The sequence below is a fragment of the Sitophilus oryzae genome, unplaced genomic scaffold (genome assembly GCF_002938485.1).
Source record: "Sitophilus oryzae breed Bouriz unplaced genomic scaffold, Soryzae_2.0 scaffold_1018_pilon_pilon, whole genome shotgun sequence".
Lineage (NCBI taxonomy): Eukaryota > Metazoa > Arthropoda > Insecta > Coleoptera > Curculionidae > Sitophilus > Sitophilus oryzae.
In genome coordinates, this window is record NW_022145636.1 from 872,274 (window position 1) to 944,362 (window position 72,089).

Consider the following 72,089-nt stretch of genomic DNA (forward strand, 5'->3'; position numbering starts at 1 on the left):
ATTGTCAGCGTCTTTAATATATTTCGAGTTTGCTTGTTTTTTGCAAAAAGTAATTTTTGCTTTGTATTTTTTCCTAAAAGACCTTAATTCAGTATTGATTTCCGGGAAATTATAATTGTTTTTTAATTCTGTTAGAAATTTTAAATGGTCACGCATACGTTTCAGCTCATCATTAAACCAAGAAATTGTACCACGTTGATTGGCCCTTTTTTGACTAAAGGGAATGGTATATTCAGATACTTAACGAGTTTAGAATAAAATACACCGAACTGCCACTCCACGCTCTCCGAGTTTTCCAAGCAACTCCAGTCTTCACCATCCAACAGGTGAAAAAACCGATTTTGACCTTCAAGTGATAATGGCCTATGAAATTCTAATTTATGTCTTTGGTTTTGCATTTCCTCTAAAACAAAATTAACATTTATAACAGTAGCACAGTGATCTGATAGTAAAGGGTCATATACACTTGTTTTGAAGGATAGGTCGTTTTTAAAATTGACAAAAATATTGTCCAAGCAATTTTCGGCCCTTGTTTTTTCAAAAATTTCTTGTGAAAAGCCAAATGAACTAATTAAATCTAGAAACAATTTACATCTATAGTCAGGGTTTATAAAATTAAAATTAAAATCACCATTGATAATTACATATCTATTAGATAAGGTTCAAAGTTACAATCAATATTTGTTCAATAATATCCAAGAAGATATACAAATCACCGCTTGGTGGTCTATAAATAGTTACTATTATACAATTCAAGAAGAAGATTTCACATAAAATGAAACAGTTAATTTTCAGAACAACTACAAACACAAAAAAAATGTTTTTTTTTATAAAATTCAACCGATTTTGTAGTACTTTATATACATATCCATTACAGATTGATGTCATCGAATACATGACTATTGTAGCATAATTAATAAAATATGTGGGAAATATTAAATATAATACATTAATTTAATATAATGTTAAATTAGGTTTCTGTATGTTAACATTAGGTTTCTTATAAACAAATATATAGATGGCCATGGTAGTTCAATTTATAAATTCCGTTTTTTTGCAATAGTGGAATTCGGGTGATCGTCATTTTATTTATACCGCTACAAGTGTTAACAGCCTTTGGTTTTCGACTTATTACCAAATATATTATATTCTTATTATTTTGGGATATAAACCTGGTGTTAGGTAAGAATTTGATTTACAACCCTTAACTCGGTTCCCTATTAATTATAATTTATTTTAGAACTTTGTAGAACTTTTCCTAAACCACATTTACAACCATCAGCGTGGAAAATAAAAAAGATAATATTTCCTGCAGTAGTTATTTTATTGACCAGTCTTCAGAACCTTACGTTACACTATTAAAAAGTAGTGATCACTATGTAATATATTGATGACAAGCTAGGGGCTGGAGGATTTTAAGGTACTCTTCAATATATTCGAGATAAATTTCTTTCGTTCGTCTTTCAGGCTACATAACGGAAATCGGTTCCGAAAAACTAACAATTTATTTATTAGTGGTATTGAGCATTATTTTTATTCTGCTGCTTGGCTGCCGCCTAAGTTTAAAAATCAAGCCTTTTATTAAAAAAACTTTTTTTTAAGACAAAAATAATTTCGGAATAAAGATTTAAATCACAAATCATTTTCAAAAATCTTAAATTTTAAGTCTTAAGTCAGCTTGCGAAAAATGACTTAAGATCAAATGACTTAAGTCACTAAATTGATTTAAATCAAAAAAAGACTTAAGTTTTCTGTTAGCTTGCAGCTCTGATTGAAATTAATATATATGTTTTTTAATTGAAAATACCAAAAGTTGACGTATGAGATGCCATTCTATTCAGAAGATTACAATATTAGTTACAAATTTCTGAATTTAGAAAATTTCCTCAACAGGGATTGAGGATTCTTGCTATAATAAATGCATCGATATTCTTTATGTGCTCATCACTAATTAGGCCGAACTTCTGTCCTTTTTAACATGCTCGCTGCCGAATCTTCGGGTCCAATAAATCATCCAGTCATGTCCGAATAAAAGCCGGAGTGCATCCGATTGTTACATTTGGGTAATCTCGGCCTTAAATCATTTTTATTATGCGCGCGAACACGTAAAATTTTGATTACACCGTAGCGAATCGTTGGGCGCCGCAGGAGAAACTAAATGGGCATGTCCTTATTCGAAAGTATACTTAATTATTGTTTGATTAGTATAAATTATGTTTTATTTTTATGTACGTTTGATATTATAACAAGTACTATGGCAGCAATAATGCTAATTATAGCATTATTAATTGAGTACTTATTCACATTTTCACTGCTTTCAGAGTTATAGAATGTAGAATGTTTAGGAGGGGAGTTAATCACCGCGACCTTACAGATCTATTGTATGTTCCCCTTTCTTGAGTTATAACGGGTTATAGCTCTTCATAGAGTCTCAGGGTTTTAACAAAAGCCAGTATTTGAGACGGCTCCACAAAGGCCAGCTCTCCACTCTCGACATCAGCCGTACCAAAGTTCATGGCAGGAACGGTCGTCGTGTCGCTGCACTCAGTGGAGGTGTTCTGGTGTTTCCCCATTTTTCCCCATAGAATCTGTATTCGCCGTTGTTTCTCAGCTTCGGCCTACTGAGGTGTTCATTGAGGAGACCTGATGTCATATGTCCTGTTAGAAACTCGTGACTATCCGAAGATTATTTTTACTTTGATTGTTTTTGAACTGAAATTTACGTGGTTAATTAGAAAAAAACACGTTTCTAAAAGCTAAATCTGGTAAAAATATGGGCAACTGGACTATAATTTATAACAAAATGGTTATTCTTGCCATAAGAAGCTGTGTATTTCTATCATCGGTAGGAACACATGCGCCCCTAAGTAAACTTTGGGAGTAAATTTTTACTCACATCGCGCGTAAAGAAGGTTCACTTCAAAAATGGAAACGTTTATGCTTATCCAGATTGGAAAATTCTGAGATTTCGCGTATGATTTTTTCTTGAGTCCGGATTTCAGGGGTAAATGTTTTAAAATGCCCGAATAATAGAAGTTATACTATATGCATTTCAGAGGTAAATATTTTAAAATGCCCGAATTGAAGTTATACTGTATAACACTAGTACTGTTATCGACTAATATTAAATTTATATCCCATACGCAACGGCGCCCGTGGCTCCTCGATCTTTTTTTATTGTTGTTGTTGTTGGTGCTGTTGCGCTTTATGTTTATTGCCACGTACTTTCACCGCCCTAGAAACACTGGACCTCGGACGAATACCCTGGGCCGAAATAAATTTCAGGATAATTACCGCCGTGCGAAATATAAGTCGCTTTATGGCGCGGCGCAAAGGTACGACCCGGCTTCTGTATGAAGTAACTGTACGTTTCCGCGAATCGCAATTACAAAGCCCCGATTGCTTTTAAAAGGTTCTTTCGGTGGCCATTGTGAAATCGAGTGTGGCAAATGCACTAAGCCGTGCAGTAAATTGCGCTCGATCTTGGCGAATTTCTCGACACCCGTCCTAAAAGCATCGGTTGCAAAAAAACACTATCTACAGTTTAAAACTATCAAGAAATTAACTAAGTAAATCTGGAAATATAAAAATTAGGTTAATGAGAAGACTTTGGTTAAAACTGGCTTTGGTTTACTGTTAAAGCGAATAGATAATATTGTAATGATCTAATGTATATAATGTATAAACGAAGAACAAAATTCGGAGAACAAGATTATATAGGCATGACAACATGACTAGAATATGACTACCAGTAGACACTTAGTAGACACTAGTGTTTCTGCCTTCCGGCTTCATCGATATGGGAGGAATCAGCAATGATGAACTAGTGATCCTGAAAAAAGAAAAAGGGAAACAAGGCACGAGGCACCGTTTGCGTTGTTTGGTTAAGCAGTAGCTTACAATTCGCGAGCGTTACCACCGACAAACCGCTGCAAAGGTACTCCAACATACCTCGCCGCTATCACCTTGGCCCAGAGAAAACAATATAACAAAGGATGTTATCGTGGGGACTGCAATAAAGAAGAAGAACAAAATTATTGAGCAAATCCTACAGTAAGATTAGCCATGAAAACATGACTAAAATATGACTACCCGTAGACACTTAGTGTTTCTGCCTTCCGGCTTTATCAATATCATCAATCATAGATTCCTCCCGTATTGATGAATTTGAACATTGCAAATTTATTATTTATTTATTCCTGTTAAACATAGAATAAACAACAAAATAAAAATTCTTTTATTGGTACTCAATATTTCGTATGATCGAAAAAAGTCGTTTAACTAAACTGGGTTGGAAATGACGACCATTGACATCGATCTTCATTTCCAAGAATTTTCTTAAATAATTTCCTTAAATTGTTTAATGATAGAAAATCCGTATTGTTAACGTACTGTACCTAAAATCCGTAAATCTACGGATTAATCCGTAGTTCTGTCCACACTGTCCCCTGCAACCATCCACACGAAATCGTCCACAAGGTTGCGTATCTTCTTATTTCTTCAATCAACGGAATTACCCCTTATGTTTCTAGTGACAACTGTGCAGCGCATAATAAGAACTCCGTTCTTGTGCACTTTTAGCAATATCTTCTGTTGCATTGAATATTTAAGAGAATAAGACATCGATATCCAGAACCTGGGTATAGTTTTTTGCCCCGCGACAAGTCATTTGCTCTAGTTGAAAAAGAAAAAAGAAAGAAAGAGTTTGTTTGCCACAGGAGTGGAATTGCATGATTGAAATCGCCAGTAAGAAGTTTAGTACACAGGATATAATTCTAAAGCTTTTTTTTTGAGAGGAGCAATATTAAAAATAGTTCTGGCGCAAAATTCACCCTAACGAAATATGAAGTTATCGAATTTAGTAATAAATATGAAGAAACTGTTACGTGTTCAGAATGAAGCCATTTCAGAAGAAATTGTCATCCTATCCGATAGTCAAGCAGCACTTAACGCGATCAACTCAGTAACCATCAATTCGAAGTTGGTCAAAGAATGCCTAGAGAAGCTCAACAAATTAGGCAAAGAAAATAAAGTCCTCCTACTCTGGGTGCCTGCTCACCAAGGAATAGAAGGCAATGAAAAAGCAAATGATCTAGCTAGAAAAGGAGCGAACACTCCACTAACTGGACCAGAACCGTTCTGTTTTCCAAACGGGAACCAACTGAAAGCGGAACTGAAGAATCTGGAAGACTCCATCCGTAACTTGGAATGGGTGTCCTCCAACGGTCTAAGACACTCGAAAAAGTTCCTCAGAACTTACGACCGAGAAAAATCAAAGGTTTTCCTTGATTTAAGTAAAAACAATCTTCGGATTGTCACGGGGTTTCTAACAGGACACTGTCTCCTCAACGAACACCTCAGTAGGCTGAAGCTGAGATACAACGGCGAATGCAGATTTTGTGGGGAAAATAGGGAAACACGAGAACATCTTATCACTGAGTGCACCGAGACGACGACCATTCGTGCTATGAACCTTGGTACGTCTGATGTCGAGGATGGAGAGCTGGCCTCTGTGGAGCCGTCTCAGATACTGGCTTTTGTTAAAGCCCTGAGACTGTATGATGTTATAACTCGTTATAACTCAAGAAAGGGGAACACACAATAGATCTATAAGGTCGCGGTGATTAACTCCCCTCCTAAACATTCTACATTCATTCTACGTGTTCAAAGTCAGCAAATGATTTACTGATTGAAGATTTTGTTCTTCCAAAGAAATCTTGTGTATCGATTTTTCTAGGTATACAAAATAAGATTTATAATGACCCATTGCCTGTAAAAAAGTCTTGGAATTGGCCAGACAGTATGTTGGTGAGGCAGAAATGTGGTTTTACCAACAACTTGTACATGCACAGTATTCAGAAGAACAGAATGAAACATCAGAAAACAATACTTCGTCTCGAGCTGCAATCATGCTGACCGATTTGAAATTCCTACTTAAATTTTTATTAAAAAGTTTTTACAGTAATTCCCAGGATAATATTACCACTAACAATGACACTATAAACAAATATTATTTTTATTTTTTTAATAACTTTTTTTGAGTTCATTTTAATTTTAATGTCGCAGTTTGAAAAATTCACTAAGGTTGTAGTACAAACTTCATTTCCGGTAGTCTTTTGAATTTTATTTTCATTTATGGTCATGGAAATTTTGGATTCTTGTTCTTCACTTAAAACTCTTTTTTGGAATGTTGCTGCGAGGTGTCCAGTACTGATACTTGGTTTGGCAAAGATCCAGGATTTGACAAAATTTGACAAACTTTAACATTTACAAATTTTTTCTCCTCATTTAAACTCGTCATTAATAATGTCAAGGTGTTTTTATTTTTTTGTTTCATTAAAAATCAAATTTTTTACATAATGTAAAAAATAAGTAATTTCTTGCACTAGTATAAAAATTTTTATTTTTAATACAGTAGATAGTGTAAAAATAGCTACTTTTTGCACGATCACAGAAAAAATATTTTCTTTATTATTTTTTTGACAATAAACAGGCAACTCAAATTCTTTATGTTTATTTTATTAAAGTATGATATTGATAATATTTAAAAAATACGTAAAAACTTATATTTTACGTGCTTTTACTGCAGAAAAGGGAATACTCACAAAACAACAAATTTTGAAATTGTAGAAGGTTTTTTCGATTTTCTACAAATTTATTTTCTTTTTGTGTTAAAGTGGTGCTGCCTGGTTATTGCAGCCACCATTTCAATCGAAGGGGTGATTGCAATAACCAGGCAGCTCCATTTTAATAAATTCTGTTAGTCAAAGTAGGGACCTCGAAGAGCTGCCCTCGAGGCTGCCCTGTTCTTACTACATCCGAAAGCAAGGCAGCTCCAAATAATTTTGCTATTTATGTATTGTTGAATGAAGATACCTGATTGTTGCAAAGAACTATAGGACTATTTTTTAAAGGGCAATGCAGTAAATATCTCATTTTCGTAAAAAAGTTGAGCTGCCTAGTTATTGAAGCCACCCCTTGAATTATAATTGCGTCTGGTGCATGGAAATCCGTCTTAATACAACAAAGCCAGTCGACTTTTATAGCAGTCATCGAATAAATCTTTCACATTTTTTAAAACAAGTCACGTTTCATCCCTTTCTCCTTCAAATACTACAGATCCTGACATCTCATTGCAAATTTTTCCTGTAACGCAACAAAACCAGTCGATTTTTGTAGCAGTCATCGAGTAAATCACGACCCGTTGGAAGACGTAACCGCAAACTATCTCTTATTAACATTGAAATAAACTTATTTGTTGTCTGGTTGGATACGAGCGAGGCATAAATCAAACATCGACCCCTACGAGAGAACGCGAACGCTCTGTAGAGATGTTGATATCTACAAAATGTCGGTACTTACTATGAATATCGATAAAATTAAAAAATGTATCGATATTTTCTCCTATTGATATACCTATTGGAAGAATTCACAGAAAATTATATATATAAAAAAAATATTATACAGAAAATTAACTTTTAGAGGAATAAGGCTTGGAACTCCGCCATCTTCTGTAATTGGCAATTCACGTCATGCACACTTTTAGCCTATTTGTAACAATTAATCTCCATTACAAATGAGTGATATACTAGACATTATAGAACATAAATTCAACAGAAAATAATGGGAAAATAGCATATTTTTCATTAACTTATAATAACTTGGACTTATAATAACAAAAATTCCCATATGTTGCATACTTAGTTAGTTGTAACACACTGTATATAGAAAATACTTCAATCGAAGTGTAGAGACAATATAAAAAACAAATAATGATAATGATCATATCGATTGGTTTCAATCATACCAGATCAGTCGGTCAATCAATTATCCGTACCACAAGATTAACAGAAAAACGCTTACATCCCTTTATTACACTTCGCTGTTATAGGTGGTACGAAGTTGGCCGGATCTGATAGTTTTATATAAATCTCTAAATACTAGAAAAGTCTAAAAGTACTAGAAAAATCGCCAGTAATATAAAAAATACGTATATTTTTAGTATCTACTTGGTAACCTATTTTAAGTATCTATTTGATAACTAAATTAGAAAATAAAGACATTGAGAAAAAAATTGTAGGAATGACATACTGACATAACATAAAATCACAAAAAATGGAAATAAAGAAAATTTTTTTGGTTTTCCTAAAAGTTTAGGATTAATTAAAATGAGAGGTGAAAATCACTTTATTTAGCCCTTGTCAATTTTTGTCTTAAAAAAACGGCAAGGTTAATTTTCCGATCGGGCATTTCGGATTCGGGAGACCATCATCAATTTCTTAATTTAAATATGGACCTCTTTTTTAGCCAACCATACCAATAGGTATGGTATACCAATAGGTATGGTAGGCTATTAAGATCGGCAAAAAAAAGTTTTTTTTATTTTCACGCAAAATGAGTTATTTGAGTCATAAATGACCTAAATACAAATTATTTTCATGGTGTCTGTCTGTCTGTCTGTCCGTCTGTAAGACGATAACTCAAAAACCGCTAAACCGATTTTGACCAAATTTGGCACAATAATACTGTGGCATCCGAGAATCTGGCCATTAGTTTTTGGTGGAGGTGTGGGGTTGGTAAGGGGGTATGGGAGGGGGTTTGGTTTGGTTTGGTGAATCGTCACAAGAAAGTGAAAGAGATTTCCATCTTCACAAGAAAGTGAAAGAGATAGCTGGGTTACACCATAATAAATCAATAACCCTAATTAAAACTGATGAAAATAAAATTATGACGGAAACAGAAGAACTATTCCAAACTTGGAGAAATTATTCCATTAATCTTTTCAACGACGAAAGATCAGAAAACCCTGCAACTGAGATGCCCATGCCATCAGGACCAAGCATATTGGAAAGTGAAATTATTCATGCGATTGGATTAACGAAAAACGACAAAACTCCAGAGCCTGATGATATGTATTCGGAAACGTTCCACTTACTTAATGAACAAAACTTAAAAACTAGAGTACAGCTTTTCAATAACATCTATTACACCGGTCACATCCCTGAAGACTGGCTTCGTTCTACGTTTATCACGCTACCCAAGTCAAGTAACGCAACTTCGTGTAAAGAGTATCGTCTTATTAGTCTAATGAGCCACTTTCTTAAGCTCTTTTTACGGGTACTGCATACAAGACTCTACAAAAAAAGTGAGGAAGTAAGTGGAGAAAGTCAATTTGGATTTAAGAACGGCTTTGGTACTAGAGAAGCTATATTCAGTCTTCAAACTTTAGTACAGAATTGCCAAGATCAGAGAAAAGATGTCTTCATGTGCTTTATAGACTATGAAAAGGCATTCGATAACGTTAAACATAACTATCTCTTATTAACATTGAAATAAACTTATTTGTTGTCTGGTTGGATACGAGCGAGGCATAAATCAAACATCGACCCCTACGAGAGAACGCGAACGCTCTGTAGAGATGTTGATATCTACAAAATGTCGGTACTTACTATGAATATCGATAAAATTAAAAAATGTATCGATATTTTCTTCTATTGATATACCTATTGGAAGAATTCACAGAAAATTATATATATAAAAAAAGTATTATACAGAAAATTAACTTTTAGAGTAATAAAATAGCATATTTTTCATTAACTTATAATAACTTGGACTTATAATAACAAAATATCCCATATGTTGCATACTTAGTTAGTTGTAACACACTGTATATAGAAAATCTACACTTCAATCGAAGTGTAGAGACAATATAAAAAACAAATAATGATAATGATCATATCGATTGGTTTCAATCATACCAGATCAGTCGGTCAATCAATTATCCGTACCACAAGATTAACAGAAAAACGCTTACATCCCTTTATTACACTTCGCTGTTATAGGTGGTACGAAGTTGACCGGATCTGATAGTTTTATATAAATGTCTAAATACTAGAAAAGTCTAAAAGTAATAGAAAAATCGCCAGTAATATAAAAAATACGTATATTTTTAGTATCTACTTGGTAACCCATTTTAAGTATCTATTTGATAACTAAATTAGAAAATAAAGACATTGAGAAAAAAATTGTAGAAATGACATACTGACATAACATAAAATCACAAGAAATGGAAATAAAGAATTTGTTTTTGGTTTTCCTAAAAGTTTAGGATTAATTAAAATGAGAGGTGAAAATTATTTTATTTAGCCCTTATCAATTTTTGTCTTAAAAAAACGGCAAGGTTAATTTTCCGATCGGGCATTTCGGATTCGGGAGACCATCATCAACTTCTTAATTTAAATATGGACCTCTTTTTTAGCCAACCATACCAATAGGTATGGTATACCAATAGGTATGGTAGGCTATTAAGACCGGCAAAAAAAAGTTTTTTTAATTTCACGCAAAATGAGTTATTTGGGTCATAAATGACCTAAATACAAAATATTTTCATGGTGTCTGTCTGTCTGTCTGTCCGTCTGTAAGACGATAACTCAAAAACCGCTAATCCGATTTTGACCAAATTTGGCACAATAATACTGTGGCACCCGAGAATCTGGCTATTAGTTTTTGGTGGAAGTGGGGGGTTGGTAAGGGGGTATGGGAGGAGGTTAAAAATTTTAAAAATCGTAACTCCAAAATTACAGTAGCTAGCGAAACGCGGTTTTCAATTTAAGATTAGGAATAATATTTGCAACAAAATTTGTTATAACATCAAAATCAGTCAAAGTCGCAGTTCTTGAGATAAAAAAAATTGGAAAAATTCCTTTACTTTAAAACTAAAAGAACTGCCTACGAACTTTTTATTAACATATTTTAGTATGGGCGGCTATACGTGCCTCCCGGCGCCAATTTTTTATTTCACTATTAAATGTTTACTTCTTTATAGCGACAAAATATACAAAATAAATTGTGATGTAAAAGTCACTTTTTGATTATTTTGAAAATATCAGCAATATTTGCTAAATTCCGAAACAACACCACCTAGTGATTACTACGCAGGCATTTTATTTCTTAAATGGTTTCCGACTGCCTGTTATGTACGTACCTAATGGTTATATATTAATTAATTAATTATTATTAGATATAGCATTCAGTTGATTGGTCAATAATAATTATAGATTGTATGGGAGAGGGAAAATTATTCACCTCGACCTTATAGATCTATTGTGTCTCCCTTTCTTGAGATAGAGTCTCAGGGCTTTGACAAAAACCAGTACAACAGATTCTGTATTCGCCGTTGTTTCTTAGCTTTAATGTACTGAGATGTTCACTCCAAAGATCGATCCAAATCAAGGAGAATATTTAATTTTTCTCGATCGTAAGTCCTGAGAACTTTAAGTGATCAATGCAATAACTTATATTTTCAACGTGCCTCAATTGGGAAAGTTGTGTTGGAGTTGCAGCCCCAGCAGCCAAATTTAGAACCTTTAGTCACCATCTGTAAACAATGTAATTTAAGGATATGTATTTACTTTACGTCTTAATAATCAGTAACAAACATATTTAAATACAAAATAAAACAACTTGAGACTAATATGCCACTCAAAGTGTGGCATAATTTTCGAAAATGATGAGGCATTTGGAATGTATATATCGATATTTTGATACTATTTAAATAAAATTAAAACAATTTTGATACATCGATATATTGTGTACGTCCCTAGTGCCTTCTCAATTTTAATTATCGGTTAGGCAACGCAACGGTGGGAGAACACGGTTCGCGGTTAAGTAATGGCCTTAAATCGTGATGATTTGCTCTATCGGTCGTTCTTTGTCTTTCGAAAATTATATAACGCATGCATACATTGTCTATTAAGTGCAGGTATCTTTTTTGTCGATGGTTTTAATTGATATAGATTTAATATGGAAACAAAAAAGATATAGATGAATGTGTATTCATAAAATTATGATCTACAAAGATTACAATCTAAGTGATTTTGGTAATGAATAGAATATGGCATTAAAAAAATCAAGTAATGTATGCAACTTCTTTCCGAAGATTTTAGGATATCAATACAATTGATTTTAATTGACGTATGTCTGTAATTCTGTTTCCAAATTAAAAGATATTCTTACAAATTTGAAGAATTCTACCCTGAGAAATCCAGACAAGTAAATTTACCAACATTGGATAATATTGCAGATAAGTGCATATCTTTAAAATATGTAGAATGTTTAGGAGGGGAATTAATCACCGCGACCTTAACAAGATCTATTGTGTTCCCCTTTCTTAAGTTATAACGAGTTATAACTCATCATACAGTCTCAGGGCTTTAACAGCCCTGAGACTGTATCTAAGACGGCTCTACAGAGGCCAGCTATACTCGACACCAGCCGTACGAAAGTTAATGGCACGAACGGTCGTCGTATCGGTGCACTCAGTGATAAGGTGTTCTGGTGTTTTCCCATTTTCCCCACAGAATCTGCATTCGCCGTTGTTTCTCAGCTTCAGCCTACTGAGGTGTTCGTTGAGGAGACAGTGTCCTGTTAGAAAACCCGTGACAATTCAGAGATTGTTTTTAGTTAAATCAAGGAAAATATTTGTTTTTTCTCGGTCGTAAATTCTGAGAAACCTTTTCGAGTGTCTTAGACCGTTAGAGAACACCCATTCCAAGTTACGGATGGAGTTGGTTCCCGCTTAGAAAACAGAACGGTTCTGGTCCAGTTAGTGGAGTGTTCACTCCTTTTCTATAGCTAGATCATTTGCTTTTTCCCTGCCTTCTATCACCTTAGTGAGCAGGCACCTAGAGTAGGAGTACTTTATTTTCTTTGCCTAATTTGTCCAGCTTGTCTAGGTATTCTTTAGCTAACTTCGAATTGATGGTTACTGAGTTGATCGCTTTTAGTGCCGCTTTTCTATCGGATATGATGGTTATTTCCTGTTTTCCATAGTTCCTATCTAAGATAAATTGTACGCATCTTTCTATAGCGTTTATTTCAGCTTAAAAGATGCTGGGGGTAGGTGCCCATTGGTTCAGAGTATTTTGCTTTTGGCCTAAATACTCCTATCACTGTCCCTGCTTTGATTTTGGGAGCATCAGTATATCACGTTATGGTATGGCCTTTTACATGCTGAGCAATCGTTTCTCTCTTCCAATTCTTTTTATTGCTCAATACTACAGTGAGGTATTTCTCACAGTCGTGAATTCTTGCTATGTCATCCACTGGGAGCTGAACGAGTTGAATTTTCTGTTTGTGTTCCAAGTTCCTGAAAATTCTCCCAGTACTGTATCCGTCGATGACCATTCTAATTATTGTCGTATTGGCATAACTACCGACGATTATATTCCTTGTTTTTCTAAAATTTAATATGCTTGTATTATATATAAATAATATACAAAAGAGGCAAACGAAAGTTTAAGGTTTATAGGTGTTTTCACTACGCACCCATACGGTGTGTAATGGCCGCAATTAAATATAAATTTCGTACTAAATAGCGTCACATTAAAATTAATTTAAACTGCTGAAAATTTACATAATTATGAATTATTATAAACATAAAATTAAATTGACAAGATTATAGATTCATATTGCATCGTATTCTGGGTAGTGAGGACTCCTCGCTGAGGACATTTTCATGAAATGTCAGATATTGCTGAAATAACTGAAATCATTTTAAATGTTTAAAAATTACATTACATTTATTAAATTACATTAGTACTGCATCATGAATTTGTTTGTAGACAATATCGATTAGATTTTTAAGGTGACTATTGCCTATTCCTCTGCAACCTTTTCAGTTCTATTGCGGTTTTCTTCTCATCTCTAGATTGCATTCTCTAGTCCTATGCTTTTCAAAAAGTTTAACAATTTGGAGACTGGACCCCCCATAATAGCTCTTTGTCAATTACTCAGGTTCGTCAATCCCATCAGCTCTAGATGCCTATTGAGCTTGCAATGTCATGTCAGTAATCACATTTCCGTTTTGATAGTCTTCCTGTCTTTTCTTATCAAGTCTGCCATAAATTTTTGCGAAAGTTTTACTACAGACTTTTTTTCATCTGTCTCTGTTCTAATTAATTTTTCAATTATTCTAGAGATTTGTTGACCACCTATTGTTTTATGGCCATGCAAACATAATGGTTCAGGACAAGGGGTGAGAGGTTGGACACTGTTGGAATTACATGTACATTTTCTTTGTAGTCTACTATCGCAATCGACTATAATTATATGACAGACTTCTTCACGCTCATTGACAGTCGCATGACAATAAAATTATATTTTGGCAGTACATGTAAATTTACCTAAGTCAGGTAATATATACAGATATAGTCAGTATACATCTCGGTTCTGGGCCTATGATTGATAAGCCTTGTTCTGCCACATATGTAGACTGTAGACTACATAGATAATAGAGGAAACAAATGCAGTAGTCAACTGAAGTTTAAGACAGCAGCGAAAAAGTATTGAAAAGCAATTTAGAACTCTAGATGGATAGAATATAGAAAGAAAGTTGCAAATATATGAGGTTCTGATCGAATACAAATCAAAAAAATAAGCCAGTTATTGTTTTTGTTAAATGTTACTGCATTAGAATCCATGTGGAACATGGATAGTAGTTGTTAACAAATTTGCGTAACCAAAAAAAAAACGTTTAACATTTTAGGATAAGTTCATTCAGATTTATATCTAAATTCTATCTTAAAAACTTTCAAGAAACGTATGTGTGAAAAATCCAGTGTTATATGTTTATATACTATTTATATTGAAAAGTTTTTTTATATGAAATATAGATAGGCACTAGTTTAGTAGAAGTAAGACTTATAACTTATATATTAAAGCGTTTTTTTTTTATTTGCAGATCTGGCAGCTATTAGGAGGTTACTCGACGCCGAGAACACGTCAGGCACGTGCCCTAGCTGTGAAATGCCCTTCGACAAGGGTAAAAAACGTAGACTTATCGATAACTGCGGCCACGAAAGATGTTACTCCTGTATGTTCACCAACGAAGCGTGTCCTTTATGTTCCCTCAATGGCTCTATCTCTAATTCAGGTAAGGGAATCTATATTTTAAACTAAACTTTATATTATATTATGCATTCGAATATACAGGGTGGTCCGAACTGTATTCCGCAAACTTCGGCAGCATATTCTGCAGATAAAAATAAGTAATAAAGTTCGTATAAATGTATGTCCTAAAATGCTTAATTTTGGAGATACAGGGTGTAGAAGTTTCATTTTTGTTTCGATTTTTTCCATATAATTTCTGATGCCTGGGAGTTTTTTGACATGAGAAATTTGATTTTGATGTCAATATGACTCCTATTAGTAGAGGGCGCCCCCTACATATTTTTTAACTGGTTTGAAGAGTAATAACTTTTTGTCCGTACCTGTATAAAACTGCTGAGTAAAAAAATATACATTCACCACGTTTTTTACGTGAAAAAGGTCTCTTGGTAAAAATCGCTACGAGTAATGGTTTTCGAGATAGTTGGAATCGAAATTATCAATGCCTGTCATCATTAACATAAATTAAACATGCTGACTAAATAGTTATTAGACTGAAATCATAAATTTGAAATGCTCTTGTGCCAAAAGTTCAACAGAAACTGTTTTACCATCGTTTTTTGCAGAAAAATTTATGATTAATTTAAAAAAAATTAAAATTTCCCAAATTTATTGTTTCAGTGAAATAACGTGTTTATTTCAACGTTCAGTTATACTCAACGTGTTTATTTTTCGTCAATAATGACATGTATTGACTATTTCCATTCTAAATATCTTAAGAACGGTTGCTCGTAGCGATTTTTAGAAAGAGATATTTTTTACGTAAAAGACACAGAGATGTATATTCTTTCACTCGGTAGTTTTATACAGGTATGGACAAAAAGTTATTACGCTTCAAAACAGTTAAAACACATGTAGGTGGCGCCCTCTACTAGTAGGAGTCATATTGACATCAAAATCAAATTTCTCATGTCAAAAAACTCCCAGACCCCAATTTTCATTCAAATATTGACGTTATTTTAGAAATTATTTAGAAAAAATCGAAATAAAAATGAAACTTCTACACCCTGTATCTCTGAAACTAAGCATCTTAGGACATACATATATACGAACTTTTTTACTTATTTTTATCTGCGGAATATGCTGCTGAAGGTTCCGGAATACATTTCGGACAACCCTGTATATTAATGTATTCGATTCCAAATATCTTGAGATATCTATCTTCTTAGCTCCATCTACGGTAACGTGGATGAAGCAAGCATCTTGAGAACTGTTTCCATACCGCTTATACCAAGAGACCTTTTTGTGTAAAAAACGGCGGAAATGTATATTTTTTCTCTTTTAATGTCCCATCAAAATACTCATCCAAATGTACTGTTTAAATGCCTCTAAAAGATCTTTATTCGTCACATTTAAAGGTCTCAATTACAATTACTTAAAAGTCAAGCACGTAACATAAATGCATATAAATAACACATAAATAATGCTCCTTTCTGTCATTCACTCTTTGCTTTTTACTTCATTAATTATCAATTATTTATTTTCTAATGTCAATTTATATAAATGACAAGAAAGGTTATATAAAAAATATGTTTTAACACCAGAAATAGAGTCTTATTTATGGTGTACTAGGGGAAATAGAATTTGACTAATAAGAAAATTTCAATTTGCGAATATAAACAATATAATAGACAGGGTGAATCTTGAATAGGTGCAAATATTTTCAGGGCTGGTAGATCTAGATAAAAGAAAAATATTTTCTCTTTACCATAAATAAATCCAAAATAACCGAAATATTTTAAAACTTGAAAAATGATTATTTTTTATAAAAAAAAATTATTTTTCGCTTAAATTTTGAGAACCACTGGATCTTTTCTGGGTTTTCTTTCTTGTAAATTTAATCTACTCCCTATGTTGCCATATTATGTTTTTTAATTAAAAATAAAAATAAAAAAAACAGATTTTTTTTCAAAAAATTTCCGAGTTTCAACAATTTCTTTTCGCAAAAAAAACCCTCATATACGTGTTTCTGGGGTCAAAATATACTACCCTTAAAATGATTGCACTTATTTATGACTCACCCTGTATATATTATTAACAAAAGTAAAAAAAGGTGTTTCCGTTTAAAAAATTGAGTCAACGTTAAAATTTTGTTAACGTAATATTTGTAACATTATTATGAGAACACTGTATACTATTTGATAAATTATTAGCTTGCGTAGCTTAACTCATGTCTACCAATTAATACAGTCAATCTGGCACTTTGACTCCCATCAAATTTTCCCTGCTCTCATACATTACCAATCGTAAGTGGTCCACTGTAAATTAAAACGTAAAAAAAAGTTCCACATCAATTTGATAGTTTTTTTATGCTCTTTACTTTTAAAAACTTTGCGACAGTAAAAAAATGGTTTCACCCGGAAAATGCAAAAAACTGCATTTGAGTGACTTTGGTGCCCTCTAACTTTGTTCCCGTAGATTTTAGAGGTTTATTACAAAATGAAAATGTAAAGAATTTAATTCTCTTCATTTTTTGTTCCATAAAATTGTCTGTGGGGCCTATGGTTCAGCCAGAAAATTGAATCCAAAATTTTTTTGAGTTTCTCAAAAACGGTGGGGTGGGGGAATACGAAATTGTCGAATTTAAGCCTTTCTAGTGGACCACTTACGACTGGCAAAGTATGAGAGCGGGGATAATTTGATGGGATTCTTGACCTTTCTTGCTACCAGATTGACTATACTAAGAAAGATTATACTATAAAATATGTTTTAACACTAAGTTGAGTGAATTTGACTTAACTTATGTCTACCAATGGGTATTTTAAAGGAATATATATCTTTTAAATACAATAGATAAAATATAATATATCAGACCTCGTATCAGACTTTTTTTGAAAATTGGAGAAAAATGAATTCAATAGTGTTTGTGGTTCTTTATTTTATAACTATATTTAATTAGCTAATAATAGATTAGATCTAATCTTGAGTAACATGATAAATAGTTATGCAATTGACACAAGTCTGTTTTTATAATTTCAACTACTAAACGTTTCTGTATTTCTAATATTGCCAAATATGATAATAAAATTATCGCGCATGATATTTATATGAAATTTATTTTCAGACGAACCTAACCTTCGAGATATGAAGTGCAATATGCTGAAAGGGTCGGAGATCACACTCTATGGAGAAACACCAGCCATTCATATAGAAAAAGCAGACAAAGCACAACCAAGAACCAAAGTAAAAACAAACGGCCACTTCAGCAATCTCATGCAGGTGAGTTTCACTAGCTTGTTTCACTTTGTCTGAATCTATTTTGTTATGCTTATGCGAGCTTTATGAATATATGTATGGTAAATTTATTTAAAAGTATCGGTATATAACGAGCAATATTTAATTTTACCGATAAAATTAAGTGGTTTAATAAAAATTAATGCCGAAACGAAAGTGTGTAGTAACTAATGAAATTCTCTAAGCTTTATCTTCTATTAATTAACTTAACGATATTTTGAGTTACCATGACTCCAAGTGGAAGAGCTTGTGTAAAAAAGTGGAGGACATTTACAGCCTCCATACCAGTTTGTCTGATGGTAGACAAGAATCTTTATTTCATTCCATCAAGGAAATGAAGCAAGATATTTTCAATTTGTCGTTTATTTTATTTGAACAATCATGATTAGTCTATTAAGGTCCAAATTCATGACTTATCAAAGGAGTTGGGTGATTTGCGTTTGAGTGTAAATAGAATGGCACTCAGTTGGAAAAGTTGGCCTCCAATGAAAAGCCAAGAGTTAGAAGTAACCCACAAATAGAAAAAAAGTCTAGTTCGACGCAGACTGACCATTCGGACACCAGGACACAGTGGGTATTACTTCTCCAAAAACCATTACACCTACACCTCAAGGATTCTCCAAGAAAGAAGACTGGCATTACGCGATAGTGTTCAAAATCCCACCTCTTATACAGCAAACCAGCTTGCACACTATGCCAAGGAAAAGCTTGGAACTACTGACTTTATCGATGCTTTCCCTTGCTGAAAAATAAGGTCAGTTCCTTGTACAAGGCCTTTAAAGTTATCGCCGTCAGCAACGGGTACTTCGTCCATAGGCTGTAAACACATTTTTTCAAACACTGTTGACATCCGAAGTCTACCTCCTTGCTCTGACTCGACATATACCTCGTAAATATACCTGGGGAGGTGAAATCTGTTAAGATTTGTTCTGACAAGGAGGCTATAGTGTACCTGTAAGTCTCTTGGGCTGAAAAATGTGGAAATTGTTGTGGAAGAAAGTGCGAGGAAAGATGGTGGGCTATAGGCATAAGTGTGTGTGTTTCAAGGGCACACTAACATCAGCCTCAAATTATCTATGGCCTCAGAGGGACTTCCTAGTGACGAGGATTCCCTGCGTGAGCTATAGGGATGGAAGGCTGTAATTGTGTCTGGAGTATTATTAGTGTGTAAAGTTATGTAGATTTCCCTAACGGACTACAAATCTTTTGAACGAGGATTGCCTCGTGCAAAACAAAATTTATTTAAATTAAAATTAAAGGTTAGAATGATATAGACCCGACAGAACTGGAACCGGTATACAGAGAAGACCAGACTACTAGTAACATAGTAAGTTGCCGGACGAATTTACGTTTACCCGATTTGCGTTCGTACTCGAGATTCACTGCCGGCTAGTCAGCTGGTCAGGTAGTACGCAGTTGCAGTTGTGCTTGGACGGGTCGGTCGTGACAGACTAGGAATACGACGCCAGGAGGGCAGAGTATTTATTATTTTAATTTTAAGTGTTTACCTTCACTTAAGGTAACATTTAAAATAAAAATACTTAAATATTTATTATTTGAGTGTGTTTACAAGCCAAAACTAAAAATAAATAAATTCTCTAAACCCAAAAAAAAAAACTAAAATATTACTCTAAATAAAAAAAAGTTATAACAAGTGTTCAAAAAGACCACCTTCTTGTACTAGACAGAAGCCTAGGCGGTCGTAAAATCCCCATCTGACATTGGCTAACATATTAGGGCTAATGGTTTGGAAAGCCTCTCGTATTTTTATTATACACTATGGATTTTACATAACCCCACAAAAAGAAATCATTAGGAGAAAGATCTGGTGATCTAGCGGGCCACAAAATAGTTCCATATCCACTAATTAAACGGTTGGGAAAAGTATTGTTCAAATATTCTTGAACAATACGGGCATTGTGGCAGGGCAACCATCTTGTTGAAACCAGACATTGAATCTTTCTCCCAATAACTCACGAATTCTAGGAACAATCTGCTGCTGTAACAAGTCCAAATACTTTGCAACAGTTAAATTACCCTCTATAAAAAATGGACCAATCATACGCTCGGGGAGCATATCACCCCAAACATTTAGCTTTTGGGGATATTGCGTGCGTACCTCAAAATATCTGTGCAAATTTTCCCGAGACCAATATCGTACTTGTGTAGGGTTATGACGACTCAATAAAGGAAAACTTGATTCGTCGGTGAAAACTATACACCGAATAAAGTTTTCATCTAAATTGGCCTTTTCCATTACAGATTCACAAAACACCATACGCCGAAATTAGTCTTCATGGAAAATTTCTTGAGTTTTGCGCGCTTTATACGATCGGTATCCATTCTTTTTAAGGACTCTTTTAACCGTGCTAGGTGAAGAATCTGTTACCTCAGCAATTTGATTACTTGAAAACGTGGGATTTTGATCCGCGGTAGCACAAATGAACACTTGCTTTAACTCCTGTTCTTCATTAATCAGCACATCAGGCTTTTTGTGTTTTTGTGGGGACACGCACCCATGTGTTTCAAAATTATTAATAACTCTTGATATAGTAGGTAAAGATGGAATTGGCCTGTTTACAAAAGTTTGTGGAAAAATTGTTTGTATACCCCGATAAGACCTATTTTGGAAATACCATTTTACAATTGAATTTTCTCACGAACTTCGTAAACATCCATTAATTTACTTAAAAAATAAATTTTACACGAGAACTGTCGCGAGAATCTATGTATTCGTTTTGGCTATTAAAACACGAATAAATACAAATTCTGAAACATTCTTATCACATATCTACCTATTTTTATTTTATCGCATTATTTGCCTGCTTTTTATCCGGCGGACGGGTATACGCTAATTCGTCCGGTTCTGCCTATGTTACTACTTCGGTGGTCCGGTCTGTATAGTTCCATGAAGCTTGATGTAACTCCGGACCCAACTCTTTTAAAATATCGGATTCTACCCATCTCTAATAAGTAGTAGTTTCCATTAAAGTTTTTTAATTATCCGGGTCCATAATACCAAAAAATAATTTCAGGCTTCAGTGTCTAAGCCGCGACGCGGCGCGGCGTCCCATAGCGAGGCCGATTGAAAAATCAAAATTAATGCACATATACATTTCACCTTAGCCAACACTAATCGCTCTCTATAATTAGAATACCTGCGGTGCATGACTAATTATAACAATAATATTGTATTGGAATTAAATAATAATTGACGGTATCGCCATGTATTCCTTTTCAATAGCGTGTCAGTATGAAATAGATTAAATAATTAGAGATGTAGAAATATCAGGAGATCTAAACTGCGTTGTTCAGTGATTTTTTCTTTATTTATTGCTGTTCAACATATTCTAAATAGTACTACAAAATCATAGTAATTAAAAAATTCCGTATTTTTTATTTTACACAGTAAATAACGAAAAAAACCGTATTCTAAATAATGAAGACTAATTTGCTACAGTGTACTTCTCTTTACACTTTTAATGATACTTTAAGTATTTTTTTCTACAAATTTATTTCGGCCATAGACCACTTAATGAACCCGAAAAACTAGTAGCACAGATTAGGTATACTATATGTATACAGATAAAATCTTATCCCTAATTCGTGGTACGAAAATAATTGTTTTTTATGACGATGTGCAAACGAGTAAAATTTCCTGTGCGCAAAAATAAACTCGCGTAAAATAACAATAAACAGCGTAATAGAGAGATATCGCTAAACCGAATAGCGTGCATGGACGTTAATAAGGCCAGGTGTTATTTTCTTTACGTGAGGCGGTATTAACTCTCTTCATTTATAGTTATCGGATCGGAAAGAATTCTGTTCTAAACTTAATCTAACTTTGAATTTAAAACTTTGAAATTGTTTTGTTTACTAGGTATTTTAAAACTAAAGGACTAAAGTGCTTATTTCCAGTGCTTTATTGTTCAACGTATGCCAGTGGGTTTAGGGCAACAAGCAACAAATTCTCTTAGAAGGGTTAAGTCGTCATCTGCTGTAAACCTAAGCCTCTTTATAGGTTCTTTAATATTGGAAGAGGTGGAATCCATATTTTGGGCCATATTTATTTAATTCAAACTAATCCCAGCTACTTAAATATCAAATTACCTAATAAAACTAAAGTAATAATTCAAAATAATTCAAACATAACTTAAAATAAAAGATCTCGCCGGCCGGCTCCGGTTGTCAAATACCCGCACATGCCCATTTAAGCAATTTTTAAACATTATTTAGAAATAGCGCTTGGTGTAATTGATCCGTAAATTACGTCAGGCGGTAACGTTATTAGCGGGTGTTGCGTTAAAAATTGACTAGCGCATATCGTAACCATGATAAGGTACACGTAAATACTGCATGACGCTATTCGGTTTTCCGATATCTCTCTAATAACTGTGCCGGTCAGGCGCTGTGCACAATTTTAGTGGCCATAAGTGGGCGTGCTATGTGCGCAAACTAGTAACCTAACTAGTGCCCGATTCCGAAACTTGGAACCACGAAAAACAATAAAGAAAAAACAAAGTTTATAATCTGTATAATCTGTGCACAGATCCAGCAGACGTATTTTAATCAAACAAAACGCAACGCAGTTTTGAGTGATGTGCCACACTGCTTTAGCTTGATTATAGATGAATTAGCCTTAAACCCTACGTAAGGAGTTAGTCGGGGTTGGTCAAAAAGTACAGTCTAATCTCTAAAAAAGTAAAAAAAATACATATAAAACTACATGATATTTATGTTATTTTAAATACAATGTTTATTTATAATAAATAACTCGATTATAAAGTATGTTTAAATCATTGTTTTTCTGTATTAATGGTATTTTACTTACTTACTGCCATTACTCGCTGACGAGTATTTGACCCGCATCAGAAGATCGTTTGGAAGGCGTTTTCTTTCATGAATTTTTCTGTGACTGAAAAGTCCGATACCTGATGTTATCTCTTTTCCGCACTCTGGACATTCAAAAATCTCATTACTTTGCTGCCTCTTTACTTTTTGGTTGTTGCTGTTAACTGAGTTTACAATTCTTCTCCATTGAGTTCTATTGTGAACTGCTTCTTCCTAATGAATCTGCATGTTAAGTTTTCGTGGAAACTGTCCTTGTACCTTTTGAGTTGTCCACCCTGTTTCCTCTTCTCTTTCTCAGCCTGGTTCCATCCAGTGTTGGATATAGGCCTCTTCTAGGTTTTTCCATGCTTCGCGATCTCTAGCCAATCTTATCCATTGTCTTCCCGCCACTGCCCTGACGTCATCGACCCATCGCTTTTTTGGTCGGCCCACACTTCTTGTTGTTCCCCTAGGTCTCCATAGGATTACTTTTTGGGGCCATCGGTCTGGATCCTGTCTTGCCACATGTCCTATCCATTGCCACTTCAGACTTGCCACTCTTTTAACGACATCTATTAATTTTGTTTTTTGACGTATGTGGGTATTCCGTATTTTTCCCTAATGGTGACTCCCAACATGATTCTTTCCATGGCTCTTTGTGCTACTCGTAGTTGTTCTGCTGTTTTTCGGGTAATTGCCATAGTCTCTAAGCCATACGTAAGCACAGGTAGAATGCAGCTGTCGTAAGCCTTTTTCTTTAGGTTCATGGGCACCTTTTTATCCTTGAAAATATTGCTCATATTTCCAAATGCTACCCATGCCAAATGGATCCTGCGTTTGATCTCCGTATTTTGGTTTTCCTTGCCCAGCTTGATTTTATGACCTAAATATATATAATGGTCTACGTTTTCAATAATAACGTTGTCAACGGTAATGTTATGGATATTGTTGCTCATTATCTTGGTCTTCTTCAAGTTCATTTTAAGGCCAATTTTCTGGGATTGGTCATTTAGCTCATTTAGCATGGTGTTTAGTTCTTGAATGTCGGTGCTCAGCAAGACAATATCGTCTGCGAACCTCAGATGGCTAAGGTGTACCCCATCGATGTTTAGACCTCTATTTTCCCATTCTAATTTCTTGAAGACATTTTCCAGTGCCAGTGTAAATAACTTGGGAGAGATGGTATCTCCTTGTCTCACGCCCTTGCCGAGTAGTATTTTTTCTGTTTTGAGGTCATCATCTAATTTAACTTGGAAGGTTGCACTATCATAGATATTTTTAATAATGGAATAATATCTGGAATCAATTCTCGCGTCCTCCAATGCAGCTAGAAATGACCAGGTTTCGATGCTGTCAAAGGCTTTTTGGTAGTCTACAAAGGCCAAATGTACAGGTATTCTGTTGTTTTTTCAATGACTGTTTTAATTGTTTGTAGATGATCGATGGTACTAAAACCTTTTCGAAAGCCTGCCTGTTCTATTGGCTGATAGGAATCTAGTTTCGTAGACAGTCGGTTGTTGATAATCCTAGTGAAGAGCTTGTATAGATAGATTGTTTCCTCTTACCCTTTACAAGCTTGCCATAAAGAAGAGATTTCGGTAGGCGGTTTTCTTGCATTCTGCATACGTATCCAGTCCATTAGTTAGTAATCATGACTTCAGCACTCTCGCAGCTAGCTTTTTCAAGGATAGATACGTATGAAACATGGTGGTACCTTTTGATTCTTAACAGTTGTATAAGTTGTCTCTGTTGCAACTTGTTTAATGCGTTCGTGTGCCGGCCGTACGGCACCCAGGTTTCGCTTCCATATAACATGGTGGGGACTTTTATTGCTCGGTACACTGCAAGTTTCATTTTTGTGCTCAAGTCATGATTGTAGAAAACCCTGTCTTTTAATTTCCAGAATGCTCTTAAGGCGCTGCTAATTCTGTGCTGAATTTCAGAGTCGATATTGACCTTTTCCGACATCAAACTGCCGAGGTAATTGAATTCCGCTACATATTCCAATAGTTCTTCTCCGATTTTTATAGCACTGTTATGATGTTCGGAAGACTGCACATGATTTTAGTTTTATCGATGTTCAGCTTAATGCCCAAAGCCTCGTATGCCCAGGTATATATTCAGCCTTGAATTTTTTTTCCATTATTACACAATACAGATTAAAGGTAGAAGGTTTTAGATTTATTTTAATTTATTTTCGATAACCTGAAATGAAATTTCACGATCTGAAGATCCTGACTGGAAATACCATTAACATTCTAAAACGTTCCTCGGTTCTCGTCATTACCTGTGTGATTACATCTAAATCAAACGGAGAGAAGTTGTCAGCATTTAAGATTGCAATATAGTTAAGAGCGAGTATGGCTCTAATAATTACGAATAAATTGGTAATCATGTTGTATTAATGACACGAATAAAATATAAAAACATCTTATATATAATTAAAGTTTTCTGAGATTATTTAATTCATTTTTGCAAAATCTAAGTATATTACCAATGAAACAGAAAACTTTACGGTTATTATATAAAATATTTATTTTATCATGAAAATAAATCTGGGATTCAGAACAAACTATAACTTAAAAAATGTTAGTTCAGGGTTCATTTCTTGAATACAAAATCATATGGCAAATAACACTGATTCATACTTTAAATACAGACATATTTTATAGAAAAAAATGTGAATAAATCTATATTCCGCATCCCATTTTTTTTTACTTTTTTATGGAATTAAATTTATTATTATTATTTTATTTCAAAACTAAATTAGTGGTAATTTTTCACATATGATGTAATATCTGGTTTAAAAATTGCCAGTTTTTACACCATATTTAAATATAATTTACCGCACCTAAATAAGGTTGCATAGCCTGAACAGAAAGTTAAATGTGCTATAATATGGTGCACGGTAGTTTATTTTTTTTTTGTTCAACTTGTATTACATTGAACTTTTTTTTTAATTACATTTCAGACTTGGATTCTTTTAAGAAGGAATAATTTATATATATTTTTCTGCTGAAATTTTATGAGATGAGGATTACAAGATTGCTTTTATACAATTAAAAGATTAAAAATATTATCGCCTTAATTAAATTAGAATTTTTCACGTAGTTTTGAAATCTAAAATAATCATATTGGTATATCTGATATTTATAAATATTCGATAGTTACTGAGTAATAATTTTAGAAAAATTTTACATATAAAACTTATCAACTTTCTGCTTCAGCTGCTCCGATCGTTGTTCGCCATCCCTCTCTATCTTGAGCGGCTATAGAAGCCTCTTGCACGCTGTGACCAATAATTTGTTTGGTTTGGTCCACCCAGCGCGTCGGAGATCGTCCTCTTGGTTCGATTATGATTTTTTCCAGTCCATCTTTTCTTCTCGAAATGTGCCCGAAGCCCGAAGTACCTAAGATATGACTGGTTTATTTTGGTTGAAAGTCTTGTGTTAACTTTCAACTGCCTTAGAATTGATACGTTGGTCCGATGTCCTGTGTATGAAATTCGCAGCATTCTTCTGTAGGCCCACATTTCGAAACCATCTATTTTTCGTCTGTTTGTAGTTTTCAGAGTCCGTGTCTCTGATGCATAAGTAGCGATATGATATATCAATGTGTTTACTAATTTTAATTTGTTGCGCTGGGATATTACAGAGTCTTTCCATATTCGTGATAGTTTTATATTCAAATTACGAGCTATTGCTAGTCTGCGTTTGATTTCCTCGTCACAGCCTCCCTTGTTTGTTATGAGGGATCCGAGGTAATTGAACTTTCCAACCACCTCAAAACCATCAATCTCCCTGATGTTAGTAGGAATTCGGTCTATTATCATGATTATCATGACTTGCGTTTTCCTTTTGTTTAGCATAATACCATGTTCCGCACTAATCTTACTCAACCTTCTCATTATTTGAACAAGTTCTTCCTCAGAGCATTTTTTTTGAGGGGGTGGTAAAAAACCTTTTATAGGCGAGTGGTGTTCGTTCCCATCACCATCTCGAGAGAGACGATCATAGAGACGAACTCCAAACAGTGTGGGAGTCGAATTGTTACCCACTAAAAAAGTCCACCTCCGAGGAGTCAGCTCCTCCTCTCCCCTTTACCCGGAACCGCCGCATGGCATTACTTCGGGTTCGTACGTGATCTTGGGGTTTATATCTTATCTATGTTATTTTTTATCTATATTCTATTCTATTTATTTTTAGGATATTTCCACATTTCTTGCCTTTTCCTTTCTCTATTATTATTTCTTTTATAAATGTCCCTACCTTTCCCCATATTTCGCTAGTTTTGGTCATTTTCATAATCAAGGTGTCCGAAGTTAACATTCCTACATCCGACAATAAGGCAGACCTTCCGTTTTCCCATCTCGGACAACAGAACAAGGTGTGCTCGGCATCGTCGATTTCGACGCAGTACATGCAGTTGCCATTTGGTATTTTCTTTATTCTGTGCAAGAAGTCCATGAAGATTCCATGCCCGGAAAGAAACTGCGTAATGTAATAGTCCACGTCTCCGTGTTTCCTACTTGTCCAGTCCTCCACGTTGTGAATTAACTTTCTAGTCCACCTTCCCTTGTCGGATGTATCCCACTCGTCTTGCCATTTTTGATACGTACCTCGTCGTTGATGGTTTTTCACCTCATCGTTAATCTCTGCTTTGACATATAACTCTCGCTTTTCCTCAGCTGCTAAATGCAGCGGGATCAGCCCAGCTATAACCAACACAGCATCTGTTGATATCGTACGATACGCTGAACAGATCCTTAGGACCATTTTTCTCTGTGTGGAAAGCAATATATTTTTCGTCCATTGGAATTTTAGTGCCTCGACCCATACAGGAGCGCCGTATAGAATTATATTTTGCATTGATACTGCAAAAACTTTTCTTTTTTTTTGAGGACGGTCCTTTTAGGTTCGGTAGTAGTCCACATATAGCTTTGACAGTTCTGTTGGCTTTTCCGCAAGCATTCTTTACATGTTGACTGTAAGTTAGCCCTCTATCTAGTGTTATTCCGAGGTATTTTACTGTATTAGTTGGTTTAACGTACTTCCCACCGACTTTAAATTGTATACCACGTATCTTTGTCTTTCGGTTTAGAAGAATAGCAGTTGTTTTCTCTGGCGCAACTTCCAACTGGTTTTGATTGATCCACAAGTATATATAGTGTAAAGCCTCTTCGGTTTTGCGTATCATTCCTTCGGAGGTTTCAGCTGTGGTTAATACAGCCAGATCACGCAGATGATCTGGCTGTATTAACCACAGCTGAAACCTCCGCTTATAAACCTGAATTAACCAGCAGATTATTTTTACTCCTTGAGGCACCCTTATTTCCATTACGTCATCGTAAAGGATATTCCAAAGGGTAGGACCCAAAACGGATCCCTGGGGTACGCCTCCCCCAACCTCTTCTTGGTGGTCTTTATCCAAGTTTACAGTACGCTGTGTAAAATATGATATTATAATATTTATAAGATATGGGCTGATGTTTCTTCTTGCTAACTTTGACAATATTATAGGCCATGCTGCCATATTAAATGCATTTCTCACATCTACTAGTATCAGCGCATGCCATTTTTCGGGTTTGTCCTTGACGGTCTTTGTTACAAGATCAACTGCACTGATTGTTGTGACTTTTTTATGAATCCAAACTGGTTAGGGTTAAACCCACCTTTATTTTGTATTTCTTCCATTAATCTATTCTTTATTAAATTTTTATATACTTTGGCGGTTGCGCTAATCAGGCAGATTGGACGGTATTTAGTTTCTTCTACCTTCATTTTTTTGGGCTTGTCTATGAGAATTAATTTGGAACTTTTCTAAATATCGGGAAAATCGTTATCATTTAAAAGTTTATTAAACACCTCCAAAAAGTATTGCGAGTTATTTCGGATGATAAATTTTACAACTTCTGGTGGTATTCCGTCGGGGCCTGGGGCTTTTCCGCTTTTTAATTTCTCGGAGGCAACTGAGAGTTCGTTTAATGTCAATCTTTTATAACTATTTTTTTGGTCTTGTTTATGCATATTCAGATTTATACCTTTAGGAGGCATAAAGGGATCTCGAAAAATGGCCGACTTCTCTTCAATTTGTAAGGTCGTCTTTCGGTTAGTTAGCTTTAATTGTGCCTTTACAATTTTGTATCCGTCGCCAAAAATATCCTCTTCTAAGTTTTCGCATAGTCCTTCCCATTTCCTTTCCTTAGCACGGTAGATGCATCTTTTGAGATTTCTTTTAACTATCTTATACTCCTCTAATAGTACAATTCTTTTTCCTTCGTTTTTTTCTCTTTGAAATTTTCGTCTTTTCTTCCTAACTGCCAATATTTCATTATGTATGTCCTCTGACCACCAGTATGGCATGCTGTAATCATCGTTGCGTCTAATTATTCTTGTAGTGCTTCCTTTGAATGCTTTCTGAACCAGTAGTATACAACTTCCTCAGAGCATGCAAGAATTAAGGTATCATGGGCATACCTAAGGTTCGTGATCTTTTTTCCACCTATCGTTAGTCCGCCTCGCCAGCCCTGCAAGACCTTTCTCATCATATACTCTCCATAGATGTTGAAGGATATGCGTGATACCTTGTCTCACACCACGTTTCGGACTAAAAGAGGGAGGGCGTTCATGACTTTGAGTTTTCCGGGGTTGTCTTCGTAACGATTTTTAAGTAGAAATATAAGATGTTTTGACACTCCCATGTTTTCCAACACCAGCCACAGCTTCTTCCACTTTACACAATCAAAAGCCCTACTATAGTCGACGAAGCATGAATATGTTTTAACATTAAATTCATTTTTCTCTGTTCTGTACTCGTGTTCCTTTTCCTGGCATAAACCCTGTTTGTTCGTCAGGGATCTGTTGGAGCAAAAAATGCTTTTGCGTTTAAATATTACCAGGTTTTATTTAATATGATCATGGAGAAAATTTCACAGTAAAAGGTGTAAGATTTAATATACTGTGGATTTAGTTTTTCAACAAATTCTACTTTTTTAGTATCATATTTTCGAGACATTTTTAAAATAATTATAGAAAATTCTGATCAATTTCAATATATTTACTGAATTCTTTTAAGCATAATATAATAAATTTAACTTATTTATTATAACCAAAAAACTAAAATTCTGAGAATGCAATTTAAAAAAGAACCTTGATTTACATATTATTTCTATGCGATCTACATGAACGGTAACAGGGACGGAGTGAAATAAGGTGGCCGGATAGTTCTGATTTCATAACGAGCGCTGCTAGCGGAATTTTAAAACATCGGTTGAACTGCATCAAGCCTATACAGCACTGGGATATTTCTAGGCGCACACAAAATCCCCCGTTGCTAAGAAAAAGATGCTTTCCTCAATTAAGGGATTTCATTAATTGTGCTTGTGTTTAACATACTTTTTTAATTACAGGGTAGGCAAGAGTTATCTCCCACTCGCAGCGAGATTGGACACCCAGAGAAACTACCAAAGATCCGTCCGAAAAACGCGAAGAATCGCCTGGAGCAGAATGTAATGACCCAGAGCTGCCCCACGCCGCCCCAATCCAGACGGAAGTTCTTTCTCAACCCCAAAGCGATAAGAAGCCCGTTTTTAGGGCGGGGGTGGAGGCAGCAAGCAGACGGAGCCATGTCAGGTAAGATTTAGACTTTTTTATTGAGTTAACACAAAATTATATGTAAAATCAAATTAGTATGTCCAATAACAAAAAAATAATTCATTTTGAGGGTGAAAGTTTCTATATTATGTGCGACATATTTTAATTCTAAAAAAGTGTAGACATATTCACCAGGGACGTGCATATGGGTTATTACTGGAATATTTTTCTAAAAAAAATATGTGCGCCACTGACTTCTTTTTTATTTTGTTAGCAAAATTGTATAGACCGTTAAATGCTGATTAAAAGTTGTCTCTTGGTATTTTGTCGATTTCGATCTCCTTAATGAGACAAACGCAATTTAATTAATTTGCCTTAATCCAATAATTCTAATAGCAGCTTTTAACCTCTCTTTCTAGGTCTACCTCTCTTTCTTCTGCCCTGGGGAGCCCATTGAAAAATTTGGTTACCCGTTCTCCGGCATACGCGAACATGTCCAAACCACTTTTTTTTTTTTTAAATACTAATAAATTACATTAAATAAATGATTTATTATTTTTTTATTTTTTAGTTTATTGATTGTGATTAATAAAATTGCGTTTGTCTCATCAAGGAGATCAAATCAAATAAATGGCCTAGACGCCTACGTGTATTAGGCATTATTTTTAAAAGATTATATTTGTTTTTTATTAGACATACTGAATTAATTTTGAGTTTAGCGTAATTTTCTTTTCGAAAACTCCAATTGTTGCCAACTCTTTGGTTATCATATACATAGAGTCACTTTGGTTCTATTATAAGCTACAATTGGTAGTAGGTATTATAATTCCTGATTATAGTAATTTGTACAGAGATTAGGATTGTAATGATTATACGAAAATCACAAAATAGGCACAATTTGTTTTCGTATGGGTTACAGTTTTTCCAAATCTAAGAGTTTAGTAATTTTTTTAATTAATTATTATTAGTTTTAATTAATTAATAGTTTCCATGTACACCTAAAGTTTTCTTCTACATATATCCATGTAATGTTTGTATATGCAATATAAAGGGTGAGTCTTAAATAAGTGCAAATATTTTCAAGAAACATATTTGTTCTTTACCGTTTTTCAAATAAGCCCAAAATAACCGAGTTATTTTGCTTTGAAAATTTAAAAAAATATATTTTTTGTTTAAATTTTGCGAACCTTTCAGTCTTTTCTGGGTTTTCTTTCTTCTAAATTTAATCTATTACGTATATATTATTACGAAATTATATTTTAACTAAAAACTAAAAAATTTTCCAAAAAATGTTTCAAAAAATTCCAAAGGGACCAGACTAATATGGGAAATCTACCCCCGCGGCTTTTTTGACTCTCACTCAGGGGATCGATCTGGTTTGTGGAGATTTTCAAAAAAAAATTTTTTTAATTTTATTTTTATTTTTATAATAAAATTCAAAATTAATTAATGATGATTTTTTTCTAATTCTTAGAAGTCTAAGACATGAAAAAATAATAGGATCATGATTCTTAAACGAAAAGCCAATTTTTAGCGGAGGAAAGAAAATTTAAATTTTCATTTTTTTAACTTTAGTGAAATAGGCCACTCACTGAAAATCGTCAGAAAATGTCTTTTATACTCCTTTAGATTCAGGAATTTTTTAGAATTTTTTGAAGTGGTGGAGCAATGTGAAAAAAAAACTCATTTAAAAAAAATAAACATAACTAAAATCTTTTTTTTGTAAAATCTTCTTCGGACTCATTTTTTTATAATAATCTTTATGTTTATTTCTGACAAGGATGTATTTTTAATAAAAAAATATTTTCTACTCACTTTTTTAAGATTTTATTTTTTTTTATATCGTTCCACCACAAAAATTCTAAAAAATTCCTGAGTGTAAAGAAGTACCTATAAAAGACATTTTCTGATGATTTTTAGTGAGCGGCATATTACACAAAGTTTAAAAAAATGAAAATTTATATTTTCTTTCCTCCGCTAAAAATCGGCTTTTCGTTTAAGAATCATGATCATATTATTTTTTCATGTCTTCTAAGAATTAGAAAAAAAATCATCATTAATTAATTTTGAATTTTACGATAAAAATAAAATTGAAAAAAAGGTTTTTTTGAAAATCTCGAAAACCGTTTGAGTTAAAGAGCTAAAAATTTGGGTGAATTATTTTGATTCGACACCAAATCCATCCCCAGAGTAAAAGTCAAAAAAGCCGCAGGGGTAGATTTCCCATATTAATCCGGCTATACCCTTTGCAAAATTTCCTTTTTGCGAAAAAAACCTCTTAGACATATTTCTGTGGTTGAAATATACTACTCCTAAAATATTTGCACTTATTTAAGACTCACCCTGTATAATTTTACACAAATTTATTAAAAAAACACTGACATTTCAAAGGCAACTTGACGCCGCCGACGCCGTTTCTCTTTCGACTATAAAGTATTTTGAAACACTGAGGGTCTGTAGAACCGATTTCAGTTGTTATTATTTTTTTATGTAACACACTTTATTCCATAAAGCTTTATTAAAACTTTTAAATTAGATTCAATATGGAATACTATTGTTTTTTGTAAAAAAATCTCTGATTTTTAGTTTCAGTATTCTGTTTCTTGGCGTCCCAAATATTTATTATACGTTAAATAAAACTCTTAGAACCATTAGTTATCGATTTTTAAATACCAAACAACCTTATACATAAAATATATGAAATTCTTGGTCCAATTTCAACCTGAACCTGTATTATTATTTAGCCTCTATGACGTCATCAGCGACATCTACAGAAGGAAAACATTGGCCCAGCGTCGTTTTGGGGAAAATTCGTTCGCTTTGGAAAGCGGGGCATAGCGGTCCCGGTGCCGGACTGAACCAGTTGGCCTCAGGCAGGAAGCTTGATATTATATGTTTTTGATTTGTTTTTCTTTACCCAAATTATTGTATTTAACCATAGATTTAAAAATTATCTTACATGAAATGATTTGAGAAGCATGGTGTTAAATTTCCTCACCCTAGATAACATTTTCTAGCACTCCACTGCTGTACGTACACCAAGTAGTTAGATTTTATTTTGATTTTTTTTTGTTTTCTCCCTTGATTTTATTTTTCTACTAATAGTTTGCTTTGATATTCTTAATCGTTATTGTAAGTTTTGTTTTATTTTTGTATTAACATTTTTTATCAATTAGAAAAAGTATGTAGAAAATGTACTATGTGATTATTCATATCGAAGTAATAATATTAAATACTTTTGCAGTTTTTGGAGAACGAAAAAATAAATATTAAACATTTTATAACCTTATGTTCAACGATGTTTTTAAACTCCAACTCCCTTGATATATAGAAATATTTGATGAGAAATAGTTAAATTAATATATTTACTATTATTGTATTATTAGATGTCGATATGGCAATTTATAACTTTTACATAAGTTTATAAATACACTGATGGATATACAAAGCAAGTCACTATAATATATTTTAAGCTGCATTTTGTGATATCATCTCATTTCAAAAAGTCACTGACGAGTAGCTCCACTAGTTCACTACACAATGCAGTAGCAAATGATCATTTTTCTGATAATTTAATGTAACATACAGGATAAAAGAAGAAGTAATATATTTTCAACTAAAATTTATACTGCGACGCCGGTTTTTCAAGTTCATCTAAGCAATTATGCACCCATAGTGGTGAAGATTATTTTTTTCACATTTTCTTTTTTTTTTTTTTTTGTTTATCTTTAGTAGTTTTAAAGTTATACCCTTTTTTCCAGAACATTACATTTTATATATACCTCTCTGATTAACTTAATGTCACAGTTTAAATTTTAGTTAAAAATTACTTCTTATTTCATCCTATATATTAAATTAACAGAAGATGAAAATCCACTTTATTTTCCTTAAAATGGACTGCATAAAAGTGCATTGCGGTATAAAATAAAATACCGTATTATCGAAAAAAAACGGCGTCCAGTTGGCTTGGAAATGACGATCGATGACATTTCCCATATAAGTTTACATATAAAATGACAGCGATCTTCATTTCATAACCATCGTTGACGCCGTTTTTATTCGTTCATACGGTACAATATATTATAAAACTACAGTTTTTACAGAAATTATGTATGGCACACTTTAGACACTTGTGTGAAATAACAGTTACAAAATACATTCTTGCTTGCTTTACGACGGCATCTTTAATATATTTATTAATTTTGTGTGTTAAAATATATCACTGTAATCGGTATTTCAATGTCATTTTTGTTCGCAGATGATGAGGCTTCTCTCAAAACCCCATCGGCCAAAAAATCTTCGGAAAACGACATGTACATGCGACTTGGACTTCTACTAGGCGATGGAGCAAGAAGATCCAAAGGTAAATCATTATCCATATTTAACCTGTAACAGTTTAAAACTATCTGTTATTTTTTTCATAAAAACTTCCCTTATAAGTAATAATAGTGATGTCGATTTTCGTTACTTTGATTACTATGATTACTTTGTACTGATCTTGGTACTGCGTAGTTTATTTGGTATTAGCAAATAAAATAGCGCTGTCGGTATCGGTCGACAACAATTTTTTTTCACAATGTCTAGCAACTTGGGGACTAAACCCTCCATATAGTTCTTTGTAATTGGCCTAGAATTGCCTAGTACAAACAACCGCAGATTTGACAGGTTGTTGCACCGACATAAATACATTCTTGTCATAGTTTGTTCCATAACAAATTATTTTTACCAATCTCCAGTAATTCTAAAGAAATCTAAAGAAAGTTAAATGCACTATTTTTTATCAAATAACACATGTTTGTAGAAGGGTTATTGTATTTCAAAATACCAATTTTAGGTAACCAAGGTTATAATCTCGAATCATGCTCGTCGTTGGCCAGTTATGAAACTAGTGCCATGATGTCGACTAACACCAGTCCAGTGTCTACACTAACGGGTAGCTCAGAAGACCCTCACAGGACAAACCCTAGTTCTGATAGTGTAGCATCATTAATGTCCATGTCAATGTCTGGGCAAAGCAACTGCAGTACTAGCCCAGTTAGTAGAAGACACAGCGTAACCAGTAAGTCATATTTTTTTACAATATAAAAAACTACACATTGCCAGTTAAATCGGAATATTTCAGTTACTTTAATTAATTTAAAGAAATTTAAATATTAAAGTATGTCGCTGAATTTGTGAATAATGAAAATAGTTTAACTTTAAACATTAAATCAGCTTTAGAAAAATTACTTAAAATCAAATAACTTTATTCATTTTATTAATCGAAAAAGATTTGTTTTCTGAGATCGATTTAACTCTGACCTTTTTGAAGCAATGGATCACCATATCATTAAACGGAAGTTGTGATTAGCAAAATTATTTTTTATTCCTTATTTTAGCTGCTCAGCCAGGTCAAATAGAAGATCTCAATTTATTTAAGAATAGAAGAACCTGTATTCGACGATCAGCTAGGACTGGTATCGTCATCAAAGGAGCCATCGACCCAAAAATTCGATTCGCCCAGTATAAAGCACCTCAATTAACACTGAAGCCGTTGTTTTTCGAGGTACCTCTCCAAGAACCCGATCCCCTATTTCTCGGAAGGCATTGGCTTTTCAAAAAAATGGAAGAAATTATTGGTAAAAGTCGAAAAGTTAATTTAAATCAAAAAAACATTAAACTTTTTTTTAATTATAGGTTCTCCAGGTTGTGGAGTTCTATTAACAGGCAACACTGGTACCGGCAAAACAGCCTTAATTCTACAACTCGTCGAGTATAGCTGTTTCGGTCGAAGAAAGGAACCTTTGTATCAATCTGTTCATTCGCCAGAACGCTCTAGAAGCCCTCCATCCACTATATACGGTCCTATCGATTTAGTCTCCGAGAAGATTAAAAAATTAGCTAGTACCATAGTGGCTTACCACTTTTGTCAAGCAGACAATAACAATACGTGCCTTGTTCCTGACTTTATCCATTCCTTAGCGGCGCAGTTATGCCAAGCGCCGCAACTAGTCGCTTATAGAGAGCATTTATTGAACGAAACTACGCTTCAAAATGTGTTGTCTCTAAAAGAATGCATTGCGAATCCCGATGTAGCCCTTACAAGAGGCATACTTGAGCCTCTTTCAAGTTTGAAAAGGGTTGGAAAAATCGATAATATTACTTGTACAATTTTAGTAGATGCACTTTGCGAAGCTGAATATCATAGATCAGATAACGGTGATACAATTACGACGTTCCTTCTAAAACATATTCCAAACTTTCCGCCTTGGTTGAAAGTAGTCGCCACTGTAAGAACTCAGCTTCAAGAATTGACAAAACAGTTTCCTTTTACTAGAATAAGTCTGGATAACACTCCTGTAAATGAAAATATCCAAAAAGATATTTTAGGATATATCAATTTTAGGCTACAAAACAGTCCGAGTATACAAAGCAACATTACATTATCTACGAATGGAAAAGTCGAAAGTGGAAGTGTATCGCAACACAAATTTTCGCAACATTTACTAAATCTATCGCAAGGTTCCTTCCTGTTTGCAAAATTAACTTTAGATTTATTAGAACGTGGACAGCTGGTAGCAAAATCATCGGGCTACAAAGTTCTTCCTGTTACATTGTCACAGATTTACTTGCTTCATTTTAATTTAAGGTTTCCCACAATAAGATCCTTCGAAAAAGTGACGCATATCCTTAGTGTCTGCCTTTCTGCATTATATCCTTTAACTCTGCTAGAAATTTTTTACTCAGTAAATTCACTTCTAGTTGACAATTTTCTCGCTTGGAAGGAATTCCTACAACGGTTCAAGTTACTATCCGGTTTTCTTGTCAAAAGACTTGATAACACATACATGTTATTCCATCCATCGTTTAGGGAATGGCTGATACGCAGAGATGAGAACGAAGCAACCAGATTCCTGTGCGACCTGCGATCAGGACATGCTGGTATTGCCTTCAGATTATCTAGAGTTCAAACACCTCTAGACCCTGAAAAAACTCTCGAGTTAGGTCACCATATTTTAAAAGCTCATGTTTATAGAAACATGTCTCTTCCAACACTGACTTCTAGAGACCTACAAGCTTTTTGGGTGTGTCAAAGTTCGGAGAATGTGTCCGAGGCTGTATGTCACATCAGAAACATCTACAGTCCCAACGTAAAAGTTTCGAGGCTTCTTTTACTTGCTGGCGCTAGTCCTAATCACATAACAGACTTCCTCGGTAAATGCCCAGTATTATGCGCCTACGCTAACGAAGGAAACGTTCCAATGGTCTCTCTTCTACTGGAATTTGGAGCCGATGTTGAACTAGCCAACAGTCAAGGTCAGACAGCGCTATCCATGGCGTCATCGAAAGGACACTGTGACGTAGTAAGACAGCTGATAGCGGCTGGAGCTAGTCCGGGTCACGCGGACGCTGTTGGGTACTGTCCTTTGGTCCACGCAGCTAGGAACGGATGTCTAAATGTAGTGGGATATTTGCTGGCTTGCGATTGGATATTGAAAACGGAAAACGATGTGGAACTTGCCGATGCTGCCCAGCAAGCACTTATTGCAGCGTCTGGACAAGGGCACACGGAAATAGTCGAATACTTGTTGGATATGGCGGAAGTAAATGCTGACATTCCAGATTCTATTACGGGTAAGTGATTATTAAGCCTTGAACTGTGAAAAGTCTAAATGTGAAAAAATATTGAGATATTTCATACTGTAATTTTTATACTGCCGTGGTTTTGAATATCTAACATAATCGAGGAATACAACCACACTTAGAATTTTGACTGTCAAAATAGAAAATTTACACAATTTAAGGTCAATCCACTAGATGCACATTAATTTATTGATGATGTACACACTAGATTCTTGTACAGGGTGCGCCAAATTGGACGCTTTTAAAGGGAAACACCCCTTTCTATAGGAGATACTAATGTTGGTGTCTGGAGTTCAATTTTTATCAGAAACATATTTGGTGAAAACTGCACATCGATATCTGTACAGGGTGGGTCAAATTCGACGCTTTTAAATGGAAAGACCCTTTTCTATAGGAGACAGACAAAAACTAATATCGGTGTCCGGAGCTCAATTTTTGTCAAAAACATGATGATGAAAACCGCATATCGATTATCTGTTACCGTTTCGGAGTTACGGGGTGTTTTTCAAAAATATGCATTTTTAACAAATCGCTGTTTTCTTGCAAACAGAAAATTTGATTTTTTATATGAGACTAGAAAGAATTGAAAATATTGAAAAGAATTTAAAATTACCTTTCCAAAAATATAACACACTTGATATTTTGCTCGATTCCTCTTCGAGATATAGAGTATATAAAAATTCGCCCGCTTTAAATAAGTAGGTTTTGACGGCACCGGCTGTAATGCAAAAAAATTCTAGCTGTGAGCATCAATTAAAACGAAAATAATATTTGCTGCGAGAGATGCAGAATTTTATAACAATTTAAAATATATTTAACCAACATCAACACATTTAAACTATATCTAATAACAATAAAAATAAATAACAAACCAAGACATGATATTTTGCTACAGGTGACGACATATCGACCGTCTTCTGTTATGGGCAGACGGGGCAGTTTTTGAACATTTCTCGCGGAATTCATTAACTCAGTGGGGGTGAAAGATACTTTCTGATAACTGCTAAGTATTTCTAATTCTTGTCTAGATTATACGGAAGAATAAGGAACCTTTATTCTTCCGCAAATATATCCATAGGATTAGATCCATGGGCACTAAGTCAGGCGGCCTCGACGGCCAACGGCTGGGATCTTGGTTAGCTATTCAATTCTTCTTGAAATTGGCTGCAAACTTCAGCGTTCAGAGGCGGTGCGTTGTCTTGCTGGAAAATATGTTTTCGAGTTCCATTAAGGGCATATCATCATTAAGGGGTCCAAAGCTTACTAGTTAAAAGTGGCGAACTTTTAAAAATTCTGTATTTCGAAGGGGATTATAACAAAATATCAAGTGTGCTATATTTTTGGAAAAGTAATTTTAAATTCTATTCAGTTAATTAAAAATATAGAGGGTGTCCCAAATAAAAAATCAATTTTTCTGTTGATAACTTTTAAATTATTAATTTTAAAAAAATTATACTTAAACCATTAAATTCTACGTAAAAAGGTGCTTTGGAAATGTTTTCATAGAAATACAAAATTTTCCATAGTAAAAAAGTTACAGCGATTTGTTAAAAATGCACATTTTTGACAAACACCCCGTAAGTCCGAAACGGTAACAGATATTGATGTGCGGTTTTCGCCATCATGTTTTTGATGCAAATTGAGCTCCAGACACCGATATTAGTTTACGTCTATCTCCTATAGAAAAGGGTGTTTCCATTTAAAAGCGTCGAATTTGACCCACCCTGTACAGCGTTCTAAGACGGTGCCTCGTCTTGCTGGAAAATATGTTTGCGAGTTCCATTAGGGGCAGATCATCCATAAGGGGTTGAAAGCCTACTGGATAAAAGTTTTAAAAAATCAAGTGTGTCTAGTCTATATTTTTGGAAAGGTAATTTTAAGTCCTTTTCAGTTAATTAAAAATATACGGGGTGTCCCAAATATAAAATCACTTTTTCTGTTGATAACTCTTAAATTATTAATTTTAAAAAATTATACTTAAACCATTAAATTCTGCTTTGGAAATGTTTTTATAAAAATACAAAATTTTCCAAGCAAAAAAATTATAACGTTTTGTTAAAAATGCACACTTTTCAAAAACATCCCGTAACTCCGAAACAGTATCAGATATCCATGTACGGTTTTACCATCATATTTTTGATAAAAATTGAGCTCCAGACACCGATATTAGTTTTCATCTATCTCCTATAGAAAAGAGTGTTTCCGCTTAAAAGCATCCAATTTGACCGACCCTGTACACATATAACAAATGTTTTAACTTCTTAGACAATTAGAATTTATGAGAGCATTCAAAAAGGAAATACAGAAAGTGTATGATCAGAGACAATGTTACATTAATATTGTTTAGATATAATGTTAAATTGTGAGTCTATATAAAATAATTCTGAATCTTTGGAAATATAGGGATGGTCTGAAGTATATTCAGGAAACTTCGGTAGCATATTCTGCAGATAAGTTCAAGTAAAAAAGTTCCTTTAAATTTATGTTCTAAAATGCTTCATTTCGGAGATACAGGGTATAAAAGTTTCATTTGTATTTCGATTTTCCTCAAATAATCTTTGAAATAACGTCGATATTTGAATGAGAATTGGTGTATTGGAGTTCTTTTTATATTCTAAATTTTATTTTGATGTTAATATGACTCCCACTTGTAAGGGTCGGATTCTACATATTTTTAGCTGGTTTGAGAAGTAATAAATTTTCGTTCGTACCTGTATAAAACTACTGAGTAATAAAATTACATATATACATTTCGGTCGTTATTGCCGTAAAAAAGACCCTTGTAAAAAAACTACTACGACTAATTTCGAGATATTTCGAATCAAAATAATCAATACCTATTTTTATACGAAGAATATGCTGGGCCAAAGTTTTCCGAATACAATTCGTTTGATCCTGTATATCAACGAATATTTTATGTTATATCTTATAGATACTACTTGGTTTTGGTATTCGCATAGCTTTATTTCAATGCATAATATATTATTAATTATTACCTCTGTAATTATTATACATAAATATTTGTCTTCTACTTTAGGTGAAACAGCACTTACCGTGGCATCTGCGAACGGTTGCCATGCAGTTTGCTCAGCACTCATGAGTAGAGGAGCTAGCATATCAATTACCAATAAAAAGGATCTTACACCGTTACTGATAGCCGTTAAGGAAGGCCACTGGGCTGTTGCAGAAAGACTCATACAGAACCACGCAGCTATTGAGCAGCAGGACACCGCAGGACGGTCACCTCTTATGATAGCAGCTTCTGAAGGACATCTTGGTCTTATAGATCTCTTATTAGATAAAGGTAAGTGATAAATTATTTATTATTTTTTTTGGGATTTGTCCGTTCTCGATTTCTGTATTTAGGGATTTTTTAAAAATGAAATATATCGTGACAAATATAACAATGTCGAAACCCTGGAAAATGCTATCAGGCAACCTTTAAGCTATCTGCAAACATTATAATAAATCCCGTTATAAAAAAAAGACAAAACATATATTCAGAAATTCAATGATAACAGTTTAAAAGTAGAATATTTCAGTCCCAAATAAAATTTTAATATGTGTATGACATTTTAGTAAATACCATTTCGATTTTTTTTGTTATCTATCACGGCCTACTAATAAGCAAATGATATCTTCTCACAAATGGAAACAAGCTTGTTTCCGTTTGTACATGGTGGTCTTTTTACTCTTAAAACAAATTTTCTGAGCCAACATAAAATTCATAAGGGTTCTGGGATATAACACACCCCGGCGTCAGAATCAAAAACAAATTGCTTGTTTTAAAAATTCGTTTTTATTTTAAATTTATTTAATTTTCTTTGTCGCAGGTTCAGATATAAATAAAACGGACAAAGAAGGCATGACTCCCCTTTGTTGGGCTTGTCTTAGAGGGAAACTTCAGGCTGCTCAAAGTCTAGTTGAAAGGGGCGCTGATATCAATCATAACGATAAAACAGGAAGGACGCCTCTTGATCTAGCGGCGTTTCATGGCAATCCCACGCTTGTTCAGTACTTGCTCGACAGGGGCGCTCAAATCGAACACGTGGATATCAATGGCATGAGGCCGCTGGATAGGGCGATCGGTTGCAAGAATGTGCAGGCGGTGCATTGTTTTTTGAAGAAGGGGGCTAAGTTGGGACCGGCGACGTGGGCCATGGCTGCAGGCAAGCCAGAAATAATGTAAGTATTTGTTCGTTTATCATTTAGTCTTTAGAGTTGGGGCAGATAATTCTCTACTCGATTAAACTGAACCAAAACCAAGCCAACGCATTAGATTTACAAGATTACAGCCTCAGGATTTTAAGAAAAGGCAGTATCTAAAACGGTTTTATAGAAGTTAGTTTTCCCCCTCATCAGTCGTACCAAAGTTTGTGGCACGAATAGTTGTCGTCTCGGGACTTTCAGTGATGAGGTGTTTTGGTGTTTCCCCATTTCCTCCACAGAATCCGCATTCGCCGTTGTTTCTTAGCTTCAAACTACTGAGATGTTCGTTCATGATGAATCATGTCATCATCAATATCATATTATTAATTTATTGTAGATACAGATGAGACTAAAACCACTTAAAATAAAACAATTAATTTTCAGGACAACTACAAATACAAAAATATGTTTTTTATGTAAAATTTAACCGATTTTGTAATACTTTATACAGGGTGAGTTTCCTACGTTGTTCTCTATGGGTATCTCGGAAACTACTGGAGATAGAGAGCCGGTTAAATGGCGAAAGTATTGCAGTTTTGTGGGGTTATAAATATACGCCTTTCAGATTTTTAAAAAAGTTCATGGCTTACTAGATATTTCGAAAAAAACAAATTTCGGCTATTTTAAAAATTGTCCCTAATTCCATTATAAGCTATTTTAGACAAAAAGTTTTCAGATAAAAGTTGTAGATAATCACATCCTTAATGAGATTGTGTCCTCTGTTTTTTTCAAAAGCCTGTCATTTTTGACATATGACACAAACATATGTTTTTTTTAAAAAGTGCCATTTTTTAAGCTTTTTAGCGATATAAGCTATAATATGTTCTCTTCGAAAAATTATCAAGTTATAGCCAATTCTTATAATTTTTAAATAATTTCACTTAGTTAGCCATGAAAACAAGTTTAATCGTCTTTACTCTCATAAATGTGAAACTGCCACATCCAAACTTTGTAAATTAAAATAAACAAAAATTGAAAATATGAATTTTCCAAATGATGAAAAGCGTGTAAGATTATTGGTTCAACTTTTTTTGACCATACATTATCGAGGATACGTTGACTGGTGAATGTTATGTTTTTTAGAGAACGATTTTCAAGACTTGTTAGAAAAGTTAAATTTAGTTATAGCCAATTCTTATATTTCTTGACTAATTTCACTTAGATTGCATGGCATTCTTATTCTGTTGTGATTTATAACTTATAAAAAGTCAGAATATATTACTAAACGGTTCTTTAGAATTTACATTACACAAACTAAAACTTAAAAAAATAATATCACTTCTGTCACTGCATACACTTTAAGTTATTTTATCCCTGAGTTTGTATTATTATGATATAAATAATTTTTAACATTTCTCTCATTATGGGGGAGGGGGGGGGGTCATAATGAAAGTCATGTTGGAAACACTCTATTGATGCGCGAGTATCTACACGCTTTTCTTCATTTGAAAAATTTACAATTTTTCAAATTTTCATATTTACAATTTTTGTTTATTTTAATTTAAAAAGTTTGGATGCGACAGCTTCTCATTTCTGAGAGCAACGGCGATTGAACTTGTTTCCATGGCTAACTAAGTAAAATTGTTTAAAAATGATAAGAATTGGCTATAACTCAGTAATTTTTCGAAGAAAACATATTATCGCTTATATCGCTAAAAAGCTTAAAAAATGGCGCTTTTTATGAAGTCATGGCCAACTATGGTTTCCATTTAAAAAAACATATGTTTGTGTCATATGTCAAAAATGACAGACTTTAGAAAAAAACGGAGGATACGATCTCAGTAAGGATGTGATTATCTACAACTTTTATCTGAAAACTTTTTGTCTAAAATAGCTTATAATGGAATTGGAACAATTTTTAACAGAGCCGAAATTTGTTTTTTTCGAAATATCTAGTAAGCCATGAACTTTTTAAAAAATATGAAAGGCGCATATTTATGACCCCAGAAAACTGCAATTCTTTTCCCATTTAACCGACTCTCTATCTCAAGTAGTTTCTGAGATACCCATAGAGAGCATCGTAGGAAACTCACCCTGTATCTATCCATTACAGATATATGTTATCGAATACATGTCTATTAAAAAGTGGAGATGTGTTTTTATCACTATGTAAATGCATAAGCTAAGGTCTGGAGGATTTTAAGGTACTCTTTAATATATTCAAGATAAATTTCTTTCGTTCGTCTTTCAGGCTACATAACGCAGTCGGGGATTCACTTGAAAGACTCAAGAAGCACGCGTAACACGAGAAATAATCAAAACCGATTCCGAAAAACTAACATTTTATTTACTAGTGGTATTGAGCATTGTTGTTGTTTGGAAAATAAAACAAAATAGATTTTTCAAAAAATTTTGAAAAAAGTTCTAGTTGGGAACGCAACAAGTCTAACACGCAAATTTTATCGATTTAAACTTCTAACTGCAGAATATACCGTCTGAATATACTACCTGTTTGAAGATATTCCATAACCAGTTGTACAGGGTGGACCATTTTGGTTGTTTCTATAGGGTATCTAGGAAACCGTGAGAAATATTCAAATTTTGATACTGCAGTCTCGGGTTCTTTTTTTGAAAAAATTACAATGGCGCAAACGGATCGTGGCTATCTTGATTGGTTTCGAAGCTACAGGAGGATTCTCAAATTTTGTACTTTTTGAAGATGTTCGATAGTTTGTTTATCTCAGCAACCACGGAAAAATGAATTATACATTCTAAAGGCACTTTTCTGTGTAGAATGCAGTGGCGTAGTCAGACTTTTTTCGAAAAAAATATTTTTTGAAATATTAACTATACTTATGTTTTTTTAAATAGAACCCCCTGTATATATTTAAATTTTCTTATTCAGCTTGGCATGGGCTTCTCGAAAATATATAACACTCTATATTTATTTTCACTATTAATCTCAACATTTCAAATTTTTCTTAAAATATCCACTTAGTGGATAATAGGCCGCGCCGAGTAACAAAGTAAACGGTTATCATGGTGATCGGAACATACCTTTGATGGATGCGGGACACTTCATTTCAATAGATTGAAGTGTGTGTATTTTAAATAATAAAAAAATGAGTAAATTTGAAAATTTTGAGAAATATAATATGTTAGAATGTTATATTGAGTCTAACAAACATAAGCAAATGGCAGCTGATTTATATTTTGAGCGGTATCCAGAGAGCCGAGCAACCAGACCCAGCCATTTTAAAAGGTTAGAAGATAGTTAATCAATTTTGGATCTTTTCAAAAACTGGGCCTGAAAAATTATCAGAAAGAAGATGAAGAAAATCAATTTATTAATGTCCTCGGAGCCGAATATGTGAATTAACAATTAAATAAAATGGAACAATACCAAGCAAATAAAAAATAAGCGTGACAGAAACAAAAAAACATATTTTAATATAAGCTCAAGAGGTTACTTCAATCGGGCTTCTCAGTTAATATAAAAAAAATAAAAACACAAAGACTATGTTAAATGTTCAGATTGCTGCTCATTATTATCTAGACAGAGTAGCAACCGCGCGCCGCGCCGCCGCGCGCCGCTAACAGCATTTCAATAGATTTACTTGTTGGATCTAGTGTTACGGCTCCGAGGACATTAATATATTGATTTTCTTTATCTTCTTTCTGATAATTTTTCAGGCCCGGTTTTTGAAAAGATCCAAAATTGATTAACTATCTTCTAACCTTTCAAAAATGGCTGGGTTTGGTTGCTCGGCTCTCTGGATACCGCTCAAAATATAAATCAGCTGCCATTTGCTTATGTTTGTTAGACTCAATATAACATTCTAACATATTATATTTCTCAAAATTTTCAAATTTACTCATTTTTTTATTATTTAAAATACACGCACTTCGATCTATTGAAATGAAATGTACCGCATCCATCAAAGGTATGTTCCGATCACCATGATAACCGTTTACTTTGTTACTCGGCGCGGCCTACTATCCACTAAGTGGATATGTTAAGAAAAATTTGAAATGTTGAGGTTGATAGTGAAAATAAATATAGAGTGTTATATATTTTCGAGAAGTCCATGCCAAGCTGAATAAAAAAAATTAAAAATATACAGGAGGTTCTATTTAAAAAAAAACATAAGTATAGTTAATATCTCAAAAAATATTTTTTTCGAAAAAAGTCTGACTACGCCACTGCATTCTACACAGAAAAGTGCCTTTAGAATCTATAATTCATTTTTCCGTGGTTGCTGAAATAAACAAACTATCGAACATCTTCAAAAAGTACAAAATTTGAGAATCCCCCTGTAGCTTCGAAACCGATCAAGATAGCCACGATCCGTTTGCGCCATTGTAATTTTTTCAAAAAAAGAACCCGAGACTGTAGTATCAAAATTTGAATATTTCTCACGGTTTCCTAGATACCCTATAGAAACAACCAAAATGGTCCACCCTGTACAAGGCTATTTATGCAAACACAAAAAAATAAACAAAACATCAATATGCAAGGGCATCCCTGGTGGATGTTACAGGTTTTACACATCAATGTTTTACAATGAAATCTCTCGGTTGAAAATATTTTCAATATGGCAAACCTTAACAGAAAATTGTGTTTTTTTTCTTATTTTACTCTTTATAAAACTATTTATCTTTTTGTATAATACGATTTTATTTTACTTTCAGGCTCATTCTTCTCAACAAGCTTCTGGAAGACGGTAATGTGCTCTACCGAAAAAGCAGGTTGAGAGAAGCGGCCCATCGCTATCAATACGCCCTAAAGAAATTTCCCAGCGACGACCAAGGTGAACACAATCAAGCATTCCATCAGCTCCAAATCAATTTCCTACTAAACTACTCTAGATGCAAACGAAAACTGAACGTAAGTATATAAATAGAAAAAGGAAATAGTTTATAAAAAATGTATGCAACGAGAAAAGAAACTATTTTGACTATCCTAAAATAACATCATCTAAATATTGAATATAATATAAATCTCCCATCAAATTGTGTTTTAATTTTGCTGAAAAAATATTTTCCAAAATATAATTATTATGTGTCTGTAGATTATAGGCTTGGTTCATTTTAGTTGATCTCAAAATTTCCGACCGCAGCGCTGTATACGGGAGAAATCTGAAATTTCCACTATATGTATTTCACTCCGTGCAAATAATATTGAAATCGTGGCCTTGTCATAATATTTAAGTACTTTAATTTGTTGCTACTGCAGTTATTGAAACTATAAAACACTCAGGTACAAGGTTTGTGTGATGCTGATGCTGTTTCGATTAGTAAAAAATAAGTGAAAAAGAATCCCAACTAGGCGTCGTGTTGTGACAATTTCAAATGTTAATAAAATTGCCGAGAAAATGTAAACGCGTAAAGGAGAGCGTAATTAGGGCGTTGTTCGGTGCAATAACATTCAATAACTCAACTTTCCCGGATATTCAACCCTCCTGAAACAACATTTTATAGCAAAATAAACACAATAATCACCACAATACACTAAAACACTTTTACTTTTACACTGGACGCGCGTTTCGCTAACCATGTTAGCATCATCAGCAGATGATTATAAACTAAAGTACATGTGGCAAAATCTAGCCAACCATGTCAGAACCCACTGAGCGTAACAGTTAGATTTCTAAAGGAAAAATCTGATATCTATAGGAAAAATACGACCACACGCAGATATATTCCTAATGAATCACATCATAGTGTTGAACATAAAATGGCGAGTTTAAATTTCTTAGTTCATAGATTACTTAGTTTCCCACTTTCCAACGAAAGATATGAAATAGAAAGAGATTATATTAGGAATGTAGCTGAGTGTAATGGATATTCTCCTTCACTAGTTGATAAATTAATTAGAAAACGTTAGGCTAGGTTTAGATAAATTAATTAGAAAACGTTATAGGTTAATGATTTCTGAAAATTCGACTTTTCAAGTGGAGAAAGATACGTCTATATATTTTTCGAAACCGTTTGATAGAGAGTTATCCCGTGGTCTAAAAGGAATTTTTAAGAATGTCAATTATAAACTTGTGTATAGTGCTAATAATAAATTACAACAATTATTAGGTAATCCAAAGGATAAAACACCTCCACTGGAAAGGTCGGGTATTTATGAAATTTCTTGTAAAGATTGTAATCAGAAATATGTTGGGCAAACTAGAAGATCAATATTAACTAGATTTAAAGAACATTTGGCTCAGATAAGATATGGTAGACCGGATAAATCTTGCGTTGCCGAACATATTGTTGATAAAGAACATTGTATAGATCTTAATAATTTAAAATTAATTAAACAAGTCTCAAATTACAGGCAACTAGAAAGCATCAGAATTAATAAATGTAAAGATAGTACGAACAGAGACAACGGTCCAATTCCTTCAAGTTCTTTGTTCCTACTACTCTAGTGGCGGAAATCTAACTGTTACGCTCAGTGGGTTCTGACTCGGTTGGCTAGATTTTGCCACGCCTACTCGGTGCCCACTGGGCGAGTATATAAACGCTCAACTTGTAGATTGTACTTTAGTTTATAATCATCTGCTGATGATGCTAACATGGTTAGCGAAACGCGCGTCCAGTGTAAAAGTAAAAGTGTTTTGGTGTATTGTGGTGATTTGGTGTTTTTATTTTGCTGTGTAACACCAAAGGTTCCAACCCTCAACGGTAACATTTTATAGCTTCATAGTTTCTCACACCGATTTGATCAAATGCAAAAATGGATTCGAACAGTTCAACGAAACAAGTGACTAAACAAAGTGCTCGTTGCATAATCAAAAAATTTAATAGACAAGAGGATAAAATATAATTTGCCATATTAAGGGTATACTTTTTTAATCAACTAGTGATTAAATGTTTTATGAATATCTTCTAAAATTATTATTTTACGTCGCCCAGTTCGGGTTCTTTTCCCTTAATTTTTACTACTTGATTTCGACCGTATCGAGGGCTGCGTTTAGAATTTTTAAACTCTACTAAAATGCACCAAGCCTATACCTTCTTGTACAAATTTTACCTAATCCTTCACGTTTAGCAGTTTTCCTTCCACTGATATTTATTATTTTTTATAATCTATTTATATATATATATATATATATATATATATATATATATATATATATATATATATATTTATTATTTTACCCTGTGCATATTGGCTTTCTTTTTTTATTATTTTTTGTATTTTCAACTTCTCATACCGATTTGTATTATTATTGTGTCATATTTTTACCTTAAATTTATTTGCGCTCAGCTTTATGCGGTACTTCAAGATTTCGAATCATTTTCTTAACTATTTTATTAATAAATATCACGCAAAGTCGAAGACTTCCACCACAGCTGTTTGTCTCCTATACTGTCGTAATAATTCTACCAATCAAAAAATCATGTTATACGAGATAACCTCCGACTAATATTTATGTTATTAATCTTGTTGCTTACCTATAAAGCGACATTCCATAATCGTTAGATTAGATTCAAGCTGGCTATCGGCCTGGTCTACTGCAACCTTTCCAGATCTATTGTGTTCCCCTTCTGATCCTTAGGTCACATTCTCTCTATCCTTTTCAAAAAGTCTAGTAACTTGGAGACTAAACCCTGCATAATAGGGTTAATGTCTGTCAATAGTGTCAATCGCCTATCATTGCCTAGCACTAAGAACCGTACAAGCAAATGTACATACGTATCGCACCGACATAAAATGTGTTTTGTCGTTTCTTCTGCAGATTGACAGAACCTGTATATGGCTTCGTCCATCAATCCCATTAGCTTTAGATGTCTATTCACCTTGCAATGCCCTGTTAGTAGACCCACTACACCTTTGATTGTCGTTCTGTCTTCGCTTAATAATTTTGGCGAATGTTGTACTATGAACTTTTTTGTTTATCTCTGCCCTGGTCAATGTCTCCACCATTCTAGAGATTCGCTGGCCATCAATCTTTTTCGTGTCATTTTTTGCAATGCTACAGAAGGGTTGTGGGCCTATGAATGCCGTGGTACCGTGGACTTCGGTGTAACCGAGTGGCTTTGGCGCTGCTTGACTTCCTGCAACTTACCGGTTTGTTCTTTCCTGTCTTATTATGTCACACTTCCTTAACCTTTTTAACCTTTTTCCTTAAATATTGTATGCACATGAGGGAGGAGGGTCATGGTCAGGTCCTCACAATAAGAATTGACCTCAAATCCAAGGAGGCAATAGAGAAAGAGGGACATCCTCTATTATAGATACCGGACAACACCGGTATCAGGTCTAAAGAGAGACCAACTTAAAGAGGTGGGGAAAATGGAGACAGATGCTCCAGCCTCATCCTACAGCCTCAACCTCACGGGTTTCTCAGCCGGAGGCAAGCTCCTCGTCTGTGAAGAGCGGCACAGAGAGCAAAAATCCAACCGTGGAAGGGTGTGTACCCTCGGAGGAAGAACTGTTGTCAGAGGAGGATGGGAAATTCCCTGTCCCCTCTACAACAGAGGTATGATGGGTTATAGACTGTGTGATGACTCAAAGATACAATAGATCTTTAAAGTCGCAGTGATTAACACCCCCCCCCCCCTCTTACTCATTCTACATTCTACATTGTATACACATTTATTTTATGCTACACATTTATTCAATAAAAATCAATTGGTGTTTTTTATATACAATTTTTATGTTTTTCTTCCAGGAACCCGAAGAAGCAATCGAATTAGCTAACGAAGCCCTAGCGATGAAACCCGAATCGTACGAAGCTCACTACGCCTTGTCAAAGGCCCGCCTAGATTTAGGCGAATACGAATGCGCACTAAGGGATGCGCACGAAGCTCAGAAATACGCTCCGGCGCAAAACACCGAAGTTAGACGAGTGTTAGCTTATCTGCAAGAAGAGATCGTCAACAAGCTATCGCCTGGCAACAGAATGGCAGCTCATAGGAATTTTGCTGTGTCTGTGGATACTTTACATCAGTGATTATTTAGTAGCACAAAACTACAGTATAAATTTATAATATTGCACATAAGTTGAACATCAAATGAATATTTTTATATACTGTATAAATTTCTGGTTAAAAAATAACGTCATGTAATCTTTCAAATTTGAAAACAAGAATAGTCCAGAAAGATAATTTGGACTTTATTATCTTTACGTTTAATAAGTTATTATAATGTCTCTATTACTATAACATTAATACTTTTCAAGTACGTGTCTGTTCTATTCATAAAAATAAAAGTTGAAAATCAATATTTTATTACAAAATGTATACTATTTCCGTAAGTTTTTTAATAATATCGTTGATTGAAAGAAATGGGAAGATACGCAACCTAATGGGTGAATTCGTGACAAGCCTGATTTGATTTCCCCTTACGTCTCAAGTGCTGTACGGTGGAGACACCAATCGTTCTGCGGTCAACGCGTAAAACACTCATTTTCTCTAATTCGGTCAGTGAAGGGATGTCGAAAACGATGTCGAACATTGTTGCCATATTAAAATGTGTAATGTCTGTAATACGTTTGATGAAAATAATTTTTGGATGAAAAATCCCTGTCTATATATTGAAAATGTATTCGTGTTAAACATAGAATAAACAACAAAAATAATAATTCTTTTGTAGGTGCTGAATATGTCATATGATCGGAAAAAGTCTTTTAGTTGGCTTGGAATGACAATTATTTATATTTGCCATAATATTGACGCCGGTCTTTGTTTAATCATATAATATTATATTAAATTGTTTAATAATAGGAAATCCGTATTATTAACGTAATGTACCCAAAATCCGTAAATCTACGGATTTATCAGTAGTTCTGGCAACACTGTCTCCGGCCACCACTTACTCTGTCGACTGAAAGCAGAACTATGGTATAGTATTCTTTATCCGTTGCACTGTAAACGACTATCAGTGCGCAGCGGCGCAAAGCTAAACTAAATCTCGGACAGGCTGACCGTAACGCCAGCTACACCTCGGACAGGTTTTGTGCCACGAAATTGCCTCTAAGGTTGCGCATCTTCTTATTTCTTCAATCACTAAATTTTAGCTCTTATCTATACTCTCTTAATTCTTAGTAAAAATTACATTCTCTGTTTACAACGATGAATATTTTCCGAGAAATTTAAAATATATGTAAAACGCGTATGTCAAATGTTATTAAATACTTAATTTTACAAGAGATATGTAAAGTGTGGTGTTATTTTTTAAGCAGAAATTTGCTAAAAAAGATGTTAAGAAAACATCTAAGTTGATGCGGGCTTGTACTATACTGATGAATTGTAAACTTTTTTATAGAGACAACAAATTTCTTCTATTATTCGGATCTCATAGTTTTATCTAACATAAACGTGATATGTGTTTTAACTCATCTTTAAGCAAATCTGCATTTCTATAAAATATCTTATGTAAATCTTAAACATGATAAATAAAATGTTTATTTCTGACTAAAAAGTACTTCGTAGCTATGAAATAAAAATACTTACAATGTATATGATCATATGCCTCTTTATATTAGATAAAACTAAAGAAAAATAGAAAAATTGTACTAAACCAATCTATAGAAATTATTTGGAAAAATATACAGTGTTTTGATAATTATCCAACGTTTAGTGCCTTACGAAGTGCGTTATAATGAAAAGAAAAAGACTGACTAAGAATTGATAACTCTAACTAATTGATAACTCTATTTTGTGAATATAAGTAACCCTAAATTAGAAGAACGAAAATCATTACCGTGTAAATAGCTCTAGTTGTTTTTAAAATTACTCCTTAATTTATATATGTTGTTATTTTGTTTGTGTTTTTATTTCGTCATTCCTCGGGATACAGCCGTCCCGCTATTGCAATTTTTTTGTGTTATTTTATTTAATATATTAGACTAAACTATGCTCTCAAATAAAATAGAAAAATAAACGTATATATTTTATAATTATTTTTAATTGTTAATATTTGTAGGTAGCTGTATAATATACACGGGTCAAAAAATTAAACCTAATAAATAAAAAATTAACCGAAATAAAGAATATTTATTATTCCTCGTAATAATATTTATATACGATTGATATATTTTGTAGTAAATTTAGATTTGACTTATATGTTTCTCTAGCAAGTGGTAAAAAATTGAATTATTTGTATCATTCTATTTATTATTATTTTTTTAATTTATATTTTTGTTTAGGATCTTTTCTTGCCAAGCAATGAATGTGAAATTTTGTCTGGGACAGTATTTTTAATTTATTTTTCGTTTCGGCAGTTTGACTGTGTGAGTTTTTAAGTAAATATTTATTATTGAACTTTGTAAAAGCTTTAAGCGCTATAGAAGGAATTAAAATGAATAAACAGTATAAAATAATCTTAGTTTTATTTCATATGGTTCCTTAATAATAATAAATCCGTTGTCCTTAAATAAGCATTAGCTCATATAAAACAAAACACAATTTGGGTAAACTAAAAATCAAATAAACTAAAAAGACAGGAAGAGATGGATGCTAACCAAAACCAGAATGCCTATACAGGAGGACTATCAATAGAATCAGCATTAAAGGAGACCTGCTGCAGGTGAATAGACTGCATGCTCAAAAGTCCCCCCCTCCCCACACGGGAGGTACTAAATATTAGTCCCCGTAATAATCCCCTTCACCAAGCGAAGAATTTTGGAGGAACTAGGATCTCTAAGACCCTGCAGTTAAGAGATTCCTCTCTCGTGGAAGGTCAAGTATCTTAAGAACACCAAACTGACCTGGAACCGCGCCCGGAACCGACATTTGGAAACTGTCACAAAGAGGGTGGTTACTACACTTGTGGTAGTCAGACGACTTCAAGGAAAAATCTGGGGCCTCAGAGAACAAATGGTGCACGGGCTGTACACTGAGATAGTAAGGCCTTCAGTAACATATGCATTCTTGGTATGGTGGCCTAAGGTAACGCAACGAACAACAATGCTCAGCCTCAGAAAGGTGCAAAGACTTGCTTGTCTGAGCATAACGGGGGCGATGAAAAATCAACGCTCACTGCATCAATGGAGGCGACCTTCCACCTCTTCACATAGTGAACACACATAATGACAACAAAGTGTGTTGTATCTAAGGAATAGGGCAGAAACAGGACACTTAAAGATGGGATTCTATCAGGGCACCTCTACGCCAAATGAGATCGGACCAAATGACCACTATTGTCAAGTCGATTTCCTCATGGTCATAGCCGGATTAGCGTAATTAGATTGTAAACTATTTTGACGACGTAGTAATAGAAGAATATAAAAAGAGTATGCCGAAGAGAGCGAAGTTAGTCAAAGGGTTAGTCAGTTCATAGTAAGTTGATAGTCAAATGGTTAGTTAGTTGACAGTGAGTTATCAGTAGCCAGTCAACCAGTTAGTCAGATAGTTAGTGAGTTAGTTGAGAAGTCAGCAGACAGCCAGTCTCAGCCAGGGAAGATGTTTAACTATCTCAATGAAAGAATAATCTCAGCATACTCTGTAAGTCTTGGCATTTCCAAGAATTGTTCTTCAATTTAAACTATTGTATATTTTTGCACAATAAATGTATATTTTTCTAATTGTTGTTTTGATTGAAAGAGAGATCTTGGTCTAAGCGATCCTAGCGAACAATCCCTAAGCTAGATCGCGACACTATGACAAACCATTCGCTACCACAAACCATTCGAGGTTAATAAAATGGATCGAGGAATGTGGGCAGATACAACATTCCTTCTGGACGGACTAACCTGGTATTTTTTGTATTTGACTAAGAGTGGGTCCCATAGGGGACCCTCCACTGAGGCCGCGAGGGCCTATTGTGGCTCAGTTTCTACAAGCTCTAATTTACAAGAGCGTCAAAGTTCATCCTCAAGACCCAGCCTCTTAATATAGGCCGTTATGTCTGAGGGCGATATGTCTCCTAGGTTTGATAGGTCTAGCATGGGTTTGCCAAACATCTCAAACCTGGTCCTGCTCCCAGCGGGGCAGGTACACCTAACGTGCTTCATTGTTTCATCATCTTCCATACAGAGTCGGCATTCGGCGTCTTCCACCAGTCCCGTCCTCTGTAGGTGAGATCTCAGCCGACAGTGGCCCGTGTACACTGCAGTGAGCACACGCGTTCCATTCCTACCGGCCTTTAGGAGTTCTCCTGTTCTATGTTTGGATGGCCCTGCTAGGATTTTCTTGGCATGCTCCATTCGGGACTGTCATTCCAGTCTCGGAATGTCTCACTAACCCATTCACAGAGCCTGTCTCTTGCGAGATTTTTGGGAACGCTAAGTGCCGGTTCTGGGCCCACGAATGGCGAGCCTGCACCAATTTTGGCGAGGGAATCAGCACGTTCATTTCCCTCTAGGCCGACATGTCCCGGTATCCATAACACTTTGTTCCTATCTCCCAGTATATTGAATAGTTTCTTACAATGAAGAATCGTCATAGACGTGCTTTTTGTTGCCTCAAGTGCTTTCAGCGCAGCTTGACTATCCGAAAATATGCATATTGTTTTCCCGGTGTATTGCTGTTCTACCAGCAGTTGCACACAGGTTTCAATAGCATATAGCTCAGCTTGGAAGATCGTGGTGTGTTTTCCAAGACTGTGGTAGATCTCAGTCTTTGGACTGCTGCAGTAAATTCCTGCGCCAGATCCTTTTTCGTTTTTGGATCCGTCCGTGTACCAACACATTTCCGCACGTAATAAGCCGTTTCCCGGCTTATCCCACTCGTCCCTGTTCGGAAACAGGACGTTGTAGGTGCGTGCCAAGAGTTGGACTGGTGGTGTAAGATCCGAGATCATTCCCATAATCTCATCCGACTGTAGTTCTTCTACTAGCCGGTTTTGTATGAACATAATTGTTCCTTGGCTTCCTCGTGCTATATTTAGAAACCTATATGTAGCCCATCTCGCCTCTCTTTCCAAAAGAATTTGAAGAGGAGGTAGATCGAATAGGGTTTCCATAGCTTTTGACGGCGTGGAATGGAAGGCACCAGTCACCGCTAAGCATGCTTGTCGTTGTAATTTCGACAATTTATTCTTTGCCGTTATTTGGTTGGCTTTCTGCCACCAGGCAACTGCACCATACGTGATAATAGGTCTGATGGCCGTCACGTATAGCCAGTACATATTTTTGGGGTTTAATCCCCAGTTTCTACCACAAATTCGGCGGCATGCCCATAGAGCATAGCAAGCCTTTTTTGATGTTTTTTCCAGATGAGAGGTCCAGCTAAGTTTTTTGTCCAGGTTTAATCCCAGATACTTAACTTCCTCCGCAAACGGAATTGTCTCACCAAGAAGAATGGGCGGTTTCAGTTTGTCTGTTTTCCTTCTTCTGGTGAATGGTATGATCACGGTTTTCTGTGGGTTTACACTTAATTGTTCCAGTGTGCACCAGCCGTGAATTGCATCTAGGATTTCCTGTATTTTTGAGGAGATGTCCTCCTCTTTGTGTCCTTTTACTAGGATCACCAGGTCGTCCGCATATGCCTGTGCTTCAACCTCGTATGCATCGATGATTGCCATCAGGTCGTCCGCTAACAGGGTCCACAGAAGAGGAGAGAGAACTCCTCCTTGCGGGCATCCCCTGCCCGGAACAAACCTAACGGACTCACCACTGAGCGAGGTCGTTGCTACTCGATTTTTGAGCATTTGCTCAATCCATTCAGTTATGGTAGCTTCGACTCCTCGTGCTTTCACAGCGCCTAGGAGCGATTGAGGGGTGACATTGTTGAATGCTCCCTCAATATCTAGGAATATCCCTACCGCAATTTCTTTGCGATCAAAGGTACTCTTAATTTCCCCTACCAAATTGTTGAGGGCCAGTTCTGTTGATTTTCCCTGTTGATAAGCATATTGTCGGACATTCAGGGGATTAGACGTAAGAATCCTCCCCCTAATGTGTCCATCCAATATCTTCTCCAGAGTCTTCAGCAGAAATGATGTAAGGCTTATTGGTCGATATGAGCCAGGTTGTAGGTTTTGTTTCCCCACTTTCGGTATGTATACCACCTTTGCTCTCGTCCAGTCAGCTGGCAGGTGTGACCATGCCAGACTTGCCCTAAAAATTCTTAATAAGCGAGGGACGATAATGTTCTCAGCCTTCTGCAATAAGGCCGGAAACACTCCGTCCTCTCCTGGGGATTTGAATGGGTCGAAACTTTCGATCGCCCCTTTAGTCTCCCTATAGGTGATTACTTTCTTCGCTATCTCCCAATCCTCTTTTTTGGGCCGGTTTTTACGACGCATGAGTATCGGGGGGGGTAGCTCTTCATCACCTAGTATCAAGCAGCCTGGGAAGTGTTTTTGGGCCAAAATCTGTAGCGTTTCTTTCCTGGACTCTGTGAAATTACCGTCGGGGCGCTGTATCGTCCCTAGCTCATTCACTGGTTCTTTTGAGAGAATCTTGTGAATTCTGGTGCTTTGAGGTAGATCGACCAGACTCCCACAGAACCTTCTCCAGGACTCTCTCTTCGCCCGTCTTATTTCCTTATTGTACTCCGCCAACGTCGCACGATAAGTTTCCCAGTTACCTGACACTTTAGCGCGGTTAAAAAGCTGCCGCACTTCTTTTCTTCTTTTGTCCAGTTTGTTGTTCCACCAAGAGGACTTCCTATTATCCTTCTTTGTTTTAAGTGGACAGTTTTCACTATAAGCCGTTATAATTGCACATCGCAGTTGCTCCGCTGCAATCTCGATCTCGTCGCGATCTCTCACTTTTGCAATTGTGGGTTCCAGCAGATGCACGAGTGAGCGGTTGTATCCTCCAAATCCGTGCACTTAGGATCCCTATATTGCAGGAGAGTTCTTTCACCTACGCTTATTTCAAACTTTATGTGTCTGTGATCCGAGCACGATGGCTCAGATGATACCCTCCAATTGGATATCCTGTTGATCAAATAATTAGAGCTGACCGTAATGTCTAAAACCTCTTTCCTGTTACAAGTAACAAAGGTTGGTTCGGAGCCTATGTTATTAACTACTAACCCTTCACCTATTAAGTAATTAAGAATTAACTCACCTCTGAAGTTGGTGTCCGTGCTTCCCCATGCCTCGTTGTCGCCGTTGGCGTCGCATCCTATCACCAGCTGTAGGTTTTTCCTCTTGCAGAAGGAGATTAGTTCTCTCACTTACTTTGGAGGAGGTAAATCCGCTGTCTTGTCTCCCGGGAAATATGCTGAGCAGGCAATGAACTCCACTCCTCCACCGCTCCTCCCCGCTCGGATCTTGATATGTACCGCCACCACATCCTGACAGCAGAACCTATAAAGGTTAAAAGAGTGCACGCTCTTTTTTCTAAAATGCATGCCCTAGGTCTGGTTACTCCAGGGGCGGTAATTAGCCTACCCTCTGCGTCCCCAAGGCCACATACGCGGCCTGAGTTAACCCAGGGTTCTTGAATGAAGGCGAGATGCACGTCCTCCTTCTTGAACCTTCTGCCAAGGACGTTAGAGGCGGCCTTGGCATGTTGCAGGTTAATTTGTATACATTTGACTGCTGCAGCCATCCCTGCAGTAGTCAAATTTAGGTTTTGCTCCCACCGTCAGGGGGTCTACGTCCCCTTTTGGTGGGAAACCTACATTCGTTCCGCCTGCCTTTCCGGGTGGGTTTGTTCCCACTCGAGTTGCCAGGCTTCCCCGAGGCTCCAGAGGGTTTAGCTTTAGACCCTTTCATGGCCGGGTTTTTCCGTGCCACTACTTTGCCTCCAGCTCTCTCCCTCTGGGTGTTGCCAGACCTCGTGGCGTCAGTCGTCACCCGAGAGGCTGTAGGATGGTCCCCACCATCTCCCGAGACTGACGCCCTGGTCTGCTCCGTATTGGTTTCATTTTCCTTATCTCTGGGTCGGAAGGTAATCTGCCCAAACCCAAAGTAGGCCCTGAATCCGTTGCGGCGAAGGAGATCCATGGATCTCTCATCAACCGCAAAGGTCCAGGTTTGTCCCGGCCCTGCATCACTCTGGTGGAGGATTCTCCACTCCTGAGTTAGCAGGCTAAGATTCATTCTTCTAAGTCTGTTCAGCACAACATCCCCTCTGAGCCGTTCTCCAGGCTCATCATCGGGAATGTAGGCCGTACAGACATGAGGCTTGGGTATATCCCGCCCCCTTACTGCCCTGAGTTCCATGCCCTGCCATGGCGAAAGGTCGTTGACCATCCTTTCTAACCACGCAGCGCTGGTCTCGTCGGCACAGATTACAAGCAGCCATCCAGGCCGAATCGAGCAGCCTTGGAAGCGTACCTGTAGTCCTTCCTCTGTGCTTGCGTCCACGGCCTTCATAATGGCACGTTTCAACAACAAGAGTTGCTCGGTGGATAGGCTGTTCTCTGGGTGGTTAGGTCGGATTACTCCAACCCTTATTTCCCCAGCGGCTTCCACGTAGCTTCTTGCGCCCTCCCTACAAGGCTTCTTAGCGCTCTGTTCAGGCGTGCTTGCATCCGAGCGGATGCGCTTGCTAGCATTAGGAGCACCAGTGTGAGGTTTATTCTCCTCCGGGTTGATTTGTCTCTTCCCGGAAGAGGTACCCCCACTTATCTGTGCCCTTTGTTTCTCCGCTTGTCGCTGCAGAATCGTCTGCAGAGCGGTCTCATAGGGCATTCCGCCCTTGAGAAGTCTTGAGAGGAGCTTTCTTGTCGCCCCTGCAAACCTTTTCTTTTCCAGGGATAATTTCTCCAATTGCTTGGAGACCCCGAAAGGAGGTTCACCTTCTGCCTTCTCAGGCGAGGGGGATCTGGGCCCCTCTGTTTCCTGATCCGGCTGAGGTGAGTTGTTTGGGGTAGGAATAGTCCCACGCTCCTTAGTTTCCTCCTCCTTAGGAGAAGGATCGGGACGGTTTGATCCATCCTCGTCATTGGGTTTTTTGCTTTCTTGGTCCATATAATGATCCCACGAGTAGCAGGGGAAAGAAACGACCATCACGGCAGAGCCCCGCAATACCGTGACTAGGCATTTATGAGCTGGGAGGTCGCCCGGTATCCCAGGTTAGTCGCTAGTGGTCGGGTTTCCCCCCGACCATCCATCCCTTTGGCGCGCACTATACCGTAGGATTTGGGGAGGTTTTTATAGTGGTACCTCATCCACGCGGCTCAGACAGTAAAGCCAAAGCCCCCATGTCTCTCCTAAGAGAGACTTACGGTATGACGGACGTTAAGTCCCGAAGGAGGTCCCGTCCGGCATCGTTTTTATGTCTTGATGCAGTTCCCTGGCCACGACACTACAGCCAGGGACAAGACATTGAGATGCTCCTTAGACCTAACCAGAGCGCAAGAGGGGTCCCCTCCGGTGCCCTGGCCGGGAGCTTCCCCACCAACGTCAAGGTCTCGCATCTCGTAGGGGAAGAACCTGGTATACAGAGGGGTCAAAAACCGCTAAAAGAACAGGAACTGGAATATTTGGGGAAAGACCAAGGCAAGCTTATTCTTTTTCTTGGGCAGATTAACAGGGCTTAACAGTATTCCAGGCAGAAATCTTCGCCATTCTACAATGTGCAATAGAAAAGAACAAAAGAGCTTACTCATGTAAGCTTATCAATATATTGTTACGTTTTTCGTCGGTTCCGTGTGGATAGAAAGTCACAATTTATTTAAACACTATTTATTTAACACTAATTAACAAAAACAATAACGATAAAAGACTTATAGAACTATTTACAAACGATTTATAACTAAGAATTTATTTTGAATTTTAGCGCGTCAACTGTATATTTATAACTGCCCTCTCTAGGCCACTGCCGCCGGCTTTTATACCTACAGCAAAAGAAATCTAGAATAGTCCATAGATCGTTAGGTGCATAGAGAAGGTTTTCGAATGTTCTCGTATGTACTAGTCCATTCTAGTGGGTCTCGATTCTTCTCGAACGAATGAATCATTACGGTGTCTATTCTTTAATGCGATGTTAAGGTCATCTGAGGGCGGAACCTTGGCGGAACATATAGTCAGGTTAGGTCGAGTCCACACCGGTCCGCAACAATATGCTCAGACAGTCAGGCGGCACTTTGGGGCGTTTATGAGCCCAAAATATCGTCGAGACTCGTCTGGGAATGTCTGAGTGAACTGGGAGCTCTGACACGAAGGAATAGAATTAAGTTATTTGCTCTAGTTTTTTTTATTAGGTTATGAGCTCTAGGCAAGGATCATCGGCATCCTATATTGGTTGGTTTGACCGTACTGGGAATACCCAAGTGTATGGCCCGTAGTGAAGTAAAACTCTGGATCAGGTAAAAGTATAATGTCCACTGAAGAAACAGATAGCTACCGAGGACCTATAGTTATAAAACCACAAAGGAACTGCTAATTCTTAGCATAAATAAAGTGCGGATTACAACAGGTCTTTTGACAGGACATATAGCTGCCAAGTGTTACCTGAACAAGCTCAACCTGTATCGAGGAAGTCTTTGCTGCAAACTCTGCGATAAAGATCCTTAAACAGCGGAGCACATAATATGTCACGGCGAGGCTCTGGATCGCAAGCGACACTTTTTATTTGGGAAAGCAAAGCTAGAACTGGAGGAACTATGCTCCCATCTTATCAAGGATCTGCATAAGTTGGTGCAGGATACAGGAATAGGAGAATGGGTGCAGACATAAAAAGAGGACAAACACAATAGGTCTCACAGGCCGCAGTGTTTGCGGCAGAGGGCGCCCTCTTATTACTGAAAAAAAAATCAGTGGGGGGCGTTGGGTAATTACCGAGTGAGTAGATAAATAAAGTTTGGTGGTATATACAGGGTGAGTTTCCTACGATGTTCTCTATGGGTATCTCGGAAACTACTGGAGATAGAGAGTCGGTTAAATGGGGAAAGAATTGCAGTTTTGTGGGGTCATAAATATGCTCCTTTCAGATTTTTGAAAAAGTTCATTGTTTACTAGATATTTAAAAAAAACAAATTTCGGCTATTTTAAAAATTGTCCGTAATTCCATTATAAGCTATTTTAGACAAAAAGTTTTCAGATAAAAGTTGTAGATAATCACATCCTTAATGAGACTGTGTCCTCCGTTTTTTTCTAAAGCCTGTCATTTTTGACGTATGACACAAACATATGTTTTTTTTAAATGGTAATTATAGTTGGCCATGACTTCATAAAAAGCGCCATTTTTTAAGCTTTTTAGTGATGTAAGCTATATCTTTTTTCGAAAAATTACAGAAATATAGCCAATTATTATCATTTTTAAAAAAATTTCACTTGGTTAGTCATCGAAACAAGTTCAATCGCCGTTGCTCTCAGAAATGTGAAGCTGTCACATCCAAACTTTGTAAATTAAAATAAACAAAAATTGTAAACATGAATTTTTCAAATGAAGAAAAGCGTATAGATACTCACGTATCAATAGAGTGGTTCCAACATGACTTCCATTATAACACACCACCCCCCACCCCCCATAATGAAAGAAATGTAAAAAATTATTTATATCATAATTATATAAACGCAGGGATAGGAAGAGGTGGACTAATTGTATGGGCTTCCCCGATCACCTGACCGATCCATTTTAGAATTTTTTATGCGGTATAGCTAACAATAAGGTTTACAAAAGAACTTATGAATTAAGAGAGGCACTCGAAGTGGTGGTACGAGAAAAGTTTAATTAAGTCGACCGGTCCTTCTGTGAGAACAGGTAGTAATTCAGTTTAAAAAAAATGCAACTCAAAATAATTGCGGATTTTTTGAACATTTTCTAAAATAACTTAAAGTGTATGTAGTGATATTATTTTTTTTAAGTTTTAGTTTGTGTAATGTAAATTGTAAAGAACCGTTTAGTAATATATTCTAACTTTTTATAAGTTATAAATCATAACAGAATAAGAATACCATGCAATCTAAGTGAAATTAGGCAAGAAAGATAAAAATTGGCTATAACTAAATTTAACTTTTTTAACATGTCTTAAAAACCGTTCTCTAAAAAATCTTCGAAAATAAATGTATGGTCAAGAAAAGTTGAACCAATAATCCTACACGATTTTCTTCATTTGAAAAATTCATATTTACAATTTTTGTTTATTTTAATATACAAAGTTTGGATGTGACAGCTTCACATTTATGAGAGCAAAGACGATTAAACTTGTTTCCATGGCTAATTAAGTGAAATTGTTTAAAAATGAAAATAATTGGCTAGAACTCAGTAATTTTTCGAAGAAAACATATTATATCTTATATCGGTGAAAAGCTTAAAAAAATGACGCTTTTTATGAAGTCATGACCTATGGTCATGACCCACTATGGTTTCCATTTAAAAAAACATCTATTTGTGTCATATGTCAAAAATAACAGGCTTTAGAAAAAAACGGAGGACACAGGATTAAGGATGTGATTATCTACAACTTTTATCTGACAACTTTTTGTCTAAAATAGCATATAATGGAATGCTATGATCTTTTAAATAGTCATCTTATCGATAGTCAAGCAGCACTAAAAACGATCACTCAGTAACCATCAATTCGACATTGGTTAGAGAATACCTAGAGAAGCTGAACAAATTAGGCAAAGAAAAGTCCTATTCTGGGTGCTCGTTCACCAAGGGATAGAAGGCAATGAAAAAGCAAACGATCTAGCTAGAAAAGGAGCGAACACTCCACTAACTGGACTAGAACCGTTCTGCTTCCCAAGTGGAAATCAACTTAAATGGAAACTCAAGAACCTGGAAAAAGACTCTATCTATTAGATCTTATAAGAAAGAAGTTATGAATTTAATTTAAGTGTAGACCGTAACTCCCTTTGCTTGAATGTAAATATTCCTTAAAAATATAGTCATTAGGAACACACTGTGTTAATCTGCCTAGAAAAGTTCCAGTCACAATGTGAAGCATTTTTTTAATGGAACACCCAGTGTTATATTTGGATTCTCTTGCGAATTCTAGATACATTTTGTATAAAACCTTTTATGTCTATGTCTAATCGTGTTATTTTTGTCTATGTCTAATTCGTACATTTACTTGAAATACGGACATTTGAAAAATGACAATTTTCCTTCTTTAACATGCTACCGAATCCAAATGACATACCATTCAGCGAAATGGTTTGCAATTCCTAGCTTAACTTTTCGTAAGCTATCGAATGACACTAACTGCCAATTTAATCCTTGGCATAAAACTTCCAGTTAATTTTACCATCGCAAAAAATTAGTGTCATTCGACAGCTTATAGGAAAGAAAGTGTGAAAATGGTGTAAAAGCGTATTTCAATGTGTGATATCATTTGGATTCCGCAGCCAGTCAAAGAGGGCGCAAATTGTCATTTTTTCATAGACCAATATTTCAGAATTGCCTACTAGACAGCCTAAAGTCCCCAGAACTTTGAATAAGAAGACTAAGGAAGGAGTATATCAAAAATCTTAGGTACACCGCGATGGGCCTCAAATATGGCCGACTTAAATTCCGATTTATCAGTGTCGTTCTAATTTTATTTAAAAAATGTAAAACTATGATGTAGGGTAGACGTGGGGGTAGACTCAATAATTTGTTGTTTTATTTTACGTTGTGAATAAACGTTGGTAGTTATTAAAATTGTTATAAAAATATATAATTCTAATAAAAATAGATAAGTTATAATAAGTATTTATTAACACAAACATCCGATACGCTACTGAAGCAGGTAAGTCAAATTAACGTATCTAAATTCTTTGACATCTAATCTTTGACAAGTAATAAATAAAAGCTAAAATGCAAGAAAAATATATAATTTAGTTAATTTAAGTGAATTTCATAAATGATCGGTTTACTACACGTATGTATATTATATAGTCACTTACTAGCGAAAAGTTGTTCCATTATTTCACTCAATTTTTGCCGAGATCTACCGCACGCTACACAACCAACTATTTTAGAGTCTTTTTCGATAAATCGCGATAGTGTCACTGTTAATTTAAGTTCTGCCACAATTTCCATCTAGATTTACTACCTTTATACAACTATCAGTAGTAGAATAAATAATAAATAACATAAAATAAGCTCCGTAAAGACTGACAAATCCACAAAATTTCAAATCAAATTCAAATGTGTCAAATGAATCGTCAAACAGAACTGTCAAGGATCCCCACCCTAGAAAGCTTTTATGGTGGCTTTTACGCCCACCATGCATGAATACATGGATAGCATTATGCTCCTTCCTTAGTCTTCTTATTTAAAGCCCCAGAATAATTAACGAATTTAGAAATATTCACATTCAGCGGCTGGCATATTTTGAGACACGATATATACGCAAGTGACTATATTTTCCTGACATACGTCCTTGTGAACAACAGTCTGGTCACTGCCCTTCTTTAAAAGATCAGCCTAGGGGGCGGACTTTTGTTTACTTCATCAGCTGTACATACTTAGATATTGGGTTAGATTCCGTTTCATATTTTGTCGGTTGATTTTTGGTTTTAACTCTATGATTTTTGGTATTATTTATTATTGTAGTGCAAAAAACTAATTATTTTGGTGTTTAAGTGACATAAACTACTACCTATATGGTCACTCTCGGTTTAGCATAAAAAAATAGAAAAATTGAAAAATTACACGTTGTGTAAGTGATTTAACATAAAAGTGGCCATACATTTTTTACTCATCGTGGTTTTTGTGTGTGTTTTTTAAGACTCTAACAATTCATCAATAAAGCTTAAGTGGAGTGTGTTTTTGGTGCCGGAAAGAGCAAGTGTCCGGAAGAGCAAGAAAAGTGGGTACGAGTTATAAATCAAGAGAATTCTATTGAAAATATCTTTAATAAATTTAAAAATAATATTCTCCCATGATGGTATTAATGAAAACTGGACAATTATGTTTATTTTATTCATATTATGGAATCTCCACTCCAAGTGTTGTTGGTTCAGCTTCGATAGATTCAAACACGTAAGAAGGTATTATAATCTAAAAGACAAGACTGATACAGTTTAAAAGAAGAATGTGTTTTTGTTTGATAATATATAATGTATGTCAAGTTGTCAAGCATAACATATATTTTTGTTCAGTAATTTTTAATGTATAGTGTTGATTATTTATAATACCAAATTAATATTATATATTTAAGTGATGGCTGAATACAATATGAATAAAATAACAATAAAATTGGTATATTTGCATAATACAAAATTAAGTTTTAAGAATAAAGGTGTTACTAAAAATACTAAGAAATTCATATTTCTTTGTTTTAATTGGTCTAATGTTATTTACATTTTACGTAAGAATTATACCGTATCATCGAAAAAAATCGGCATCTAGTTGGCTTGGAAATGAACATCGATGACATTCCCTAAATAACTGTACACATAAAATAATTAACTAGAATTTTACAATCTTGGAAAATTTGATATTCTTGAACCTTGTTTCTAAATATTCTAAATTTTTTGATTTTCTTGGGATTTAGGTTCGGGAAAAACGCTGATTAAGTTTTCATTTGGTTTTTCATTATTTTTATTTAGTTTAAAAAAAACGTTTCGGCTAACATTATAGCCTTCATCAGTGTTGTGTCATATGAAAAAAATAGTGTCAAATATAATCCAAAAAATTACATATAAAATATTCACACCACACACATAATGTTTACTGCGTACTCCATAGATGATGGAGGTAATTTTAGTGTTAAGAATAATAATTTTAAAAAATATGTGGTCATAAGTTTATATTAGTTTATTAATTGCAGTAAGCATTATGAGGTGTGAATTATATTGTATATGTAATTTTTTGGATTATATTCGACACTATTTTTCTCATATGACACAACACTGATGAAGGCTATAGGTAGGCGAAACGTTTTTTTAAACCAAATAAAAATAATGAAAACCCAAATGAAAACTTAAATCAGCGTTTTTCCCGAACCTAAAAATCCTCAAAAAAACAAAAATTTTAGAATAATTTTACATATAAAATGCCAGCGATCTTCATTTCATAGCCATCGCTGACGCCTTTTTTTAGATAATATTGTATTATTTGTAAATATAATTTTTCGTACATTGATACTTGCAAAATATACATATAAATTTTGTAAATGCAAATAATAATACATCACTATTAGTAGATATTGAATGTTTTTTGTTAAATTAGATCGATTTTCAAACCCCAAAATTTAAAATATATTTACATTTTACCCATTATCTTATGTACCTATACATTATTTGTACATTGTAAAACATTTGCTGCATTTGTATGGTTCATAGTTTATTTGCCAAAGTATTTATTACTATAAATAGGTATATATGTGGTAGTTATTAACTGTATATTATGTATATTTCATGTAAACTATATCATTTTTAAAATACAAACCAAAAATCTGAGGAATAATTATGTTTTCCATGTATTATACAACATATTTATTAATCCGTTATATCTAACTAGCGTGACGTCATAAATCTCGCCCGAAGGCTGATCTTTTAATAGAAGGCACTGGTCTGGTCATTAAAATAAGGAGTCACAAATTAAATTGTCTCTCTATAGAGACTAAATATATGTTATTGAAGCGTTTCTAATGCATTATGGTACAGGAATAGATTCTGATAAATTTATTATTTACACAGAGGCATTTGACAAAAAATACTTTTTATTTTTTAGGTTTCTCTTTCAGTGGTACAATACCCATGCTTCGTCCAAAAAGAAAGAACTGGCTGTAGCGGTATATTACATTATTTACCATGTAATTTTAACACACCTGGTTTGCGTTTTAAAATTTGTTTAAATTTTAAAACGCAAATACAAACTTGCCAAACAGAAACATAATATAATAAACTTGTAAATAAACTAAATTTATAATATCATTTTTCTCCTAGTAGAGTCAGAGTTAAATATTGGAATTGTGGAAGTCCCAAAGTATTCTAAAAGTAAATAAATATTTTATTAAGAATTATCAGAGGTTGCTTAGGTCAGTGATGAGATACATATGACCCCTGTATGAGATACTGACGATTACAAATGACCCACGCATTGATTTTTATAACTTGAATTTTGTAAAAAAAAATGAGAAAATAGATAATCAGAAATATTAAAAAAATGGATATCTGTAATTTAATACCTATTACTTATAATGTGGTAAATTTCTTGATCATTTATGAATATTTAATATTCTTAAAAAAACTCTTGGGTTTCTTGCTCTAGCTATTGCTTTTCTTTACAGAAAATCCATCACTACCTGTTGGAATGGAACCTGGAATCCTGTATTTTATTTTATAAACGTTTCGACCATATTGCGGTGTTCTCCGGGAAATAGGACAGAAACAGGACACTTAAAGATGGGAGATTCTTTCGGAGGATCTCTACTCCAAATGAGATCGGACCAAATGACCCCTCATTATCACTACCACAAACCATTCGAGGTGAACAAAATGGATCGAGGAATGTGGACAGATATAACATTCCTTCAGGATGGACTAACCTGGTATACAGACGGGTCAAAGACCGCTGAAGGAACAGGAGCTGGAGTATTTGGGGAAAGACCAAGGGCAAGCTTATCCTTTTCCTTGGGTAAACACTCAACCGTATTCCAGACACAAATCTTCGCCATTCTACAATGTGCAAGAGAAAACAATAGAAGAGCTTATTCAGGTAAGCTCATCAATATATGTTCAGACAGCCAGGCGGCACTTGGGACGCTTATGAACCCAAAAGTATCGTCGAGACTCGTCTGGGAATGCCTGGGTGAACTGGGAGCTCTGGCACGAAGGAACAGAATTAAATTATTCTGGGTGCCGGGCCACAGCGGCATCCAAGGCAACGAAAAAGCCAATGAGCTAGCTATATAGGCAGGGATCATCGGCATCCTATCTTGGTCCAAAGCCAGTATTGGGAATACCCAAATGTATGGCCCGTAGTGCACTAAAACTCTGGATGCACAATGTCCACTGGAGAAACAGACAGGGGCACAAGCACAGCAAGGCTTTTATCCAAGGACCTAGCTCTAAAACCGCAAAAGAACTGCTAATGCTTAGCAGGAATAAAGTGCGGATTACAACAGGCCTCTTGACAAGACACATGGCTGTCAAGTATTATCTGAACAAGCTCAACCTGTATCAAGGAAGTCTTTGCTGCAGACTCTGCGATAAAGATCCTGAAACAGCGGAGCACATAATATGTCATTGCGAGGCTCTGGATCGCAAGCGACACTCTTTATTTGGGAAAACTAGGCTAGAACCGGAGGAACTATGCTCCCATCCTATCAAGGACCTGCATAAGCTAGTGCAGGGCACAGGGATAGGAGAATGGGTGCAGATATAGAAGGGGGGCAAACACAATAGGCCTCACAGGTCGCAGTGTTTTCGGCAGAGGACGGCCCCTTGTTATGGAAAAAAAATATATTGCGGTGTTCATCAGTATTCTACATATACTATAACAAACCAAACCAAACCGTATGTGTGCGTTTGTTTGAAAATATTTATTTGTATGAGTTTGTTACAATATAGAAACAATAATAATACTGATGAAGACCGCTATGGTGGAAACCTTTATAAAATAAAATAAAGGATTCCAAACAGGTACTAATGGATTTTATTTTAAGAAAATTAATAGTTAAGAGCAATAAACTCAAACATTTTGTTGAATTTTTTTATTCAAGTCATAATTAGGTTTTTAACACGTCTGCCTATGCTGAATAAACATGCCAAATTGGAACAATTTTGGATAAGCCGATTTTAAGTAATTTAAGAAAAACTGCATCAATTTTTAAATCAAAACTGAACAGGTAACAATGCAAAGCCAGTCAAATGTCAACATATAGGGAAATTAAAGTAACTGTGGTTGCACATCATAAAACGACCACCAGCAAACTCCATAAGACGACGCATGGTGTCATTGATGACGTGCAACGAAAGTTGTTTTAATTTCCCTTTAAGTTAAATTGCTAAAGCTTGATTTTCATGCATCCGTTATCCGTTGATACGATGGTTCGATATTAATTTTATTGGTTGACATTAAAGACTTCAATTGGTTAGAAATGGTTAACCAATCGAAGTCTTTAAATTCAACCAATAAAATTGATATCGTATCATCGTATCGTCGGACAACGGATGCATGAAAATCAAGCTTAAGGCTTTTTTCCAAAAATGTTACCGAAACACAAAAGTAAAGACATTATTTACGTTCTTTGCTGTTTTGTCGTAGGACATATTTTTATAATGTTTATACACATACACATATCTATAAAATGTTCATACTTATCTTTTTATTATTGTGCATTTCTAAAAACAACTAACGACACTTTAATCTAATAATAAACACAAAAACTGACACAATGAGACTGCCTGTCTAAACCGATAAAACATCCGTCTCCAAAATTAAAATACACGGATAAAAATATTCTCATGAATTCCAAGAATATGGTAATCCAATTTTTTTTAGGAAAAAAAATAATTATAAATATCTCTCTCTCTCTCTCTCTCTCTCTCTCTCTCTCTCTCTCTCTTCACTCCTGACCCCCATTAGGGAGTGTAGTGGTCAGCGTAACATCATGGATGATTTTTCTCCATGCGCCTCTGTCTTTTGTCATCTCGATGACATCGTGCATTGGCTTGCTACAGCTAGTCGTGATCTGGTTTATCCATCGAGTTGGAGAGCGGCCACGTGGTCTACGTCCCTTCACCTTGCCTTGAATTATGAGTCTTTCCATATTGTCCGGACTTTTCCTCATTATATGTCCAAAATATTTTAGTTGTTTTAGTCGGATTTTACAGGAAAGCCTGTTAGTAATATTAAGTTCATTGGAAACGTTTGTACGGCGTTCAGTCCATGGGATACGGAGCATACGTCTCTAACAATACATCTCGGTAGCATCGATCTTCTTACGTTCCGCCTGCCTGAGAGTCCACGATTCGCAGCCATGCGTCAATATTGGGAGTACCAAACAGTTGACTAGCCGGTTTTTGGTGACTCTTGAAATCTGGCGGTCTTTCCAGATCTTGGTCAGTCTCCCAACAGCTACCTTTGCCATGTTGCACCTACGCTTCACCTCTTCTTCCGATGTGCCTGTATTTGTCAATAGTGATCCCAGATATACGTACTTCAAAGCGGTCGATATGACTTATATTTGGATGGTTGTTATGTTGCCTATCAACTATCATGATTTTGGTTTTTTGCGTATTTAGTTCCAGACCGAGCCGATTGCTTTCGTTTTCTACCCTATTTACTAAATTGATTAACTCTTCTTGACTGTTAGCGAGTAGTGCTGTATCATCTGCAAAGCGTAGATTATTTGTTTTTTGGCCATTTATTGAAATGCCTCCTTCCCATGTTTCTAGCGACTTTCTCATTATGTATTCTCCGTATATGTTATAGTTGAGGAGACAATATACACCCCTGTCTGACTCCTTGTTCGAGGGAAAATTCCTTTGAAGCTGAATCCAGTATTCTAACTGATCCTGTAGTGTGCTGATACAACTGAATGATAAGTGAAATAAGGTGTTGCGGTACCCCCACTTCCTTTAAGATTTTCCACAGCTGCTGCCATCTGACTTTATCGAAAGCTTTTTTATAGTCTACGAAACAAATATAAAGAGAGATGTTGAATTCCCTTGCTTTCTTTATGATTTGGCGCATATTCAGAAGATGTTCCCGATAAATATATAAACAGTTATTATTTACATCAACAAAACTCACCTCCTTAGATTAGATTAGGTTAGATTCTTAGAGGTGGCTTTCGGCCTGATCCACTGTGACCTTCTCAGATCTATTGTGGTCCTCTTCTGATCCTTAGATTACATTCTCCAGTCCTATCCTTTTCACAAAGTTTAGCAACTTGGAGACTGAACCCTCCATGTAGCTCCTTGGCAATGGCCTATCATTGCCTATTACCGGGAACCGCACATTTGCCAGGCTGTCACAC

The 72,089-nt window shown here is 35.3% G+C and overlaps 2 protein-coding genes across 2 annotated transcripts; one reads left to right on the forward strand and one right to left on the reverse strand.

The window, feature by feature from the left end:
- The first annotated feature begins 11,202 nt into the window (after nucleotides 1–11,202).
- LOC115874415 (protein TANC2) lies at nucleotides 11,203–53,698 on the forward strand. Its single transcript, XM_030889582.1, has 13 exons — nucleotides 11,203–11,257; nucleotides 14,741–14,932; nucleotides 18,011–18,165; nucleotides 30,419–30,641; nucleotides 33,347–33,475; nucleotides 34,861–34,965; nucleotides 35,437–35,661; nucleotides 35,981–36,220; nucleotides 36,279–38,216; nucleotides 41,263–41,529; nucleotides 42,059–42,410; nucleotides 47,067–47,262; nucleotides 51,050–53,698. Exons 1-13 carry the CDS (start codon nucleotides 11,203–11,205, stop codon nucleotides 51,329–51,331), a joined length of 4,359 nt encoding a protein of 1,452 aa, XP_030745442.1. The 3' UTR covers nucleotides 51,332–53,698.
- Nucleotides 53,699–58,842: 5,144 nt separating this feature from the next.
- On the reverse strand, nucleotides 58,843–60,231 carry LOC115874428. Its single transcript, XM_030889595.1, has one exon. The coding sequence runs from the start codon at nucleotides 60,229–60,231 to the stop codon at nucleotides 58,843–58,845; it is 1,389 nt and encodes a 462-aa protein (XP_030745455.1).
- Nucleotides 60,232–72,089: the final 11,858 nt, after the last annotated feature.

Excerpts from the sequence above, each read along its gene's own strand:
- LOC115874428 (XM_030889595.1), bottom strand. The coding sequence starts at position 60,231 with ATGGTCGTTTCTTTCCCCTGCTACTCGTGGGATCATTATATGGACCAA.
- LOC115874415 (XM_030889582.1), top strand. The coding sequence starts at position 11,203 with ATGTTCACTCCAAAGATCGATCCAAATCAAGGAGAATATTTAATTTTT. Across the intron at positions 38,217-41,262 it reads CATTCCAGATTCTATTACGG|GTGAAACAGCACTTACCGTG; the intron begins GTAAGTGATTAT and ends CTTCTACTTTAG. Across the intron at positions 42,411-47,066 it reads GCAGGCAAGCCAGAAATAAT|GCTCATTCTTCTCAACAAGC; the intron begins GTAAGTATTTGT and ends TTTTACTTTCAG.